Source organism: Bipolaris zeicola (assembly GCF_000523435.1).
Source record: "Bipolaris zeicola 26-R-13 unplaced genomic scaffold scaffold_179, whole genome shotgun sequence".
NCBI lineage: Eukaryota > Fungi > Ascomycota > Dothideomycetes > Pleosporales > Pleosporaceae > Bipolaris > Bipolaris zeicola.
Genome location: NW_006912228.1, coordinates 1 through 54,710, shown reverse-complemented (window position 1 = coordinate 54,710; position 54,710 = coordinate 1). Strand labels below are relative to the sequence as shown.

Genomic DNA, 54,710 nt, shown 5'->3' with positions numbered 1-54,710 from the left:
CAGTCCTTTGTGACGATAATTCCAAAAATTGATTTCTCGCTGTTTGTCGTGTTTTTTTCAAAATTTTGACAGGTACACGACATACTTGGCTGACGAATACTGGCAGTCTTCGTGTAAGAATTCAAATCCTGCTTTCGCTTATTTAGGAAGGTGTCGTGCCTGTCAATCGACACTAGGAATGACCTTGGAAAGCCAGAAATGGCTCTCGCACCATGTCTGGAGATTGGTTCATGCGTCGGCGTCGGTCCGCGCACGTGCACCCGGCGCTGCCATGAATGTCGGCCTGTACCCATCAGCATTCTAGCCATTCGTCTTGTTTGGTCATACGCCAGACCCAGTCCCTCCCTGAATGGACGTCAACGTGGTAGTATGACTTGCATACGCACGAGGACCCACGTGATATCGGACTGTCTCCCGCCAAGCCGGAACCTATCAGACTGGACCCTTAGCGGGCGCCAAGCTGCGCAGCCAGGGATGTTACGTTGACATTACGAAGACAGCACTACGATGCATTGGGATCACCCTTGGTCGCCCACGTTAGGCTTTCCCTCCCAAGACAAAGTCAAGACATTATAAGGCGGTCGTGGTCTGGGCTTCAAAAATTTTAGAGAGAAAAATATACGCCGGTGTGCAAAGCAGAGGCTCAGATCTACCTATAGTGCCACTTTTACGCCCTACGAGGGCTAGCTGCGGACCAACACTCTATAAGTCGTACGAATATACCTGCCAAGGGCCAATGTTGATTGGATGGGCCGTATACCAAGACTTCAGTAAACAATCTGTAAAACACCAGTTGATGTAACCGGTGAAACTCATGTTTGTCCTATTCTCATAACTCGGGCAGATTATCGCATAAAATACAATGAAGGAGCATTTCCGGTCGCTACTTCAGAGGTCTTGGTAGCACTGCTACATTTTTGCCCCTGGTGAGCTTTTGAATTTGCGCAGGAAACGGGGAGAAACAGCAGGATCCCTGCTAATGCATGCCTGTCTCATATATCTCTTCCGTCAAGCCCATACTCTAGACAGCGGGCTATGAGAACACCAAGGATTTCCTTGTCCTGCTACCGCTTGCCCTGAAGATCATTGTTATGGACAATTGACTTTCCCCGTTGGTACCTGATGGACCTAGAAATTCAGGCACAGCGCATGACTGTCTGCATGGAACGTTTCTACGAAAATAATTTTGGCCTTATACCTTGCGGCTTTTAATCACTAGACGCAAGTGGCAGGACATCCGTCTCACTGACCAGTCTTGTGAACGTGTCGAAGTTGCGACGCATTCGCAAAACGCGATTTAACTCATGTCTGCATATATCGTCTTACGGCCATACACTAAAGAGACAAGAGGTCTCATATGACTCTCTGGTCAGGCGCCAGTATGTCACATAGGAATACATTTCAGTAGATTCTTAGCGTGCAGGTTTTTCGCCTCTTCATCTCCAAGTCTTGGTATCATGAACAGAGGTCTAGGCGAACCATATTAGATGATCATTTACTTACGTCAAAAAGTCTTGTGCAGGCAGTGTTAGAACGCCCAGGCCCTTCAGGTGATGTCCAGCCCGCAAGGCTAGTTTCCCGTCCGACAATTTAGGTCCGCATACCGTTTTTTCAGGCCATGTCCTAGCTGACAGATCCCTTGATAATCCTCTCATTCAGCCGCATTGGCCAAGATGAACATGATCACCCACGGATCGTTCTGGGTCTTCGCAACTACGTAAGTATGAGGATCTGTCGCGGCGTGCTGGCAATCCTGCCATCGGCCCGAAGTCACTACTTAGTGAGTCCGTGAAACCCAGCTAGTTGAATTCTTTAGGGCTCCTCCGTTACTTCCTCGACACCCGACTTGTATTGAAATTCGCCAAGACAACCGATGCATCGAGCCAAGTATACGCTCGGCTGATCTGCTCTTCCGAGCGTGGTACTATTAGTAGTGTTCCGGTGTAGCCGCAGGGTCGCACTCAACTTAGCGCATATGTCATCCTGCTGATATCCGACATGTTTAAATCGACAACAATCGGCCCTCAATTACCAAATATGTATATGTTCCTTCTTTCATTTACGTTCATGAACCTAGTTATGACATCGACAACACTGAATCCTAACAAGCTCACATTAAAATTACTTTGATTTAATATAGAGGGAAACAGCTCTTGGTGACAGTAGCTTAGATGAAATTTGTACTGGATCACTGCTCTATCCAGAACAAAAGAAATGGAAATGAGCAAACTCAATTAGCTTCGTTTGTCTACGCGACACATTTTCTCTGCAAAATACTCAGGGCCAAAAATATCGAAGTCACCACTCTGCTTGCGGGACTATCCCTAACCTCAACCAATATACCAAGAATAAATATACTCCTCCGTAGTTTTCCTACAATCACCCAAATCAATCCATCATCCAAAACCCCATGATATAACAAGTCTTACACCCCTAGTGCTTACACACCCCTACCCTCCTACCCGATGCCCGCTGATTGGTCTATGACATCATGCCCCTCCCCCCACTAACACAACAACACCAAACATTCTTATCATTGCCTCCCTCCGACCAGACCCTATTATTACAAATTCCCAACCCGCTTCCCTGACCCTCTGCTCCACCATCCCCATCAATCACCAAGAAAAAAAATACACAATCCAAAATGGTCAAATGCCCAGAATGCGAAGCAAATGCCGATCTAACAAGAGACGGCGCATGGGCGCATTGCGCTTCTTGTACGTTCGCCTTCTTTTCCCCTCTACAAACTGCCAAATGGAAAATTTGGTCTTTTTTTGTTTTTGCTAAAACTATAGCAAAGGTAATACAATTTTCCAGCCAGGCAAAGAAGGGAGCCACTATCGCGGCGGGGGCAGCGGATCTGGCGATAAGGAAGAAACGAAAAAGGGCGAAAGTAGTAGTGAGAGTAAAGATGATGGGAAGGGGAATTAGTAATGGGGTTTTGAGAGGGGAGAGGGGATTACTTGCATATGCGGGAGATCGAAGGGAGGACGGTGGGGAGAGTGGGTGCGGGGAAGTTAGACGCGTCTGTGTTTTCCCCCCCCCCCCCCATTTCTCAGATATATTTATTATCTTCCGAAATCTCGTTTTTCAAAATAAGAAAAAAAATATCTCCAGCGCGAAGAAAGAGAGATAAATATCAGCAAGAACAAACACTTCATTATCTATTCCTACAAAAAAATGCAAAACCCAAACATAGTCCTGTACGCGCCTCACACCGCCAAAATCGAAGATAAACCCATCCCCACCCTATCTTCACCTCACGACGTCGTTATTCGGATAAATTACATTGGCGTCTGCGGTAGTGATGTATTTCCCCCCCCCTTCCTCCCCTCCCTATCTTACCTCCTTTCTCTCCACCCACCCTCCACCATCCCCCTCTAACCCAACCTCAAGGTCCACTTCTGGCACCACGCCTCCCTCGGACACCCCATAAACCCTTGCACAGGGATAACAATGGGCCACGAAGCCTCAGGTACAATCCACTCTGTCGGCCCCCTCGTAACCCGCGTCGCACCCGGCGACCGCGTAGCCCTCGAGCCCGGATCCCCCTGCCGCCTCTGCCAGGCCTGTAAATCCGGGTCGTACAATCTTTGTCGCAAGATGCGGTTTGCGGCGGCGCCGGGGAGCCCGGATACGCAGGGGACGCTGTGTAAATTTTACGTGTTGCCGCAGGATTTGGTGTACAAGATTCCCGAGGGGTTGGGGCTGGATGAGGCGGTGCTTGTGGAGCCGTTGGCGGTCGCGGTGCATAGTGTTAAGCTTGGGGATGTGAGGGTGGGAGAGACGGTGGTGGTGATGGGGGGTGGGACGGTGGGGTTGCTGTGTGCGGCTGTTGCGGCGAGGTTTGGGGCCATGAGGGTTGTTGTTGTGGATGTTATTGAGAAGAAATTGGAGTTTGCGAGGGGGTATTTGGGGTGTGAGACTTTTCTTGTAAAGGGGGAGAAGAGTGCGGAGGAGAGTGCGGAGGGGTTATTAAAGACGTTTGGGTTGGGGGAGGAGAGTGTAGATACGGTTATTGAGGCTTCTGGGGCGACGAAGAGTATTGAGGCGGGGATTTTGGTGTTGAGGCCTGGGGGCAAGTTTGTGCAGACGGGGTTGGGGAAGGCGAGGGTGGAGTTTCCGATCGTGGTGATGTCGCAGAAGGAGCTTATGGTTAGGGGGTGTTTTCGGTATGGACCTGGTGACTATGACTTGGCGATCCAGCTGTTGGATAAGGGGCTGGTTGATGTAAAGCCGCTTATCAGTTCCGTGACTCCCTTTGAACAGGCGACAGAAGCGTGGGAGAAGACGTCGAGGGGTGAGGGGATCAAGAATCTCATCCAAGGTGTGGTCTAGCTGTTTGCAGGCTACTTGAAATATATCATATGGACCTGGGTATTACACGAGTCTTTTCATCTAGTCCTCCTGTCTTCTCTTTCTCTTCTTTCCCGCATTGCTCTTCACCTCTCGCTCATCACCACCCTCTTTCGTAATTCCCGGCAGTGGAAAAACAAATGTCTCCATCTTCTCGCCATGAACAGCCCAAATACCATTGACCCAACCCAAATTTCTCAGGCAGCGATGTCGTCGGTCCCGGCCTTTTGTAACGCCAATATCATCGTATACATCAACCCTCAGACTCACCAGCCGCTCTTTGTCGTAGTCATGCCGACCGTTGTCGAAACTTGCAAAAACCTTTACTGGCTCGTCGTGAGGAAGATAACCAGTTGACTGACTGGTTCCCACATACTCCCCAGGCCGGATGAAAAGAGCGACCGGCTCTGCACCTGGAGGCGCGGACGCAAGTCGTGCAAGGCGAATCTCCTGCTTGTCTATAAGAGCTCGATAGATCGCATACATATTATCCAGTATGTAAGACGTGGATACATATCCTTCTCCTGGGCGCGGCGGGTGCTGGTCCAACTCGATATATCTACGCATATGATTGACAAGTGTATTATTCGGCCACGATCCGTCCAGCTTGTCTATAAGTATTCCAAGCACCTGGCAAGCAACGTCATCAAGTTTGCGCTTTCCAGTCTTCCGCTCGGGGGGCGACCAATTCACCGCGTCCAACTCCGTGAGAAAAAGTAGATCAGATCGAGTCCCCTCATTGTCTAATTGCTCGTCGGATAACAAGTCGAAAAGATATCCTTTCGTCTCGATTCCACGGTCCGTGATGATTGGCGATACAAAGCGACACCGATCGATAAAAGTTTGATGACGTATCCGACCCGGGGCGGTGAAAAGAGATTGGCAGGCGTTGAGGTATGACGGTAGTGTGTGGCTTAGAATGTTGGCTTCAGTAGGAAATTCAGATGAGCGATCAAGCAACGGCCATTTGACTGAAAGCCCTGGGACATTCTTAAATATTTCTCCATTCAGTAAGATGACGGTGAGAAGAGCGGCAGAGAGACTGTAGGTCCCAGATTCAACCAAAGGCGACCCCTCTCTAGTATTGAGCCGCTTCTTACTCTTCAAAGCGTTGGCGAGTATGGCGATCCTATCCGACTCTTTTTCTAAGCAGCGGCTACTAATGTCATCGAGTACGCTTGCAGTCGTAGTTGGGTACGAGTACATCTTAGAGGGGTCGGACTGCGTGCTGGACTTGCTAGCCTCACTACCGAAACTAGACTCGACATCCCAGGGACGCGGAACATACGGCTGTTGCGCTACAAATTCCACATTATGAATGATCTTGTTGCAAATGTTGTACTGCGTCACTTTTGCTAAGATCTCGGTACAGGGCCATCGCACTTCACCCGTGGTACACGCTCGACAAAACATCGTCACAGTTTGTCGGAAATCTTTGAGCTTTACCTGAAGCTCGCCTGGTATTTTCCCAAAGGGGTATTGACCGCTCTTTTCGAGGCGCGGATTATATGGGATGAGTAATACCATCTTTTGAGAAGCAAGATGGTCTTCTTGGAAGATCCAGCCGCGCGACCAGCGGGGATCGCTGAGAATGTGAAGAATCAGCATCTGCACGGCAGTGACATCAACTTCGGGTCGCAGTTTTAGATCGTCCTCATCGTTGGGATCGACAAAAAGAGATTTGGAAAGCAGATTGGAGAGCATATCGATTTCGCGTTGGTCTTGGATCTCGACAGTTAGTATGCCAACGGAATGTGTGCTATCACCGTAAACCATGTCCATGATCTGGACACCAAGCTCCTGGTCTTTCGGCGACGTGCGCTTGTCTTCCGGTCGTTGGTATATGCACTCTATGTCCACCCATAGTCTCGTCATCTTGACACTTTGTGCATATCGAACAACCCGATCCATGTAATGATCCGGAAACCCACTTTTGTGGGACTTTTTACCTGGCCGTTTGATCTGGTAGCGGAACACAGGCGGGTTCATAGTGCTAGAGACGGCTTTCGGGCGAGCCTGAGGCCATTTATAAGAGACGGCAATATACCTATCGCCATTGTCGTCTTCGCGTTTGGTTATAGGGACATCGTAGGATGGTGGTATTCGTTCAAAGAGCGGATCCTTCTCTTTTGACTGAGAGCAAAGACGTTCCTGCTTCAACCGTTCGGCCTGCAAGTCTGGAACTTTTGATATGTCAAGGAAGCGCAGGTTTTCTGCCCACTTTTCAGACTCCTTTCGGTCACATTGATACTTTTGGATCTCTAAAAGTTGATTACGCAATGCGTCAATGTCGTTATTGAAGATTTCGCCAAAGGTCTTGTGGAGGTCATTCTTCATTGCGATAGCGCGTGAGACAAGGGTGAATTATAGAAAAATTATGCGGTTGGTTGAGGGTAGAAGCGAAGGAGCGTATGCGGCTGAAACGCGTGCAAGCGCGTCTTCACGTGAAGGCTTGGCATCGCGCTGTCGTGACCGGATGCAAAGGGTCGGTCAATCAAAAGTAAGCATACTTTAGCTCGTGTAAGGACCGGCCCTGCATGAGTTTAAGAGCATACCTAGTGTCACATGAGACGTGTAGTGCATGTGAACAAGCAAAAAAGATGCAACCACATTCAAAGGTAAGGCTGTAGTTGGGCAGCAGTCGACGTTTGAAGATAATGCCCTTCGATGAGATATACAAATACATCTGCGTATCAAGTAAACAAAATTCGCACACATCCATCTACAACTTCGCCTTCGCATCCCCAACATTCGCCTTCTTCAGCACCGCCTCCAGCTTCGTCGCCTTCATCACATTGCCCTTGACCTTGAGCTTCCCACTCATAAACAGCTTCTGCGCATTCGCCTTGCCAACAACCAACTTGCCAAACTCCTCTTCAGGAAGTGTAAGCGTGACATCGGCTTTCTTTCCTGAGGGCGCAACACCCTCGCCAACGGTACCGCTCTCCTTGAGGTCAATGTACCATTGTTTTTGCTCGCCGGCCTTGTTCTTGAGGTTGAAGGAGAAGATGGCGCCGCCGGTTTTGATGGCGTCTTTGCGCGCGGACTCGGTGGAGAGGGCGGCGGCGATGTGGTCGAAGGCGATGGAGGCGGGGAAGGCGTCTAGGGAGTGTTAGTTGTGTTCGGATAATAGGCTTGAGATACGGGTATTTTCGTACCGTTCTTGAGAGACATGATGGTTGTGTATGTGTGTGTGTGCGTGTGTGTATGCGCGATGTGTTACGTTGTGTTTCCAGAAGCTCCAGGCTACTTGTTGTAGATGTTGATGGGTGAGCGCACAGAAAGCGAGCTGGGGGTGTGTGTGTGGAGAAGTGCAAAGGGGGGCACGGGGACAACGGATATATAAAGGCGTCTGAAAGCTTGTGTGAGGAATGATGATGTGATTGTCCGCGAGCCGTGAATCCGGGGAAATGACCTCAAGCATGTGAATGCGATCAGCCAAGACCCCGTGGGACTTCATATGATCAATGCCGAGGCATTTCCGCTTTGGGGCTGAGCACGTGGATGCGGGTTCGGGAGCGCTAAACTGTGTATGGGGGTCCAGTAAGAACGTCTCGCATCTCTTGCCATTATTTGCATGGTAAGGTCCAGGGTGTACACGCTGTAAGAAGTGTATTATAGGGTTGATCGTGAAGCTTTCAATGAGATCCTATCCATCTGCTATTCGCGCTAAGCTAAATCAGGTAGGCGCCGTCACACCTGCGGTGTACTGAAGGCTCTACCTTCTACACATGCGGCCTTTCTCCCTCTCTAAAAGAAAAGAATCCCCTAGAACTTTGAATACCGCTTTTGTATACAAGTTAAATTCCCTTCAGTATTCTGATTTCTAGGAAGGAGTCTTCAAGTTTTAGCGCTAAAGAAGCCTTCTGAATTTCTCCTTCTTTGACCACTACACCAATGTTGAGCAAAGATACTGTATCTAGCTACTTAAGAGAACGATCATATAGTCAATACACTCAATCATAACACATGCGATGAATTTTGAGTTTGAGAACAACATCAAGACATGTTACAGAAGAATAAAAAAGACATCTTTCTATTCAAGAATCATACTATCTATCAACGAGTCTTTTACGCAACCATGAAATCGTAAGCACATGTACATAGTCGTAAAGAGCCATCATCGTCATCATCATCATCTAAACATATGCGCACTTCAACAAACCACCAAAGAAACAAAACAAATAACAAAGGAAAGTCTAAAACCGATAGGACAGGTCAATCGACCAGAGTAAGAGAGAGGTGAGAGTCATGGCAAGGAAAGAGAACGAATGAAAAAGGGGAGAGAGGGAGAGGAATATACCATCATCAACATCAACACGCCATAACCGCCCCACCACCCTGCTTCCACCCCGAAAGATGCAGCAACCGCTTACTGCCACCCCAAAAGCTATCCTTATTACCAGGTGCCATACCACTCTTCTGCCTCGGTCTGCCCAACCACCTCGAAAGCGCATGCTCTCTCCTCTCCCGTCCACTCGCCATCTCAATCGCGCTCTCAACCTCCTGCATTAGATGCCCCATAATCCTCGGTTCAGGCGACGGCAGCGGTGGCGGCGCAGCAACCTCAACCGGAGACAGCATAATGGGGACATCCATGACTTCGTCTTTGTACTGCTTCCAGCTGTCGCTGCCGGAGATCCAGGTCAGGGGTTCGAGGGCAATGTCCCAGTCGCCCTCGCGGAGCTTGACGTCTTCAAAGTTGAATTCGCGGAGCGTGTTGTTGTGCTTGAGGATGAAGTCGGTGATTTGGTACGAGTCCATGATGGCGTTTTCGAGCTCCATGATGCGCAGGCGGGGGAAGGTGAGGGGGCGCGGACCGTGGGGGAGGGTGCGGAGGGAGGGGTGCTGGGTGCTTTGGTCTTGGGCGGGGAGCATGCAGGGCTCGAGGTCGAGGGATAGAGGGGAGGGCCCCCGCGCGCCTTTCCAGCGGAAGAAGACGCGGGTGAGGTTGCGTGAGAGGGTCGCGAGGTAGGCGTGTAGGATACGGAGGTGCTCTAGGGATTGAGTGCGGGTTCGGAGGGATGTGGATGCAAAGGGCACGCTCTCCATGCAGATGGCGAGCCGGCGGATTTGTCGCCAGCGCTTGGCGGACGATGGTGTGCTACCCAAGCCGTGCATGGGGTGGAGGTAGAGTAGGCCGCCTGGGTGAATGGGAAGAAGTGACAGGGCAGACAGGCTGTATAGTGGCGCGCGCTCAATGGCAATGCGCAGAGAGATGAGCGCGTAGTCTACAACACCACGGCGATGTCTATGTGCGCCGCTAGATCCTGGGCACGAGATTTTGAGATGAGTAAGGTTAATGAGTTCGGAAAAGGCAGCGCAAAAAGCAGGAACGTTGGTAGCAGCATGGAACAGAGGCGGGTATTGCTTGATGAGCAGATCTTGCATCTCCCAGCTGCCGTACTTGGGTGCCTTGTCCTTGGCTGGACCACACTGAGGGACTTGGACTTGCGGCTCGTAGAGGAATTGCTTCTCTGTGCCAGTCAATGGGTCGATAATGGGTGGCAGGCAAGTTTCTGGGCTATGGGGCATGTAAAAGGTAAAGGTCTTGACATGGCGACCAATCCTTGAAAGCGCCTCCATGCGCGCAGGCTTGGTAAAAGTAGAAGTCTTGAACGTCACAGTCATCTTTTCGAAGAGTCGCGGTGCGGCCTTTGACGAAAAGTCGTGGCATACAAGGCGCAAATTGGCCAGGTCTTCCGACTCGACGCGGTTAAGTACATTTTCGCGACAGTCATCGTTCAGCCAGAAGCGCAAGAAGACAGAGCTCGTAGAGAGCACCAGGTTGCAGATGGAGCCATTGGATGGGATTGCTTTGGGTTGGTTAATATATGAATGAGTGCATGTCACAGCAGAGGCCTGCTTACATCTTCCATCAGCGCTCGTCACAGGGCTAAGTGGAATTTCACCAAATAGCAGCTTGGAGCTCGATCGCGACACAGTGGTGGCAGCGCTTCCATGACTGCCATGGCTGTTATGGCTTGCTCCTGAACTGGATCGCTTCAGCGGCGGGGGCGTTCGTCGCTGTGAGTACATTTTGGGTATAGTAAATGGTGTGGCATGCAAAAGCGGTTATCGATTGGATGCAAGGTTGTGTGTAAATCCGCTAGGGAATCAATCTCGTAGTGAATTTTAAGAATATTGTAAGAGTCGTGTCAAACATCCAGCATTCGAGCAAGGCAACAGACAAAAAAAAGTAAAAAGTCTTCAGGGAACAAGACGAAAGTAACGGGCCATGGCCTTCGTCGAAACGGTATTTACCTTCTCTGGCCATGTTATAAAAAGCGGGGCGGGATCCACGCTACACGCGAGCATGCAAGTGTGAGTCAAAGATGGGTTTCCCGTAGGGGCCAGCGAGGTTGCCAGCAGATCTCCAGGAGTTAACGCAGAGTAGGCGAAGAATAGATGCGAAAACACGACTATGTCGCGGTGCGAGGACGTGTATATATGGTGTTTGACGCGACGATTCGACCAAGTGGTCGAGTGGACCTGCAGCCAAGGCCGGGCTTGAAACAAATGGAGCCGGGCGGCCAATGGGGGCAAGAGGCGAAAGAGACGGTGCATGGAGCACTTGCAGTAGTCGTGCATGGTGTTGGCGGCCATGTCGAAGAAGCGGTGGCTGGGCATCTGTGACTGGCCCTCAGCCCTCGAGTGCGCGTGTAGGCCTGCTAGCCCATGGACAAGCCAGGCACGACGCGTCGGGTCGGCTCTGTTAGTGACCTGCACGTTGTCCTGGAGAAACGCGATTCGACCAAAGACGACAACAATAAACACCTTTTGGGAAGACTATTCGCTTTTGTCTCACGGACCGGGCCCCGTCAGAAACGTGGGATGCGAGGTTATCGATTGCTAGCCGGCAAGGCGCGAGACGAGGCCGAGGGGCCATGTGGCGTGGGCAGTGCAAGTGTCAACACCACGCCAGCCTTGCATTCTGTTGGCACCTGGCCCATACACGTCACATGACCCACCCCCTCGCCTTGTCAATCACGGTTGTTGTTGTCATTGCCAAAACACAACACACACATACACACATACACACACACACATAACACAACAAGATCGCGTAAATGCCTCGCGTGCATAGTGGCTTCTTGCCGCCATGCCACGGTGCCGTCTACATAGCCTCACCGGTCACACCCACCACCACACCCACCACACGTACCCCGCACCCTTCCAAAGGGGCCGTCCCGTCTGCAAAAAGAATCAAACACGGCACCCTCATGATTGGACACCAGCCTCGACATGCACCTCGCCAAATAAAGACACTGTTTCATTCTGCTCCACTTCCTCCCCCATGTTTCCACAGTGCCATTAACAAGACCAATTATTGGATACAAAGCCAAAACATATCCTCTGCTTCTCACCCTCTTGCATGTCCCCACTCTTGCATCCGCTTTCCGCACGCGCTCCAGACCTCTGTCGCGGCCCAAGCATCTTCCTGGCCATTGTTTGGCCCTCTAGAACTGCTGCACTGTCGATCCGCGGCCGGACTCTCCCTTGTCCTGCCACTGACCAGACCCCCCTCATCGTCTCTTTTCGTCCGCGAATCCAGACCCGCCCTCGGGCACAGGAGGTGGTTGGTAGCTACCCCGATACCCATTGATGGGCGGAAGGTCCTGTCCAACTGCATCTTCGTAGCTCGGCGGTGCATCCTCGTATGATGGTGCATTTTGAGCCTGTACCGGCTGCCCGGCAAACGCGTTGTTGTTGTTGGCGAAGCCCACTTGTGGCGAGGGGGGAGTATGCAGAGCCTGTCCGTACTGCGGGATATGAAGTGTCGCCGGCTTTCCGGCTGCTTGTGCATTAAATCCAGCCTCTAGCAATGCTTTTGGAGGCGCAATGCCCGAGAACACCTTGACTGGCAATCTGAGCGGCAACACAATCAGTTGGTCCTCTCCATGCTTGTAGCTCCCATAGCCAAGACCAATCCGGACTTCCAACTCGTAGAAGCGAGACAGATTGCACGTGGTGAAACTGGGTGATACTGTATTGGGTACCGGCTTGCCAGACCAGTACTCGGGATTGATTGGAACTTCAGTGTCTATGGGGTCTGTTGGCGATCCTAGTGGTATCGCCATATTGCTGAAAGAACACAATATCCAGCTGTTCGATTCTGTACGCGCCACTTCGTGTGCTTTTACTCTTGTATATCCAATCAACTCAACCTGCAGCATTTGCAGATATATGTTCTTGCTGCGGGGGCTGACATTCTTGATAAGCACTCGCAGCGGAAGGTCTTGATTGATTGTAAGAATTGCAGGGTTTGGCAGCCGTGCATCAAGAGCTACCCGTGGCCCCATATTGCCCGGCGGCTGTGCAGACCGCATGCTTGCCGAAGAACTCTTACGGTCCAGGAAGCTGGGCATCTTGCTTGCTGCTACGCTCACGGCATTCTCCAAGAACTCATGCTGCCTTCTTGCATATGCCTCGCCGTCTGTCCGCTCTGGCCGAGGGGGTTCAATCGGAAGAAACGTAAAGTTTGCAATTGCTCGGGGGTTCTCCTTGAAGAACGACGGCCTACTGACCGTCACCTTGACAAAGTAACGTATCTCGGCCTCGCCAGGGAAGCCACTCAAAGTGGGCGGCAGTGTAGCCTTGATGTGTTGTGTTGGTGTCTTTGCGAACTCGGGAATTGTATTTGAAAACGAAACGGTCGAGATTGGGTTGTTTGTTTGCTGACATTGCGTATTCATAGGGAGCTGCGGTCAAGGTTAGTCCTTGCATGACTGTCATGGTACCATGGGCATGCAGCATCTTCGCACCTTGAATTGGAAGGGATATTCATATGCGCCAGCATTAATGGTAAAAGCTGATTTGGGATTGATATCTTCCGGGCGCACATTTGTTGGCCATACCAACAGCGTCTGGTATAGGAACTTGTGTATCTCTAAGACAGGCCTCTGCTTGTCGGGCCTGTTTGGATGTACGGGCGCCAGCAGCCGGGTCCTACTCTCGCCCTCGAGCTTGACGATAATGCTGCTGAGGTTTGTCGGATTCGGCACGCGCAAAGTGACTTTGCCTTGGATGACATCGAGATTGGTGTAGTGATCGTGCGGGTGCTCCAGCACGATGTTGACAATCATGTTGGGCGGAGGTATGCTGACCGGGTTGTCAGGATGATGCCCTCAGGTCAGGCTTCAACGTGTCGTGACGGTGCGCGGTGGGAAGGAAGTCGCAAACTTTATGGGGACAGGAGCAACATGTCAAGGTCAGAAACTAGACTGGTGGAGTGCAAGCCGAATCAAGTGCATTGGCGACATTTCTGATGCAGCGGCTAAGCCCAAATTACGCGTGTCACGTCTTGAATGCGTTTGTGATCACAGCCTGAAATATGTCGCAAAACGGATGCCTGCGGGGGTTCTTTTGGCAACCTCCCCGCAGACGTCATGGCGTGAGCTCTGCAGCGACAACACCACGGCAATGGCATACTTGCAGCCACCATATGTAACCAGATGTATCAATTGTTCATCATATGTCTTGCCTGCTCCCCATTTTATCCATCCTCAACACATGCGCATCTCTCAAGGTGCCATTTTCCTATGCTGGATGACTTGCAGTATTACACAGCCCCATCTACAGCCGCAGTTCCGGCGGAAGCCAGCACCCCTGTCCGATTGCAGTATCGTACTTCGCCGCAGCAACGGACCCGTTTGCGGCTGATCTGGCAAGGGTAGGACGAAGTTTGTTCTTTTGGAACATCGGATTTCAAGCTGCCCAATGCCTTCGACTTGTGCAAACAAAATAGCCATAGCTATCGTTCCTGAATTGTGCCGATCAGCCGACGGCATTCCGTCTGCATGCTGTCGTATACAAGTGATTACAAGTCTTCCTTTGCTAGCATATCTAGAAAATGTCAGCAAGAGCCTTAGGGTGATCCGACTATGGGCGGCCTACCGCAGATGTCAAGATAGAATGCAATAGCGTTGAAGCTAAAACATGGTCAATTTCACCTCAAACCAAAGACAAAATCGGTTGTGCATACTTGCGCTTGCTGCCGGTAAGCTCCCAAAAGAACCACTTCAAACGGTTCGTCCAGTTGATCAAGTCGAGATGGCTCACACCAATCAGCGTGCCTTTGTAATCACCCCATCTGCTTGATTCTACACTTTTCAATTGCTTAGCCATTCTCCCATTGCTCAAGTCCATCTAGACATACCTAACCAACCCGTCATTTACACCCTCGATAGGCTTGATAATTGCATGTGACGGTGCAAATATGGACCACCGGCTGGGCTCCAAGGATGCGCCATACGAATAATACTTGATGTCAGGTACGTCAGGAGTCCTAGGGTTGAAGCTCGTCGTCATATATTCCCGTGTAAGCTGCGAGAACGCTCCAGTCTCAAGTCCAAAGTACTCCATGGCCTTGTAGATACGTTTAATCTGGCGAGCTGGCCAAGTCAGTACGTGGCTTCAAGGAGTGCTCATATACGTACGACCGATGGTCTCAAACATGTAGTCTGCAAATGCCGAGCCTCTGTGAGGTGTTGCTATAGTGGTCAGAGAGAGGATCTTGAAATCCGTGGGTCGAAGACGGCTAATCATATATCGTGAATCAAGTCCTCTGTTGCAGCTTAGCATATGCTTCTTGGCCAAGAACGCATGTTGTTACCCCTAGCCAAACGTCAGTTATCGAATGCCATATCGATCGTTTGATGCCTCATACCATGCTATGTCTGCCATGCGTTAGCAACATATCCACTAGGGTCTTGATCTATACTTTTCACTTACGCAATGATATTGACTTGCTTGCCCTTGGCTTTGAGTGCGATGCTCTCTGCCAGTTTTGCTGATCTGTTCTCTATACTTCCACTTGGTGGAACAGCGGCGACAATGACTTCAATGCCTTTTTTTGCCAATGCATCTGTGATGCCTCGCCAGTACTGAATACCTGGTATGAATTGTCCTGCTAGGCGCAATTCATCAAACCCCAGCAGGCCATGAGCAAGGACTATAGTGTTTTTCTACCAGGGTCAGAAGAGCTGATGCAGGGTAGATCTGCATGCATACGGGAGCGTCTAGACGGCATTAGCTGCTGGTCCTTAGACTGACGAACGGGTTGCGCGGAAGTACCATATTTTTCGCGCAGCACAGCAAACTCATCTACGATTTCGCGACCAGCACCGGGTATGCGCGGATCTTCTTTGCGCCATTGCGAGCTACTGAACTGGCGACAATACGTAGAACTTGGTTTGGCAAGGACATGCAGCGGCCTAGATGAAGGAGAGCGCAAAGTCGCTCGAATACATATTCCAATCATCGGATCGTGCAGCGTGTTGAGTGGCAATGATGAGACGCGTTGAGGTTTGAGGTTGCACTCCATGTATGACGTAGGCGCATTAGCGAACGTGGGCCAGGGTCCGTGACAGCATGGAGAAGCTTATAGCTAAACATCTCAAAAGTATTGGTAGATGTTGGCGTATCGCATATTCCTTGCGGAAGCAACATGGCTTTCAAAACATGTGTGAGGGTCTTGCATTCCAAATGCGGCCATGAATCTGGGAACTTGGTTATAGGATCCAGACTACTGGGTACGCGCAGATAACCAAACACCGAAGGCACTGCTGATGTAATCATGGCAAACATGTGCACTTCATTTGGTACATGTTGGGGCTGTTCTCGTAGTGTCTCGTATATTGCATAGAAACTGGAAAGTATAGTTGAACCTTGGCGCTACAAGGTGCTGTACAGGAAACACCGCTTGCTACGCTGCTCAAAGTGCTTGATTCTTTGACAATAGATGCTTTTGATTACCCGCTTGCATCTTCGAAGGACTGCCCGCCGCTATCCGTCCTTATTTCTTTGGTGGCTCTGGGTGTGCGCTGATGACAGCCTCAATCAACTGGTCAACGACCTTTCCGCCCGACTTGTTGCCAATCTCCTCAATCTCCTTGATCTTGGCATCAGTGTCCTTCTTTGCGTCCTCTTCGGCCTTTTGGTTGCCTGAGCTGTGCTGCACTATTGTCAGCATTCTGCATACCCCATACATATCGATATAACTAGAGTGCGTACCTCCTTCTCGAACTTCTGGTACTCGGCCTCCTTCTCGTTCCTGTAGTCGTCGATTTCCTTTTGCGCTTCGTTTCGGGCGTCCTTTACGCGCTTGGTGCGGTCTGGGCTGGTTAGAGCGGTGCCTTGGTGGGATGTATGCAGTCTGATTTACATTCTCTTGCTATTCTGATGTCAGCGATTGCTCCCGAAAGCTGTTTGTGAAAGCGACATACCTTGCTGGACGATCTTCTGAGCTTCGCGCTCGGCCTATGTACCATGTAAGCTATGGTGGAGGTGATAGTGGGCTGCGCCGGCTTACATCGAGCAGGGTCTGGATACCCGCAGAGTTTTGGGCGGACTATGGAGGTCAGCATCTTCCGAGATATTTCGCGCCCTGGCTAGCTCACCATCTTGAGTATTTGTTTTGCGGAGTTGGTGGTTATGTCAAGGTAGAGTTGCGGAGAGGCATGATGCAGCCGGCAAGCTTGGCGGACGCTGCATTTGTGGTCCAAGCTCCTTGCCGCCTCAAGTTTCCTTTGCAACTTTTACGAATTTCAAAAAAGTGCCTTCGACCTCCACCTGCGCACCACTCGACGGCCTCTACAATGTCCCGGGCATCGCAAATCACATTGGCGACCACATGCGTTACTGCAGTCGGTATCGTCGCATTCGTGCACTGGTCGCAAAAGGCCGACAAAGCAGTCAGTACTGCCCGCATCCGGATGCAGCATGCAAATCAATTCTAACACTGATCAATCAGGCCATGCACATGGGAGTTGTGCGAGACTTTGAGCAACAAAGAATCAAGCGCGAACGTCAAGCCGATTTTGAGATGCAGCGAGAACTAGAACAAGAATACAGAAAATACCAGACGGTATCAGATGGCGGAGGACCCGAACCACGGCCAGACCAAGGACCCGGGCGATGATGCTTCACATGGCCACTTTACTGTACTGCCACCACTCCACTCCACTATAACTCCAACCCATGACTGAAGAGCATGTGGCTGCACCAGCCCCCACCATGCACCCTGATTGCGCCACCCTTTAATCCAGCGCATTGGACCGGCGTCAGCATAGCCTCACACTGGTTTATAAAACCAACATCGCGGAAGAACACGCTTAGGCGAGGGGGGCACAAGGTAACGCTCGGCATCAGACGCTATACCAATTGCCAATCAACAAGCTGCATCGTTTGTTTGGATGCTTCAAGACAACTTGTGTAACCCTGAAGCAACTGTGAAGTTGCGTCACAGTCGACCAAGCACAAGAAACAGGCGGCCAAGAGATAGACGAGTTGATATACAAAAAAAAGTCAATGGTATGGTCACAGCGATCAAGTATCGCTTGGCGTTGGGCGCCCTGCGTGCTCTAGTGATTGCCTAGCCGTGCTTAAACACAACGTGCCAAGCGACCCCAACAATGACACCGCTCACCGGTACTTAGATTGATTCCCTCGGCACACTGAATGAGGTCACCCCGCGGTACGCCCCGCGCACATTTGCACACGAACAGCGCTGATTGACGGGCGGAGACTGTCGTATCTACCGACCAGCAAAAAGACATGGAGGCGCAGTGACACAAATGCGCCTGAGCTGGCAGCCGTGATTTGTTGGCTGCTGCGCGGTGATGGTGTTTTGGCCACACGGTTCGGGTTGAAGTGTTGTCTTAGCGTTTAGATGAGGATCACCATGAGGTCATGCCAGACCCTAGATTCTGTTCGGTGCATCACGTATTGCCTGCGTCAGTATACACAGTAAGGCTGCAAACGGCTGGGGAAACATGCATGTATACATTTGGACCTGGGTCCGAAACGGCTTTGCAGAATATGTATGTACATCGCCCAAGCTTTTTTTTTTGCAACAAGGCTGCGCAGCCCTTCAGCTGGAGCTCGCTTGCGGCCTTATTCTGGCCCTTTTGGCCTTGGGTCACAAAGGCCAATTTGCACAGCTCATCAGCACAGGCAACACGAGTGAAATTAGCCTCGAGATTGGCGACATGCATTGCCACGACAAGTCAGGCATTCACGCCAAAATCGCCCGCCAAGCACGGCTAGAAGAAGGTGGCGCGGAACAGAGTTGGCTTCTTCCTTTGATGACGCACAGGCGCACTTACTCATCCTCCAGGGTTCGCTTCCCTTGTCTACCTTACATTAAAGAACAGCGCTTGCCTCTTTGACTTTGCCCATTCACGTGTATACCTAACATATCTATCTCTTCCCTTCCCTCCTCCCGTGTCCCAAACTCCGACACAAACTTCAAGCAGCAAGCCTCTATACCTTGCTCTATATCACTACCTACCTGCTTGGTAGTCTTGGCATCCTTGGTTTAAATACTCCGGCCTGACATCTTAGTGTCGCACATTACACACGCCGCCACCCCGTACCACAGTTCCATATCGACTTCGTTATGAAGGCCTCACAGTTTATCGCCTACCTATTGGCATCGCAAGCAGTCAGCGCTGCTTCTCTACCTGAATTTAGCAATGCGCTCAATATCCTCGAAGACCGCCGCGTCGTTCCTGCATCGGAAGTCGTCTCCCCAGACCACACGCTAGAGCGTCGCAAGGGCGGCGGTGGACGTGGCGGAGGCAGCAGTGGAGGCAGCAGCAGCGGTGGCAGCAGTAGCGGTGGCAGTGGTAGTAGTAGTAGCGGTGGAGGCCGAGGTAGCAGCAGTGGCGGCAGCGGCAGCAGCGGACGAGCCTCTCCCACATCCAACACCGGCGGCTCTACAAGCACAGGCTCGGGCCCATCACGCTCATTCGGCGGAGGACGATACTACGGCGGCGGCGCTGCCGTACCTTACTCCGCCGGAAAAAAGACTCCAAAGGGTCTTTCACCCGGTCTCTTGCTTGCGCCCGCAGCAATCCTCCTCATCATGCCCGGTCTCTGGCTCTACAGCGTTTACCCATACCACTACAGCAACCCCTACCGCTTCTACAACCAGTCCGCTACCGATGATGATGACAACGACAGAAAGAGGTCGCTCTGGACCCGCCAGACACAGGGTCGCAATGAGACGCTACCTGTTATGTGTCTTTGCCAGGAGTTCAGCGTTTGCGGCTGTGACGAAAACGACGACCAGCAGTACCTTGATGATCTGGTTGGCAACGGAAGCTACGCTGCGCTCAACAAGTCGCTCATCACTGTTTCTGATGTCAATGGCACTAAGACACTCGTCCTCAATGGTACTCTTCCCAATGGCACCACGGCGCCTGGCGGTGAGGGTGCGGCTGCTAGCTTGACAGTTGGCAACCTTGCTGGCTACTACGCTGTTGCTCTGCTCGTTATTGCTGGCGTCATGCTGTAAACTCGATATTTCCCATGGAAATTCGACAACACAGTTGCCTTTTTCATTGTTTTTTTTCTTTCACTTCATTTCATGACCGACAACCCCCTCTGTACTTTTATAACGAATTTATGATTCTCTGGACGCTATAGCCGCGTTGTTTGGGCCCCCAAACGATCTTTCTTGGTCTGGACTGGTCGGTTCCATGGGACCTGGGGTCCGTAAATGGGCTTGAATTATACCCTTGTGCTGTGGTCTCTTGTTACCTCTTGGTTAGTTTAATGCGGTGGAGGGATTATATTACTCTTGCATAGAATTAGTACTCAAACTATCACCCTCAATCTTGTGTTTACTTTTGGTGCGAAGATCATTCCACAATTCCATAATCAGACTTGCCTTATTGATATCTGACTGGGGCTATTAGTTGTATTGTTCAATTGTTTTCTTGACTGGCCGTGACATGTATAAGCCCACATTGAGTTGGAAGGGATGGCGTGCTTGCGGAAAATTGCAAGTAAACAAGTAAATAATTACCGCTCTTGGTGATGTGCACAACAAGTGATGAACGCTGTGTTAGGCGCTTCTTTTCTTTGGTGCTCAGTTAGCGATTATGAACGAACCCCGTTATATGCCAATGGTTGTATAGTGAGATGTGTTCATTTGTCGCTTTACTAGTCATTCCTCGGGTCGTCTTGCTGGTCATTTGTAGACTTCGCTTTGTTGGTTGTGTGGGTGGACGTGTAGGTCCAATATTGAAAGATGAGACTGAAGATATTCTTTGTGGGCACGCAATTGAATGGTCTAGAGAGTTAAAATATGTCAGTGATTCAAAAGGGAAAATGAAAAAAAATACATGGGTTGGCGACCTAGATATAAAGTAGCAGTGTCGTGCTGTCACAGCTTCTCTTGACAAGAAAGGAGGAATGCTTGTTGGTTCTTCGAGGAATTTCATAAAGCCCAAATGATGGGAATAAAACGTACATTGAAAGTAAAGCAGTTACGCGTATTCAGTAATGAATAATAAATCACCGTACCACTGTTCGACGACTATCAACGTAAAGAAAATGCGAGCTTTACTGTTTGCATGACGTAGTGGGAGTTGAGTGAATTTGGCGATGTTGAATAAAGGCGGTGTGCATTGCAAGCTATTCCCGTAAGCCTGTGTGCACATTCATCGGTCACTGATGCTGGCGATAGTCGTACGAGTCGTGCAAGCCCACATTTTACTCAGATTCCGGTGAGTGCAAAGCAGTGCAGTATCGGTATGGGAAATCAACCCGAGGGAGTACGCCTCGTTACTAATTCTAAGTGCGCTGGCCTCTAGTCATAGCTAGGGAGACTGGACTTGGAGTGTCCTGCATACCATGCAGGTCAGCTGACGTAGTGGAGAGTTGCCTTGACCTGAAGTACCATATGTAACGTGTGCTGATTATGGTAACTTGTCGCGAAGTCTAGTTTCGAAAACATTCTTCAAATATTGAGTACGTGTTATCCGAATGTGATAGGACGCCTTTCCTGACAAAAGAATACGACGATGCTATTGCTGCATTGTCATCTCGGGTGGCGTCTTGCGCCTTGGCGTATTGGTAATCGTGTTGGCATGATCTGCCACATTGGCGCTGCAACCAACCACGATTCGGAGGTTGCGAAGGCCATGGTGTGTGTGTGGGGGGGGGGGAGATGCCGCATATTTGCTCGTAGCAGTAAATCGGCACGCATCTCGCAGAGTGCAACAACCAATCAAGAACCAACACTTGCCGATGGCATTGCTGATTCATAGCCGACATAGGCAGTGTTTTATGTGCAGGTTGTGGTGCCAGTTTGTTTTATGTCTTATATCCGCACATTGACGTAACTTTCGGCTGTCCATTTCTCTGACACGAGTTGATTGTGGTTCAAAAGCCAACTAAAGAGCCTCAGCGAACATACCGTGTTGACACGGTATTTTCATGTCAAAAACCCATCAACATGACTCGAATCTTAGGTGAGTACAAGCGCATTTGGAGCGTCTTCCTCCCTCCATACTTTTATTAGGAACGGAGCTAAAGAGGCTTATGCCCCTGATGACTCTAAGAGAATGTCTTCTGAAAGAGGTAAATTTATCCTCTGACTAGGATGCCCGCAAGGGTTAATTGCCTTGGCGAGGTATAGAAAATAGATAGGCTGGCGTCTACAAGGACATCGCCGATAGGCGTCTATGTTTCGACGTAGGCAGTGCTGCGTAAGACTGGCATACCGCCACCACGTGATGGCAGATGACGGGATGGTGCATAGGGCTGCATGTTGCCCACAGGCGGAACTGCGCCGGTGGCGGTGATTTCAGCCCTAAGACGATTCCCGATGTTCTGATGGAGCGATCGGCAAACAGCGATGGATTACCGGCCTGTTGTGCTAGTTGTGGCGAAGCGATGGGATGTTGGCGAGAGGCCCACATGAGGCAGTACCAGCGGTGTACCTGCCTGGCAGCCATGTGTTTATGATACCGTTTACCAGACGACGAATACAGAAACTTACTCAATGATAGTATGAATCGCCGTCGACCTAAGGAGTGAGATGAGCCGCTATGGTCGACTCTTGAAATAGATGTGCTGCCTATGTGGATGCGCAACGTACGGTGATGTGCAGATGCGCAAGCCCATAGGCAGCACTCAGCTGGTCAGCTCGAAGCTCCAGATGGTATGGGAGGTCCATGCACTTCGTGGGGGTGGTGGGAGAGGAAGGGGTTTTGTGCATCGTAGAGAATGGAAATTGATCACATAGTATGCATGGCATCGACGAAGAACTGGGCCATACTCGGTATGGTCTGAAGGTTGGAAGAGGGCAGAAGCTCCAGATACGTACGTTAGTAATGCCCCACTACTACTATTATGTAGGTGTCGGCCTCCTTGGCGGCCGTCAAACCGGTTCTCTTCCGCGCCCATGCACGACGTTGAACCCCCAACCTTGACAACCCACGTCTGCGGGCAGACGACGGCCTCCCTCGCACAATGGACCTCAAAAGTGATTCTAGCTTCACCGGACATATCAATCGCAGCCGAATAGCCCGGCGCCTGCTCATGGCGCGCGACATGTCCGACCAAGCACTCTACGTCACTGGCCTCCTGTTCGCACCCATGACCAGCACGCTATGTCAAAACATGTAGCTGACCCTGGCTGTCCAGGCTGTCAGATACAAGGTCACGCACAGATCGTTATTCTAGTGTCGACACTCTACGAACCAGCTTGATGCGGCCCTGCAAGCTACCCTTTGATGGCTAGTACGGTCTGTGCATTGCAGGGGGTTCCGCCGCCCCCATGTGCAATCACTATCTCCGTTGACGCTTGTCCGCCTTTTTGCTTTGCTGCGCTCCTTGGCCATCATTTGGTGAAATGCTGAGCAATTCGGAGTCCATCACATGGTCTCAGCCACGGGCCAATGATGTTCAGAGGCGCACAATCACTACCAGCTGAAAGACTCCAACAGCCGACCTCTCAAACCCCTGCCCTATCCAAACACCCAGGCTTTCCTGCCAGTCCGACAAGCCAATGGCCAAAACGGTTTGCTAGCTACCTTTGAGAATCCCGTTGGAGCGTCTTCCGGCTGACTGCGCACTTGTCCTTACCCGTCCTTTCCGTTTGCATAGCCGACATGACATGCAGCAAGTCGACGATGCATCCGCAGTATGACCCACACTCTGCTTCATAGTCTACATTGTCGCCTTACATCCTGCTATATATGCCTCTGTCGCCTGATCGAGTCAAAAATCACTCCAAACACCGTTTTACCCTCAATACCAATCTCTTTGTTGTTTTGCTTGCGTTCAAGCCGTTCCTTCAAAAGCTGCTTTCGATTTCAGACACCGAGAAAAGAATCCATCGTCACGCACGGTCCCAAGAATGTGCTATCAAGTCGTCGAACGCTACTCGGTTTGCCGATGTCTATACTACAAACACGCCATCGATCCGTGTGTTGCTCATGGCCAGCGAGGGCATATGGTCCAGGAAAAGACGGTTCTTGTAGGCTATGCTTGCAATACACATAGTAGCCACCGACCCAACATCGTTTACCATGCTGCTGTTCATCCAGATTCTGGCTACGGAAGCAGTTCATGTTCTTTTGGTCCGTTACGATGAGAGAGAGAGCAACATAATTTCAATACTGGTCCGAGAACGGCCATGGAAATCCTTCTAAAAATATCGTCTACCAACGCGCTCGGCTCCTTGGCCTCTTCGAGCTGGCCACTCGGCGCCAACTCCCACAGCACTGTTACTTCGCGTCTCTTTGTACACTTAGGAATACATGCATCGTCACGGAGTTATCTACAGTCATGACATGATCATGACAGGTCAAATGTATGAATACGATGGACAGTTGGCGTTTGGATTGGGCTGTAACATACATCAGGAGGATTTGGAAGCTTTTTTTTTCTTCACAAATATCTTGCTGGCACTAGGAGAATCATGGATGGTAAACCCACTCCACTTACTTAGTCACTGTCGCTACTAGCATCATAGCGTTGGTTCCAATATCGCTACATTGTTCTTACAACTCGCCCAAATCTGCCTTGCGCGGGATGACAGCACGCTATTCCTAAACGGAAAAAATCTCCGTGCCTAGTTCTGACACTCTGAACGACCCAAGGTGAGAGTGTGCTGCAGACTAACCAGATGTTATCCAACTGAAGTATCATGAAGGTTGACGGGCGCATGAAAAGTTCACTAGACGTCATCTTGGCTAAGCAGGCCCACCCTTGAGGCACGTGCGCGTACTACGTTACCGCCTCTTGCCGTACCAAACATCCTTCCAGACCCTTACCACTCGCCCGTTTCGTCGGTGTGAGAAGCGCCACCTCCCACTCCACGTTTCTACTAAATCACGTAACAATCTCTCGCTACTCCACATGTCGACCTTGTCCCGTCTCCACTGGACCGTTTACTCGCGCTTCGGCCTTTTCCGAATCTGCCGGTGAACGACCTTCGGCATCTCCATGGCTCGGCCGTTCAGCTTACATACGTCCTTACATACTAGCTGTGGCGCCAGGACTAACTTGGGCGCATACGCATAGGTATACGCAAGCGCACATGTCATTCGCCTTGACAACGTATCTACAAACCTTCCGTTGCTCCGTTGCTGCTGAGAGTTTCGGTCGACTCGTATCTCCGAAAACGCGAAGATACGGTGAAACCATATCCTTCTCTGCCCGCGAGGGTGGCAGGTCGACCACCTCGAAAGACCAGGTATCCACATGACTTCCTATATTTAGGAGCAGGGGTGGTGTGGCTGTTCCAAGGTCATAGCTCAAGAGCTAGGCATCCAATCCTCCTGGCTCATGGTTGGTGGTCCCTCTTGTTACTCACCTGCTGGCTAGACCTCGAATGTTGCTGTTACTGCAATCTTTGCGTGCCAATCAGGAATCTAGATCTCGTTGTTCAAAGCCCACTGCCCCCTCCAACTCGCAACATGTCGATATCTCTTGCCTTTTGATTCTTGGCCGGCTGCCTAGCCCTGTTCACTTCCCTATCAGCCTTCAAGCCCAAACCAATTACTGGCAAAGAACCTTTGACCGGCCTGAGGCTCTAATGAACCACCGCTTTCCTTTTTCATACTGCCACAGCCTCGCTGTATAAGGCTGAGCATGTCATTTCCGCATTTGGTAATAGTACAAGCTGGTCCCGAGAAGTATCCTAACAGTCGGTACCGAGCAGCACAGCCAGCTTTGTGGGCCTGGACCGACGGGTTCAAATCGATTGCCCGGAGATGGCACGGCACGACGGGTTGCGGGTCCACGGTCCGGCATAGTGTATCGTCTCCAGCTCGTCGGCAGCCAAAGCTGCAAGGGCCCCTGTGTCAGCCTTGTCAGCCTTATGGCCTTGTAGCCTTCCTCTTTGATATAACTAGTTCCTCCTCGTTGCTGTACTAGTTCTTCCAAGAAAACTCGCTAAAACACCAGTGCTGTAATCTGATTGGGAGAGAAGTAAGCAGTAAAACTCTAGGAGCATTCCATGCCTTATCGCCCTAGGAAATACAACCCACTTCTGTCCATACTCCCGAGAGGGTGGTTACCCCTTTAAAGACTCGCTTAGAGCCATGTGGAAATCCTTACCTTGGTATTCGTTATATCCCTCAAATGAAGCCCCCAGAACCACGAGTAGACCATATAGCAAATTACACTGGACAGTATCATCGCCACTAGACTCTATGCCCAGGCGTACACTCGGAGTGAAGATATTCCCACAAATCGCATTAGTTATCTCTATCAGACACATCTCTCAGGAAGCTCTTTTTTGCCACCAAATTCGCCGCCGCCCCCTCATAAAATCACGTGACTCTCACACATTCCAAGGCGAGACAATCTACACGTATATTTTAGCAGAAACACTTCTTCCCAAAACAAACCTCACAGCATTGACTCACCTACACACCTTACCCTCCACATACCCCTTCCCCATCTTCCATTCTCGCACCAAAGCTAAGCTTGCAGACATTCCTTCTCACCACCCAGATACACGCTACACAATCTACCAGCAAAACCCATGACCACATCTCCACAAACCAAAAAAATGAAGAAACCAAAAGAAGAGAAAAGAAAAGATATATAGAGCCGCTGTGTGTTGCGGCTACCTCGCTGGTTGATCGATGTACTACACATTTACGGTGAAATTGGTCGAGATGAGCTTTCTTAGGGGAGGGAGCGGGGCGCAGAAGTGCCCAAGTTGGATTACAATCGGGTCTTTTATAAGTAAAGATATATACTAAGAGAGAGGGTTTGTGGGAATTAGTTTCTCTCCTTTTTTTTTCTCTTTCTCGGGAAGGGGAGAGAGAGGTTCCGGCTGTTGGAGGTTTAGAAGCGGGTTTGAAGGCTTTTGATGAGGTGTTTAGGATGGAATTTGCATTTTCGTACCTGCGGGTGATTTGGCATCTGCGGTAGGGGTTTGATGCTTTTCTTTTTTTTTTCCAAGTGAATGTGTGCGAATGGGTGTTTATTCCCTAGTATATATGAAAGGGTATGGGGGTATTTATCCCTATTTCAAATTGTCGTCGTCATCGTTGTCGTAGTGATGAATAGCTGTGCAGACGGTAGTTTGGCGCATCGTATCCGAATAGCGTCTCGTGCAAGTGACTCTCCTGATAGTTATTCCAAAGCCATTCAGTATGAAACCATCCGATCAAAACATCACTGAGCAGGCAAAGAAGGAGAGCAGTATTTATTTTCCGCGCACGAGGCCCATGCGAATTCATAGATTGGCATAAGTAGTAGTAAAATCTACATGGAGCGTGCATTGGCACATTTTGAACATCTGGTCTGGGAGTCGTTACAGGATGTTCGGTTGAAACAAGATAAGCTTGTCGGTAAATCATAAGCCATGAGTGAAAAAAGGAGTGCTCGTACATATTCCCCCAGTCGGGAAACAGCAGCGAAAAAAAAACTAGAAGAACCAAGTCCGTCGTAGAAAGCGCATCCATTAGAATAAGTGAGCGGAAAGCCGAACCTCGAGGTAAAGAGGTTACGACGGTGATGAACAAGAAAGAGAAAGAAAGGGTCGTTATCATAATATTCACAGAAAAGAAGGTTGGTTGTGTTTTCCCTATCGCACAAGGTGGCGAAGGAAGAAACGGGAAAAATGGCTGTCCAGGGGAGGCGGGCAGAGAAGAAGGCGCTTAGGCGCGGATGACGACACCCTGGCGGCGGGTGGTCTTCTCCTCGTACACGTACTCGTCTTCGGAGGAGCATTCGGAAGAGTCGTCGGAGTATCCGCAGCGCGCACCACCACAGTCGAGCTTGACGCGGTCACCAGCGCGGGTGATGCCGTAGCGTTCGCACGTGCAGCATGAGCTTCCAGAGCTGATACTGGACGGGCTAGAGCTGTTGGTGGAGCGGCTGGTGAGTGAGGGAACGTCGGAGTCTTCGTCGGAGCTGTACTCGGAGTCGTCGGATGACTCTTCGATCTTCTGGGTGGCAAAGCGGCGGTTGAGCTCCTCCAAGGTGGTCTTGTCGTACTGCGTGTTGATGACTTGGCGAGTCTCGTGTGGTCGTTGGGGCTTGGGTGCGACGATGCGCTCTGGGCTGAGGCCACGGCCCTTGGGGATGGAAGCGGTGGATACACGGCGCGACTTGCGGTCGGCACTGGATGAGGATGACTTTGAGCTCGACTTGGCAGCGGGAATGTCGATGATGTTGAGCTTGCGGCCAGTGGTGGGTTCGGTCGTGTGGTCCTTGGCGGGGTCGTGGGAGACGTGGTAGCCGTCGATGATGTACTAGGAAGACGTTAGCCTCGGAGGGAAGAGTGGTTACCACGAGGATAGACATACGTAGTACCAGTAGCGCTGTCCCTGCTTCAAAGTCTGTCCTTGGAACTTGAAGCATCCGACCCAGCCACCAGACTTCTTGGGGTCCTTGGAAAGCGGAAGTTGGCCTTGGTAGCCATCCCAGGAGCCGAGAAGATGTACGGTCTTGCAGTTGGCGGAAGTGCGGAGAGTGAAGTTGAGCTGGATAGCGGCCATTGTGATGTTATCTCTTTCTTTCTGTGTAGAAAACTTGTATTATGATGTAATTTTTTTTTCTTTCGATTCGTCCGATACCAAGCTAATGGATAGACGTCAAGATTGCTAAGGAGGCTGTGTGTGTGTATGTCGAGGATCTCGCTAAGGGTTGCGAGGTTGTGTTGTCGGTGTGATTTGGAAGTTCGTTTCGAGCAAGTAGAGCTGAGTATTACGTTGGGGTGGACCGGCCACAAGGAATTGAATTATTGCAAAAAATGGGGGAATGGGTAAAACGGGTTGTCGGTAGTGTAGTGATTAGATGGCACCAGGCCTGAGGAGAGTAGGTAGGAGGAAGAAGGGGGAGGGGTAAAAAAGAATAGACAAAAAACGAACACAACAACTCTGAACTTGACACACTTGCTGAAGAAAAAAAAGACGAGATGGGAGCGGCTCCAGGCCTACTTATGTATAGAAGATGCATCACACAGAAGCCGGGCGACGATTGGGCGTTGACGAGGGGCTGACGGGCGGACATTGGACTAGGCCGCGTACGGGTCAGGCATGGGTGGATCCGGTAGCGATTGATTGATTGCGCAGTGTAGCCACGCCATCTGGGCAGGGTGCAGGCCGGTAGCGGGTGTGGAGAGCAGTCTATCGAATGTACGGCGAGCGCTTGACGGTGTTGCGGGAGTGGTTGATGGCTTTGATGTGTGTAGCCGGGCGTCATTGTTCTGTGCGCTGAGTGGCCAATGTGGGCGGGGAATACACGGGTGGGTCGTCACGCAGCGCACGGACCTGGGGTGAAAACATGCGGCCAATCAGCAGCGACTGTGCCTCTACCATGTGATGTCGGGATGTGCGGCCTGCAGACAAGTTTCTCTTCACACTGCATGATGGACGGGCGAACTGAGCAGAAGACGGATGCAGACAAATTTGCTTCCCAGGATTCTGCCTTGACCAGCCTGCAGCATCTCCTCTCTGCCGCATACAGACCTATTTACAGACATTATCGGCCCATATGCCCCGCCCTCTCCAATGGCATTCCTTTCACCATCTCCGGCTCATCACCAAATATCCCCAATTGGGAACATGGGCGGCTAATAATCTTTAGTGGCTTGTCGTCCCATCCAACCACAGCTGCCCATCACCAACTTCGCCCAACTGCATCGTAAGCCACTTTCGTGCTCAAACCTGAGGCCTTAACCCCCGGCATATCGTCATAACATGCAGCCCTTGTGCGCACGCGGCCTCATAGGCTTCGCTAAACAGACATGTCGGGAGAATAACCTACAGGGGGACACATACGCGATGTGGTGGGGCACCACTTTCAATATCAGGTACGCAAAGGCACAAAGTCTGGAAAGCCTCGCAATTTGAATACTGCCAATGAGGTGCAACAACAAGGCCGCATGTCGCCTAGCCCTCGTACCACCAAAGCCCCTTTCTCTACCCTCTATGCCATCATCCATGTCCTGCTGCCATCTCTTTCTTGACTCTAATGTCTTGCGCACATATACATGCCCGAGTCTTTTAGGCCCGCAGTGTTCTAGTGATGTTAGACTCGATAACGGCCAACATGGCCCAGGCGTGCATACAGGCGTACATACGCGCCCGCTCTCGGTGCGTGAACCCCCCAGGTGCACCGTTAGTGACAGTGCACCAATGAGAAGGAGCAGTAGTCATGCATACCAGCCATCCCACTGACTAGTCTCTCAACATGCTCATGACAATGATTGCATCGTGACATGCCACCACTTTGGCCATAATATAGCAGTGCCAAAATCAGGCAACTATCTGCTCCGCTGCAATTAAAAAAAATAAATCAAGATGATAGTAGTACACACACAACACTTTTTTCAACTCACTCAGCAACCCAAAAGATTCGCTAGCTCGTCCGCCGTAAGGGTGCTCTTTCTTCTTCGCGGTCGACCACCAACCCTGGACTTGGTTGCAGACCGAGGTGCGCGCTTGCCCGTATCCTCATTGATCATTTCGCCCCTGTTGTCGGTTTTCTTGGTGGGGCTGGCAGCCTTCTCGACTTCGGCTGCAGCGGCCGCTTCCGAGGCGTCTCGCAGTTTGTCTTGCACAGTTAGCTTCGGCGACGGCTCCTCAGGGTGTGCCCGTGGACTCGATAGGCGTTTTCTAGTCTGCTCAAAACTGTTAGATGCATGGTCTGATTAAACAAGCGCTGCTCATCGGCCGCATGACAAAGACAAGACGACAAGGAAAGAAGACTATGCTGCCCATATTCACCATATGCTTCGTCAGCCTGTCATTACGTACGCTTCGGGGTGTGCGATCATCTCGACTTTTCCGCCTTGGTGCCCGTTCTTCAGAAGTAGGTGGCTTGACTGCCGAGCTGGAGCGACTCGACTTCTCCGCACCTACCAGGTCAATCCCAGACTCCTCTGCATTCTCATCTTCCACCTGACATGGCGTGTTGGGGATAGATGGTGAGAAGGCAACTTTTCGCGGCGATCGGCTTAGCGACTTGTTACCATTGGACTCTCGTAGCGCTGCTGGAGTGGGTTGCAGCTTGATCTTGAACATGTCGGCGCTATTCTTCTTTGGCGCCATGTCCTCTACCTCCGGTGAAGGCTCATGCTCGACTTCGCTTTGCTCGTCCTCGTCTTCTTGTGGGACATCTGTATCATCTACTTCCTCGTCGAAGACTGAACTGGCGGCTTCATCCTCATCCTCGTCCTCTTCTTCTTCCTCAATGATGGGGATGCCTTGCCTGTCAGATGTGTCCAGCCCTTGTCCAAATCCTAGGCCCATTCTAAGCTCCTCAAGATCGATGGTGTCGCCATTGGTCATGCGCTTCCTCCAAGAGTCCATGAGCATAAAGGACTCGCGCAATCGGGCCTCCATCTTCTCCCACCCTGCGCGTAGCCTGTGAATCTCCTCTTCGCGCAGCTCCACCTCTTCCACTGACACAAAGTTTGGATTTGTGAGTAGGTTCTTCAAGTTGTCCAGCACCGTGTCCATGTCATCTGCCAAGGCCTCATAGTTGGTAGGTAGCGTGTGCAACATGCCTTGTCCTGTGCCCTCATCGTTGTCATCGTTTTCGCCAAAGTCAGATCCCTCTTCCGAGTCGGCTCTTGCGTTTTGTTCCGACATGCCTTGCAGCTCCTTCAGCGTCAAAAGTGTGCTTCGTACAAGCCCAATAAGACTATCGTTCTCGTCGCTTAAGCTTTGACTGAGGTGTGTCAAAAATTCAGTTGTCTCCTGCTTCAGGCTATATTCGGGGTCGTCGACATTGGGCACATCCTCACGCACGCTGCTTGTAGCCCCACCCAAGCCCATGGTGCCTGGGTTGATTGTGATGCTCGCACCGACAAGACCAGTCTTGTTGCCCCTCTGTTGACTTGTCAAATGGCTCTTTAGCCTCACAATCTCCCTGTCGCGCTTCCGAACGTCGTTTGTGCAAGTTGTGCGTACTTGATCCACGGTCGTTTTGAGTCGCTGCATTTCTGCACGCAACTTTCGTGCAGATGATTCAGCTGTGTGTAGAGCCTTGCGTGCCGACTGTTCCTGGGCCTGGGCGAGGGAGAGTTGCCGCGACAGGTCGTCATTGCGTGCATATTGCTTCTCAAGGGCGGCCGTCTGGCGCGTCGCATCCGCGCGCAGATTTCGCAGCGTCTCAGCGACGGACTCACGATATTCTTGGTCGCGCTATACATTCGTTAAGAAAATACAGCTCAGAAGAGCTTGAGGCCAACATACATCGCGCTTTAGTATTAGATCGTGGATCAAATTGATAATCTGGGCCATGGTGGCTTCCTTCCCGCCCTCTCCCCTGGACGGGTGGGCAAACTCAATGGGCTTGCCATTGCGCAACAACCCCCGCGACAGCAGCAGGTTGTTGATGTATGTCGATGCAGTTTTGAGGTTGTATGACTCCATGGTGGTGTTCCGTTGTCGACGTCAGACGCGGACGTGGGCGTAGACGCGACGTTGTGGCGGCTTGCTCTCGTCCAATGTTTGTTTACCCTGAGTGCTGGGTTCTAGAAGGAGCAACCCAGCTACCGCGCTCGGGCCGTGCTTCACCCGAGACCCTGGTTCCCGTCCTGCTGCACCCGCTTGTAAACGACCTAAATGCTACTCGTATTCCGTGTCCGTATATAGTGCTCGGCAGCCAGTTCTCCACAACCATGCCATTGTCTTCCGACTTTCATCTTCAGCCACTCCCGAACACGCTCGTGTCACACAGGTCACGTCACTAATCACCTCTAGTCACCGGTGTGCCCGTTTTGTCTACTCTAGTCATGTCAAGTCATGTCTTCCACGATGTACGATGGACTCCGGCTCGGCCATAAAATTCGAATCGACCGCCAGATCGCAGTCATTGTGGGGCCTTCGGTCGCTTTTGCCCGTTGACCCAGACTTTTCGATTCCTGTCTAGATTGCCACGCACGCCTCAATTCAGCCCCCGCGTCATCTCTATTGGCATTTTAGACTGCAACAGCTAGCCTAAATTCCAGTTTCAGCTCGCGATAGAGACATTGAGACAACTTGCATCCAGTCTAATCCACTTTTAAATTCGCTTCCGGCAACTCTCTCGGACTTTGTTGCTGATCTTTCCTCAAAGCTGTCCTGTCGTCCTGTGTTTGGTATGGAGGTTTCCACTTTCCAGCATACACACGTGTGCCGTATCCAAGCCACAGTATTTCCACTTCTCTTGAGACCATGTTATTTTTCTAGATTGAGACCGATTTTGACAGCCGCATCTCGGCCCAATGTCGAGACTTGGAATCGACGTTATATGATGTCCCTGTATATATTTGACAGTTTCCTCAGGCATTGCACAGAGACAGCAAGGCTTGTTTCTTATTTTGGCACTCCTCCATTTTAGTCCTTCCACATTTGTCCACCATGGCCGGCCTCGCATCCCTAGTCAGTGCGTTGCTACTGGGTGCCCAGACCGCTTACGGTCTCCCCTCAGACGCAACTACTCAAGCCTGCAATGAGATAGCCAACTCTCTGCCCGGCAAAACCCTAAGTCCAGGACTTCTCTCAGTGGAATACCAGTATGAGACACAACAGTATTGGGCTACTAATCTTCGAGAAATCAAACCAGCATGTGTTGTACAGCCCAACTCTGCTCAGGATGTTTCCATTGTCATCAAGATCTTGAACAAGTACCCGACAGTCCGCTTTGCTACTCGCAGTGGTGGTCATGACCCTAACAAAGACCATTCCACTGTCCAAGATGGTGTCCTCATCACCATGACCGACCTGGCTGGAGCAAGCTATGACGCACAGGAGGATGTAGCCTACGTCCGCCCTGGAGGAGAGTGGAATGACGTGATAGGTGATCTCGAACAAAGCGGGGTAGCCATTGCTGGTGGAAGACTTGGTATAGTCATATACGCGCCTTGGCAGGATATTCGCTTACTCAATCCAGGTCTTGTTGGTGTTGGTGGGCTACTGTTAGGGGGAGGTCTCTCCTTTCTCAGTGCTCAAGAAGGCCTTGCTGCCGATGTCAGTCGCCGACTGATGCTAGTTAGACACCATGCTGACACGTGCTAGAACATTATTGAATGGGAGACAATCATGGCTAATGGCTCCATTGTAAACGTAAATGCCGCAAGACATCCAGACCTCGCGCAGGCGATGCGTGGTAGCAGCAACCAATTTGGCATTGTCACACAATTTAAAGCCAAGGTTCACCACATGGACGACGTATGGGGCGGATCCTGCGCATACGATGAGACCAAGGCAGACGAGCTCTATGCTGCACTACATGAATTCGTTGGTCATGGTGCCGAAGATCCCAAGGCGGCCATCATCTTCACTGACCTGGTACTGGGTGTTGGCACGAGGTCCAAACTCATATACTACTTTTATGACGGCCCTACGCCGCCTACGTCCGGTCCTTTTGCCCAGTTCTTCAACATCCTCAACCTGGCTTGTCTACCGAAGAGGCAGAAGTACTCTCAGCTGGTAATTTCAAATATCTGTGTCACTGTTACGATAACATGCTAACTACGTGTAGTTAAGGGCCAATGGTGAACCAGTTCGCCTCTTGAATGCTCGTTCCTTCTTCCGCGTGAGTATTTATTCTTTATCCTCTTCAGCAAGAATCTAATCGTACAAAAGACTAAAACAATCCCATACATTGCTTCTCGTCCACAAATGTACAAGGAGATCAGCGAGAAGCTCGCCAACACCACCGCCCTCTTTCTGAATACGCCCCCTGTGGTCCGCGGTGTTCAGTTCAGCGTTGACTTCCAGCCTCTTCCATCTGTAATTGGCAAGAAATCGGCGGCTAAAGGCGGCAACGCCATGGGTCTCGGTGCTTCTGATCCCGACCGCATAGTACTTATCTACCAAGGAGCCTGGAACTTGCCATCAGATGATGAAGCTGCGTTCAAGATTGCCAGAGAGGTTACGAGTTGGCTAGACGAGGTTGTGCCGCAGTGGATGGCAGAAGCAGGGATGCCCCTGGATACTTACCTGCCACTCTTCTTGAACGATGCTATGTTTGATCAGCCTGTTCTACAAAGCTACCGGGACTATGAGAAGTTCAAGGCATTGCAGAGGAGCGTCGACCCTGATGGCTTGTTCAGTACGAGGACTGGTGGATTCAAGTTCTGAGTTGATATTTACTCAGAATACTCTTGTTGTATAAGATAATGAATGTAATGACTTCACTTCCTCCATGTGTTCTCTTTTTGTAATGTGCCTCGACCTGTCTAGGAAGGTGCTCTTGACATAGTGGGGGTCACTATGCTGTAAGCGGGGTAGTGTCTTTTCTGACTCCTCATCGCGACTGCCTGCTTATTCCACAGCGACAGTAACCAGAGAACAAAAACCTCTGCCCCCAATTTTCAAAGCAAAATATCAATCATAATGGCTCAGGCTCCTGAGATACACAGCTACCAGCATGAAGATGCTTGGAACGTTGACTGGCTTCGTGTCGACGACATCCACGAGCTATACTATCAACAGTACGGCAAAAAGGGTGGAAAACCTGGTATGTGTTGTAATGAATCTCTACAAAATATTCGCATTCTAACCACATGAAGTAATCTACCTCCACGGTGGCCCCGGAGGAAACTGCTCCAAAAGCAACACAGTCTTCTTCAACCCATCAGTATACCACGTGATCCTCCTCGACCAACGCGGTTGCGGGCAATCCCGCCCCAACGCCAGCGCAACAGCCAACACAACCTGGGACTTGGTTTCCGACATCGAAGCCCTCCGCAAGCACCTCTCAATCACCAAATGGCACATGGTCTTTGGCGGCTCCTGGGGCTCCACCCTCGCCCTCGCCTACGCCCAAACCCATCCTACCAGCGTCGGCAGCCTCGTCCTGCGCGGCATCTTCACAGTCCGTGATCTCGAGCTTAGATGGACGAATCACCCGGGCGGCGCCAGCATGCTTTTCCCGGACCGCTGGGACGACTTTATCAACTTTCTCCCTGAGGAAGAACGCGCAGACCACATCGCTAATTACCACAAGCGCCTCATGTCTTCTGACCCTGCTATCTCGCACCCCGCAGCCGCGGCCTGGAATACCTGGGAGATATCTATAAGTACCCTGTATCCGGACCCCAATGCGATGAAGAAGCTAGAGGAACCCGAATATCTGCTTGCGCATGCGAGGATTGAGATTCATTATTTTACGAACAAGGCGTGGTTGGAGGATGGGCAGTTGTTAAGGAAGGAGAATGTGGATCGCATTAGGGGTATTCCGACGACGATCGTGCAGGGGAGGTATGATGTTGTTTGTCCCCCGATTACGGCGTGGGAGTTGCACAAGGCGTGGCCGGAGAGTAGGCTGTTTTTTATTGATGATGCGGGGCATAGTGTTATGGAGCCGGGGACGAGGACGAAGTTGACCGAGGTTTGTGATGAGTATGCGCAGTTGGTGGTTTAGATAGAGATTGGGGGGTATAGAAATGAGAGAACAGTGTTCACAATCAGTGACTGCATCTAAGTGGATTAGAAGAAGAAGAAAATGTCTACTAGAGTGGAGGAGATCCTTAACCTTTATTCGATTCTTTATGGAACCACTATCAGAAGCAAGGCGCTTAAGCTGTCATTAGTTTCACTTCACCGCCTGGAGCAATGCAAAAAAAATAAATAGGCAAGTCCCGTAACCAAATATATGTATATTCCCAAAAAAAGTTATTAACAGAAAGGGCGACCATGTATAAACAATCGAATACAGCAGAAGAAAAGAATCGCACTAGAGGTAGTTTCTGCTGAAGAAAACTACTCCTTTTTTTCCCATCACAACATAGTGGCTTGATGACCACTGTCCATTATTCATGTATCTTCCAGAACCGGTATCTTCACTGGGAGTTGCCAGGCAAAATCCCCATGGAACGGTCTTTTTGGTTGAGGGGCCAGGCTACTCAGTTGGAAGGTATTTAGGCAAGACCCTGGTAAGAGTTGATGCAGACGTCGAGGGTGGCGCCGAGGTTGTTGGCCTCCTTGATGAGGTCAGCAGAACGAGACTGGACGCTGTCGATGAGCATGAAAGCGATGGTCTGAAGGGTAGAGTTAGTACAGTGCTTGTGAGTTTCCAAGCGAAGACGGAGGTGGCGGATTCACTTACGTCGACAACACCCTCAAGCTGTCTGAGGACAGCGGCGACAGGTTGGCCAATGATGGGGACAGTGGTGAAGAGGCCAGCCTTGCCAATAAGGATGTTCAGGAGAACCTGGTGGACGCGGACAAACTGGATTTTCTTGTTAGTTTTGTTCATTACGAGGGGAGATTGTACTCACCTCACGGAATGCGTCGAAGATGGCGTCGGAATCAGGGCCAGCCTTGACAGGCTCAGAGCCATCCATCTGAGCGATGGAAGTAGTGACAGTGGTGATGATGTCGGTAAAGCCAGCAATGATCTGGGGGAATGGTCCCTGGCCGATAACGATGAGAGGTCCGTTGATGATGGTGATGGACTGAGCAGGGGCCTGGAGAGCCTGGCTCTTGGAGGTGAGCATCTTGATGTTGCTGACGGTCTGGGCGGGAGTGATAGCCGCAGAGATGGGAGCAGCGAGAGCCAAAGCGGCAGTGAAGATGTTGCGGATGGAGACCATTTTTGCGGTTGTAAAAGAAGCTTTTGTTGTTGAGCTTGGGTTGAGTGTTGATAAGGTAGTAGTGAGGATTGTAGATGGAGTTGGATGATGAGTTGATTCTGTCGAGGACTGGAGGGCTTATATACATCTGATGTTGTCCAAGTGTCAGTGTAGACACTCGCTGTAGTTTACCACGATGTTCAAGGACAAATGCCACTAGGCATGTCGATCTCCCACATGCATCTGTTGAGATGTCGATCTTTGCAACTCGTCGGTAATCGGCGAGGCGGTGTTACTGGTGATAGGTGCCAAATCACCATGTGCGTAGCGCCGTCAGTCCCGTGGCTGGGTTGATATTAACGTTTGTTCTTTGTAGCTTACTCCACGTGTGTCACGCTTGATTGGACCGAAGGAAGATCTCTATGCTCTACTTTTTGTAGAAGCAGCCAAAGCATTTGCATTAGAACTTGTGGTTTTGTGGCCATGAAGTTCCTCAGAGCTTACACTGACTTTCATCATTCCGACCTTGAGCTCTTTAGAGAGTATCCTCCCCAGCGAAAACATATTGCATAGACATTGTGATCTTCGCAGGGGCTGAAATCATTAGGACTAACACATGTTAGTATGCAGAATCTTTGGTAACTCAGCTGCACAACTCATCGCCGAGTACTCATTGTGGATAGAAACTAGAGCACTGACATGAAGATCTCCGGACCCTTGCTCTCCCGCCCCTCGCGATTACACCGTGCACCACTCATTGTCTAGCCCTGCGCATATCCTCCTCGATTAACGTCCGAATTAGCGATGTAACATGAAGATCTTGCCGGTTTTCCGTCATGCCAAATTAACACAGTACTGAATTCGGACCGAGCACTACCACACATGTGCATGTATGCATCGTAGCCTGTAGACGGCGTGCTCCCCTCTATTTGGCTGGACAGAATTGGGAATGCCACAAGGCACGTGCCGGGACACAGGGCTTGTATGTGGCTGTGGGTACGGGACGGGACGAGCCCCCCTGATTCTTTTGCTGCCGAACGCCGTAGCGGAAGCTCTAAGATGAGGTATTGCTATCGCAAAGAGACGCAGATACTCCTTTAATCAATGGCTTACGATGCTGAAGACACTATAGTATTATTCTGAGTCCTGAGGCGCAATGTAAACATGATTCAGGGTGCCTTGTGAGGCGGATGGGGCATTGTCCTATGTGGTACGCCAAGATGAATGGTCAGGAGTTAAGCAATTGCTTTTGGAGAAACCCAGGTGGATCGAAATGCACCAAGATCGCGGCTTGGCGATGTAGCCGGGCGAATCAGACGAGATCTTCCGATGCGGCGAAATCGCACGCATATGTCATCGTGGCAGCGAGTCAACTTCCTGTACGATCATCATTTACCATGACACGTCTTCACATGTGCTGAACGAATACGTACAAGCGGAAGAATATAGTACAGATTCGAATGTAGACGGTGTCCGGTCCGTCGCGAACCTTAGATTCGTCTCTCAGCATCTCTTCTTTGCCGCCGGTCGCGAGACGGCTACCTGCGGCCCCCTTTTTGCACAGTAGCAAGACCTTTTTAGGAACGCCTGCCCACTTGTACACACGGAGTGAGCTACTGGTCCGCCAGGGTCTTCTCAGCAGGGTCAGTTCGCGGCTGGCTCCCGCTCACTACGGCAATTAAACGTACCGCATGCTTTGTTCTCACAAAAGGAAACTGAGACAAAAAACTAACGCAACTCTGCCCTGATAGGATGATGCCAAAGCCACTCGGCTTTGAACTAACAATAGTCAGCAGTAGAAGCCGACAGCCAGTCATGGTCGCATGCTATGAAAACAAAAGAAAATGAGTAATTGGAAGCCTACCGAGGGGCCCGAATCACAGGTGGCTGAACAACTAAGACGGAAACTGAACGCGCCAAAGCTCTGTCGTCGAATCGGATTTTCCTTCTGGTAATATCCCGCACTACTGTTACCTAAAGCAGTGCGGTGGTGGTGGTTGTGGCGACGGAACAACGGGACCCCGCTGAACTTTCAACCCTTATTGCACGTGAATCATAGAGTACTACCGACGTAGCACTGCAGAGCTGTGTAGACGCAGAGTTGACGATACACATGGAGATGCACCCAGAGGCATCAACCAAAGGCACGGAAGTCCGTTCCCGAAGCGTGCTGTCTTGCATATGAAGATTCTCTAACCTATTTTGGGAGGTGTCACATGTCGTGGCTAGTTCGAACCACAGGTCTGGGATCTGGTACTTTTTCCAGTACTAACATGTCAGCTGTGTTGCTTGGAGTAAGTATAGCTGCTTGGAGTTCTGGTTTTTTTTTGTAATGTCCGGACAAGGCCTACGGATCCAGAAGAGCCTAGGGATTGTGTTTGCTTGTTGCATTTTGTGAGCGAAACACCATGGCGTCGACTGCTCGCTAGCCAAGCCAACCATACGCGCCAGTCTGTGCGAGACATACCGATCACACTGTAGTCTAATATTGAAAGCGACTATATGGGTATAGTACAGATCTGACCGATGTGACATTTGAAAATATGATGTCATACTAGAATGAAGTTGCGCTGACTGACAAACTCTATGCGAGTGAAGTATTGGAACTCCATCGAGTGACATGTCAAGATAACAGCATGATCGATACTCGTGTAGGTACTGACTCAATCCCAAGATCGGTATCGACGCTAGCCACGAAGCATCTTAGAGAACTATTGCAACTTACCTGAGTCATCTCTCGGATCTCATTGATGGGCAGTTCGTGAGTGCCGCAAATGTAGCACTGGAACAGTTGCAGCTGAATTCCTTTCCAAACCCTGCATCTTAGCAGCCTTTTAACGATATGGCATTCGACCACATGTTTTGGGCATTCAAAGGAACATCAGATGAAGTCGAGACTCTTGTACAGCAAGTCATTGTCGAGCTCAACCCTGGAAACAGCATCAGTAGCTTCGTCGTTATCTACTCCACTACTTCTACCTTTGACAACTACGACGTTTTCTATTGAGGTATCCAAAAAGACAACATTGCAGGTAGCGAAGGTATCACTCTCCCGCCTCCTGGGTCGCAATTAATTCGTTCCAACACTCCATTCAGACATCATTCACCGTATTTAGTTTGCAAGGTAGACCTGATGTACGCAGTGCGCCTGGAAAGCGATATGTGCTTTACATCCCCGCTGGCGCTCTGCATACTTGCATCCTGTCTCCGAAGGTGCATCGGTCGATTTCATTACTACTGGACTAGCAAAACAAAGTGCGATCCTCATGAGAGCTTATTTCTGCTGGCAGTTGTGAGAAATGATAGTTGGTGTTACAAAACAAACACTAGGAGGCTCTCCCGGGTTACCGGTCTAGCTGCTGAGTTTGGGAACTGGTGGTGTATCCAGAATTTGACTCCCATATTTCTCACAGTAGATCTTACTGCGCGGAGTTTGGAGCCGTTACCCTGATGCCAATTGGTAAAACGTCTTGGTCGTGTGGTTCTCTAGGCATTTCCATCACACTGTTATGCATCTAGTCGTGCCTGATGGCTTTGGTATTTTGAAAGGTTATCGCAAAGCAGAGATTACTCTCATGAAACAGAGCTGACTCTTCTGAGTCCCAGCAAAGCCTTAAAGTTGATTCTTATTCCTTCCCCTCGGTCAGGACCTGCTGGTGTCGTACCCTGGAGATAGTGGCCTACAGACATCGCATCCAAATGACAAGGTGAAAATTCAAACCAGCATGAGTGTGTCTGCCTTGCCTGGTCTTGCTATGGTAGAGAAATCTAGGTAGCCTAGGCAGCGTTTGAGAATGCTTAGTGATCCATGAGAGTTTAAAGCGGCGACGTCGCGAGTGGGGCGGGAATGCATGGCCCATGTTAGTCTCCCGCGTTCCTCGTATCCCGATACGCGCACGCTCTTTTCTCGTATTCAAATACGCGCACCTCTCACCAAAGACATTCTTTTCCCCTTAGTTACCCGCCAGATGTCCACCACGCAATCCAACACAGCATCGCCTTCTGCGAATGAAGGCGACAAAACCATCAGGAAGATAACAAGACGATCACACCGCAAATCGCGTGCTGGTTGTAAGAATTGCAAGTCGCGTCGCATTAAGGTACGACAATTGTTAGGTCTTGCACACCCTGAACAAGGCAATAGACTTTGCAGGGCTGGAGCTTAGTAATTAGAGAAGCCATAGATGGTCTGCAGGAAGCATCCGAGACCCGGCCCTAAATGCACTGGCTGTCGCAATAAAAAGCTGTTAACACTAACGTTTGTAGTGCGACGAGGCGAAGCCAGGTTGTGGCAACTGTCAGTATCGAAAAGTACGTTGCGACTTCACTGAACCAGCGACCTCCTCACCCAAGCACCACGGAGAAAACAGCCTCAATTCTATCTCTGGAGAGCTGCCTATATCCGAGATCGAGCTCACGTATCACTATGCAACATCAACCTGCTTCACCCTTTCAGCATGGCCCAGTGGAGGTGTCTCCCGGCAAAACCAAATGGCTGAGATCGGATTCAAGAGCCCATACGTTCTGCACTTGATGCTGGCATTCGCAGCAATGCATCTGGCACACTGCCGTCCGCACCGCAAAGAGGCATACCTCGCGATGGCAGACCACCACTACGAGCGCGCTCTGGTTCTGGTTACACCACAGATTGCAACCCTAAATTCCGACAACTCTGATGCAGTATTGCTTGCCGAACAATTGATATGTTTTATCGGCTGGAGTCGGGGCCCGCAACCTGGGGAATATCTTGCCTTTGGACGAGATAAGAAATCAGATTGGTTGGTCATGTTCCGCGGCATTCGATCAACCATCTCAAACATTCAACGTCTGCCATCTCACAAGACCCGCCCATATTCAATAAACGGAGTATTACCTCCGTTGCCAGCCCTAGGGGTACCCGAAGAATACGAGAAGCAGCTCGACAGACTGATGGAGCTTGTGAAGTCTGTATCAAAGGATTCACCTGGTTACAGGGACGATGTCGAGGCTGTCAATATACTCCAAGAGATGTACAACAATCGGTATCAAGGTGGAGAGGACGAGTACCACGTGACTTTTGGGTGGCTCTACCGTGTGACGGACGACTTTCTTGAGCGGATGCAGCAGCGTGATCCCATCCCTATGATCATCTATGCGCACTTTTTGGTCCTTATTCGTGCTTTAGAACAGTTTTGGTACATGCAAGGATGGACACACCATATCATGAGCGGGATCTGGGATTTGCTGCCAACGGAATATAGGGCTTGGTTGGAGTGGCCAATAAACAGAACAAGTTGGGTCAAACCCTGAGATGGCAAACATGTAGGTTTTTGAAATAACACTCCTGAAACATAATGATATTCGACATGGGACAATACCGTGATCTACATTATATTCCAATCTAGCCAATCCCCATAGGTGGGGAATTCCCGGTCTCGGGGCTACTTGCGAAAGTGATCTCTCTGGTAACGGCGATTGAGGAGACATGCCAGGTCCTCGGCTGCAGAAGACCAAACCTCTAGCAACCAGTCAAACATTGATAGCTTTAGCGTAAATTGTCGACAATCAATCCGAATTGCAATCAGAGCCAGCCTAGATTCCCAATTCCATCCAATGTCGAAGTATCTCCATGTGATTGATCGAATTTGATCATCTATAAAAAGATACACTCTATTGTAGCGGTTAGAGTACATCTTCAAGACCGCTCTTACTGGTTAGCTCGCTTGCTCATCTTCTTCCTGAAATACCATAGTCCATTCGAGGGGGTAACTCACAGACACCCATTTGTCCTTTGCCTGCGCCCGATAGCCCCGCTTGCCCGCCACCCTCATTTCCCAGCGTACTTGTTAAGCGGCACACGTCCATCATCGCTATTCTCAAAAGCCGAGCCGTCGACCTTCCGAATGTATCTGAACAGCCTGCCAGGATGTATGACTGCATAGCACACAGTGCTCGCCAGCAAAAGCGAAGCGTCGAACACATACATCATCCACTCCGTCTTGAGAATATGGCCATCCGGACCTTGAGCAAATTCAATCAGGCGAAACAGACTCCGTACAACAATCAAAACACTGACTACGTACAGCGCGTAGAAGTGCTTCTCCCAGCTCACACGTGGCCGTTCAGAGACACTGGAGGGACTGCCGCGGAGTCTAGTGTGCAGCACCACAACCATAACAAGGAACAACCCAAACGCGACAAGCTGAATCGAAAGCCCAATCTTTACAATCTTTATGCCTTGCAAAGCTCCCTCGGGTCCGCTGGCCTGCGCTGCGGAACCAGCCATCTGGCACCCGAAACTCGCAATGTCGATGACGATGTAGATTTTGGAAATCCAGGTCGAGCGGATGAGGCAGTAGTCGTTTGCATCTAGGTTGCGAGCTAGGCGGCCGAGCGTCATGTACACGGTTGCTGCGAGGAGAGGTGCGGAGCCGAGGATCAGCATCATTTGGATTAGGTAGGGTGTGCCGTTGCGGATGTTGTCGTGCGCCCAGGCGCGGCCGTAGTAGCCTGCTGCTTCGCCTGGATTGCTTATTAGAAAGCCTGAATTAATTTGGGAGTCGGGGGTTGAGTTGGAGGCTTTTTTTGCTTTTTTTTGCTTACCTATGCATCCGAGGATGAAGGGGATGAAATACCAACTCCGATATATAGACATAAGAACGATATGTGCGATAGCCATGATCCCAAACATGACCATATAGGCGTATCCAGCGCCAATTGAAGGGTTGTACGGGAAAAGATCGAAGTTTGCTTCTCCACGAGGAGTGAGGTGTACCGACGCCATATTGCCGTTGCTGGAAATTCCAATGAATGTAGAGTTGACGAAATAGAAACTTTGAAGCGACTGTTTAAATTAGAGCGTAACAACATCAACAGAAACATGAATTCTCTCTTTTTTTCCCCCCTCGACACTTTGCAGAATTTATAGTAGAATTAGCCCATAAGTGTCGAGGTCTCGTATGTTAAGCGTATTCGTATTCTAAGAGCTGCACCCCTGCAAGTTTTGGTGGGGCGATCAACAATGCACTGATCACTAGAACGTAGTATGAGGCTGAGTTTCGATCAGTTTGTACTACTGTACCGGACGGGGTAAATGCTTAGAACGGCTGAGCAATTCTTATACTCTAATACTATGCTAGTGTACAGTCTGGGATATTGTTTCTAACATCTTTTAATCGCGACGTTAGTACCTACAAAATGTGTCTAGAAAGCTATTTTCTCGGATTTTAGTAATTAGGTTGGGCTAAACCCCTCCCCCCCCCAAACACGTTATAGATAGAAAGCTCCATTACTGGTACACGGGTTGAGACTATAGAGGTGTTAATTAGGCAACATAATACCGTTTTAGATCAAATCTAGCGCACTAGACTTATTCATTACATTTGGCTGACTTACTTCCCACCTTACGCTCACAAGCAACCCCAGACATATGTGCATTTGGTACCCGGAGGCGTACATGATGACCTTCCATTTTTCCCATCTCCTGCAAATGTTCCTGGGCCGCCTCTGCAGCCGGTTCTTTTGTCGTAGGGATCCGCGTACTTGAGATCGATGTCGCAAATATTCTGGTTATTACATGTTCCCGAGACATTCCAGATAGTGCTTGTCCCCGCCTGGGAGACGGCGATAAGGGTAGGAAACAAGACGATAGAGAGTAGCATCTTTCTTTTCGGATAGAACGAAGCAGAAGTTGAATATGTAGGAATGTAGTTCTTTCAAGGTTGATACACGTTGGCAAGGTGATCGTCTTGATGTTGAAAAGAAACCTTTACTCATGCCTCTAGAACCTGGCTTTTATATCTACAGAAATCAAATGCTAGTACAAAAACAGATCGAGGAGGCTGATTCCAAGAACGACAAGCGCATTGCGTATTAATAGAAAGCGCCACGATATTGAATGTAGCCGCAAGAAGGCAAATCTAGACTGCTCCAGACGAAAGCGCAGAAATAAAGCTTTGAGTAAGAAATTAAGCGTATTGCTTACTTCTAGAAAGCGCTACACTACCAAGTGTAACCGCAAAGGGGACAATCTAGACTCTTCCAGTCCGCTTACGTTATATCCACCCCGGAACTTTCCTTGCATTCGACTTAGTTTTTTGCAGCTTCGATGCTCAATACGAAAGGATTTATATCAGCCGCCCTTAAATTGCTGTAGTTTTTTCTTGTTCAAAGCTTATTGAGCGGGGGTGGCAAAGCGTGCTGGCATCCACGAGTTCTACTCGGTCGACTACAGGGGGCCTTCACCTTAACCGTAGTCACGTCCTTACTTAGGACACGAGAGGGATAATAAAGAGAAAATGTTGTAAACTTGAACTTGAAGTCGATTGCCTAAAGATCCCTACTGTACACATACAAAAAGCTCCTGTCTTATACTCACCAAGTCAGATCATACTATCTGCACAAGGGGTCACTTAGTGACCCTTATGCACCGGCCCGTTACGATAGATAGAAATAGATCTAAAGAGCATATAAATAAGCACCGAAATATAAGAGTCTTTGCGGCTTAAGTACAAGGTACCGCTGTTTTGCTGCCTTCATCACAACCTGTATTTTCGTCGTCGTACCCAATGGAGTTGTACCTAATAGTTATATACCCATTAAATTGTGCACACATTAGTATTACCGAATAATCTTCTAAAAGTCGAGCGACGGTATCCCTAAAGCTCATCCAAATCCGTCTAATTTAACTACAAAGTCGATTTTTTTGACACCCGATCTCAGCAGCTGAGGGTATGGCCTACTATCCTTTTCTCAGATAGTTGATTTGATACGCTACATAGTAAATAGAGATAAAAAAAGTCAAGTCGTGCAAGGTACTTACGTAATGTTGGTGGTTCTTTGCGGAGAGCCCTTTACATTCATCCACCATCTACGTATATCAAAGTTGGAAGTTAAAAAAAGAAAAGGCAAAAACGCCGTGTATCGGCGTCGGCATCGGCATCAGCCTCGCCTGTGTTCGTTTCTTTAAATTCTTTTTTTCATTCCTTTAATTCTATTTCAAAAGCAACAAAGGGGGAAGGGAAGAGTATATCTATGTGTGTGTGGAGGGGTTGAACCACTTTTTCTTATATCTACAAATATAGTTATACATACATTTAAGAACTTGGTTATGTTGGACCCGGACCTCGTTGAAGAGGCAATGTTCTCTTCTCTCAAAAAAAGAAGGACAGAGAAGGGGGATTTTTCTAGACCAATTGATCGGCAATACATCATGGTCGTCATAGGTAATCATCTTCGTCGTCGTTCATCATCGCTTCAAACACAAACCTCTCTCGCTCATACTGTCCCAGATACTACTACACCCTGGGGTATCTCTTTCTCTTTCTTCCTCCACCAATGCATGTAATGCGTACATCGCTTCGGAAAATGAACTGCCAGTGAACGCCTTTTCCCACTTCGCCCACGCGCGTCCTCAATAGACTCTCGGGGTCAAAGTATTTATTTGGCGATATCGTCACCCCAAACGCTCTTGGCAATCTCAACATTAAGTCTAACCTTGGCCCATTGCTCCTCCTCGGTCAACTCGTTACCCTCAGCAGTCGAACTGAATCCACACTGGTGGCTCACACACAGCTGGTCAAGACCATTTGGTGTGATCTTGGCAGCCTCATGCAACCTCTTGATGATCTCGTCCTTGTCATCAAGTGTGTTCTTCTTGCTCGACATGACACCCAGGACGACGACCTTGTGCTCGGGGAGGTGGCGCAGGGGGCTGAAGTCGCCAGAGCGCGCGTCGTCGTACTCGAGGAAGTAGGCGTCGACATTGAGTTCCTTGAAGAGGACTTCGGCGACGGGCTCGTAGCCGCCTGAGGCGAACCACTTGGAGCGGTAGTTACCACGGCAAAGATGGATGCCAATCTTCATGTCGGCAGGCCTCTTCTCAATGGCCTTGTTGATGAGCTCGGCGTACTTGCGCGGCAGGGTGCTGAGGTCCTCGTTGCGCTCAGTTTCGGCGGCCTTGCGCATATCTGGGTCGCACAGGTAGGCAAGGTTTGTGTCGTCGAGCTGAACGAAGCGGCAGCCGGCCTTGTAGAGGGAGTCGAGCTCCTCCTGGTAGACGCGTGCGAGGTCGTCGAAGAAGACGTCGAGGTCGGGGTAGGCGGAGATGTCGATGGAGGCACGGCCACCACGGAAGTGCACCATGGTGGGCGAAGGAATGCAGACCTTTGTTGTGGCCTTGCTGCCATTGTTCTTGATGGCCTGCTCAAGGAACTGAAAGTCCTCGACCTGGATAGCTTTGGGGTGGCCGAGCTTGCCAGTTACGACGAGGGTTGGCGGGGAGAAGCCGTCCTTGTGCCTGATGTTTCCAACCTGACCCTTCTCTTCGATACCAGCGACGTTCTTGAGGAAGTCGAGGTGAAAGTATGCGCGGCGGAACTCGCCATCAGTGACGGAAAGCAGGCCATTGTCTATTTGCTGCTTTGCAACCTGGGCAATGTGCTCGTCTTCGACCTTGCGAAGCTCCTCGGCAGTGATTTCGCCATTGGCAGCTTTTGTGCGTGCCTCGAGGACGGCCTTGGGGCGGAGGAAGGAGCCGACGTGGTCGGCGCGGTATACACCAGTGGGAAGAGGCATGGTGGTGGATGTTTTGGTGAAGAGCGTGGTGTAGTGAAAAAAAAGACGGGATTGCTGGGAATTTAAGTCAAACGGATTACAAGTACCGAAAATTTGTAAAGTGAGTCTTCCGCCTTACTGCATGATGCACCTATTGCTAACAGGAAACCATGAAGCTACCCCACCACGGCAGTTGTTAGAGCCAGGCTAGGACATGGATTCCTGGCGCCCAGCAAAAGCCTTCGCAACAATGACACTCCGAGTGGTAGCCGCCCGGTCCTAGAAACAGCTCGCCAGGCATGCGAGACTGGCGCAAAAGCCGCCCGCATACACATACCCAAAACAACGTTTCTTTTCAAGGGCAAATGCAGAGAGTTGACGATCGTCGGTTCATGCGGCTCATCTATGGTTGGCGGGTAACATGACGTTTGGTGGGGTACATACAGACCCTGCCTTGCTGGCCCACCATGCCCCCCCGCGGCTCATCGGCCCTAGTACTCTGTTGCGGCTGACACATGGGTCACGTGCTTCGGGGGTAAGAATATATCCACATGTACATAGCGAGTAGCTATACTATTACAATTGGATATATTGGTACATGGATGAAACATAAAATCGCTACAGTAGTCAGTCCTGCTCTATGCAGCCTTCACCAGCTTTGCTTCTAAGAGTTCGCCAAATTGCCCCTCCCATAAGCCATCTTCTTCGTCGTCACTCTCCATCAGCAACGCATCAGCCGCATTGTAGACTCGATTACCTTTACCATCAAACTTCTTCTCCTTCTTGACCAGGTCACGCGCTGCAATCCTCAATTGGATCGTCCCTGCACCAGGCCCTGAGTCCCCTTCGTGCTCTACAGTCGCCGTCTTGAACCCACTAATTTCAGGCGTGACAGTGATAGGGTTCACAGTAAAGAACTTGCATGCAATCACCGCGCCCTTCTTCATGTCCGCCGCGGTAAGATCAGGCAAAGTACTCATATCCTCGGGCAGTGGCGCCAAATCAGTTTGCGCGGCTGTCGCAAGGTCTTGTTGAAGCTGATCCTCGATTGCTGCATCTATAATCTCCGACTCATTGTTGGCTGCAGGAGCATCGTCATAGTCCAGAATGATCTTCTCTTCCTCATCTTCCTCCTGCACTGCATATGTCTGTTGTGGTGCATGACTCTGCTTCTTCTTCTTCTTCTGTTTCTTTTTAGCCGCCTTCTCCCGCATCGCCTTACTGGCAGGATCCCAGTGCTGTTCGAATGGAAACGGCGGGGCATTAAGCTCAAACTCCTCATCCCAACACTCAAAAGCAGACACGTTGATACGCGACTTCCAGAAATCAGGATCTGATGCCCCTTCAGGCTCCGTGACTTCATCCACCGCTGCTTTGTTTCTTCCCTTTCTGACCACTGGTGCTGCTTGTCGAGCAAGTATCCGACCAATAGCAGCAGTATCTGGCCGTAGCCTTCTCGAAGCAACTGCTCTTTCGGCGGGAGCTTCGTCTACTGGCATTGTCTCTGGCTGCACCGAGTCAACTGATGGCACAGGACCAGACAATGTGTCTCCAAACTTGGCAATCAGCTCTTGTTTTCTTTGTTCCAGTTGTAAAGCATCTTCGGCCACCGAAACCTCGTCATCTAATCGTTTTCTCTTGCCTTGAGATTTAGAAAATGGCTGTGTGCTAGTAGAGCCCTCTTCTGCTTCGGGCTGGCCAAAGTTCCCTTCCTCATAGTTCTTCAGGTCACTCAGACCCGCACCCTCAGGGAGCACACCAGATGCTATCAGGCGACGAAGACGATTTACTCTAGTGCGTCGAGAGTTTCGGACCTTTGTGGCTTTGAGTCCCTGGCCTGGAGGAACGTGCTGTGTTGCTGTAGTCTTGCGGCCATCCTTCGACGACAGGACGTCAGGGGGAGCGCTTGCATCGCTGTCATCGGAGTCAGAGTCGGAGTCGGAGTCGGAGTTACTCGTCGTATCTGATTCTGACCCTGAGTCTGACCCTGAATCTGACGTATCTGAGGCGCTTGACGAACTGCCGGGCTTGGCTGCCGAGCCCGAATCTGAATCTGAGTCGTCTTCTGAATCTTCGGCAGAAGAGGCGGATTCGTCGCCATCCCCTGGCACAAAGTCGTCATCTTCCTCACTGTCATCAGATTCATCAATCTCTGGCTCCTGGAAGTGTACTGTCTTAGACTCTCTCCCAGACTTGTTCACACTACTCCTAGAGACTGTATGGCCATTCAAGAGTGGAAGAGGCTCTTCTTCTTCTTCGGCTTCTTCACCGTGTTCCATAAGCAAAGCTGTGGCTTCTGACTCTGGCTCTGCTTCTGCTTCTCCGTCGTCGAGTCGGCGTCGCTTGCGTGGGGGTATGCGAACTGGGGGTCGGTTTGGTTGTCGCAAGTAGGGTCGACCGAAAGGAATACCATCGACAAGGTGTTGGCCTCCGTCGGATATCTGGTCACGGCCAGTGAGGGTGCGCGCGCGTATTTCGGCTGTCATGAGCGGTCGGATGCTATAGTTGAGTCGTCAGCATACAGCAATACAGTTACTATCATATTACGTACGACACATGGTCGTCTTCCTTGAGTGCATTGATGACAGGCATAAAGTGAAGGCACTCGAAGCCGCCCACCTCGACGACATAGTGCTCCAGGCCCCAATGCTCAGCCTCTAGCGGGATAATGTAGTTAACATCTTCGAGCAAACGCGTAATGGTGTATGCCTGTGTACTGTTGGTGTCGGGAACGCTCCAGAGAATGTTGGCAGCAGGCAGGCCGTTCCTCTGCACCGTCAATCGAAGCCTCATATCGGCACGTCAAGTTGCATGTGGTTTGCGACGAGCCAAAGTCATCTGCATCGCGAACTTTTGGACATGGCGCCGCGACCAATGACGATCTATGCGCGTCCGACTAGCACACTTTAGTCTTAGCGCGTTTATGCCGGTCGATCTTTCACAGTGACATTCCTCCCGCATGACGCAATTGTATGCATTTTACCTGATCTAAGACGACTCATACTCTTATTCTCACTTCTCCTACAACCCTCACTTCAACTCAAATATAGTTTGGACAACAACAAGAACTCAGAATGCCAGTTGGTAAACCAGTCAATACCCTCAAGGGTTCCTGGAAGCGTCTCTTGAACGATGAGCGTTTGCGCCGCTCTTCTCAAGTACTTTCAGTTGTCGATTCAAACGTCTGCATCTTTGGTGGTGAAGTCAAGCCTCGGGAGCCCATAGACGACAAGGTCGATGTGGTTCCCCTCAAGTCCAGTATGCCCCTCATCTAAACAGGCCATCAAGGTACATGGCTAAAACGGGAACAGATGCAACAAACCTGGAAACAAAATCGGCTTCCTCAGCACCCAGCCCAAGAGTAGGAAGTGCATCTGCCGTTCTCAATGGCAAAATGCACTTATTTTCTGGACGCGGCGGTATCGACATGGCACCCATAGAGGAACAAGGCGCAGTGTGGTGCTACGACCCCACAAGCTCATCATGGACAAAGATCACCCCAGCTGATTCATCAGCGCCCTTTCCACCAGCACGTAGCTATCATTGCTCTACTAGTGACGGCAAGGAGACTTTCTTCCTCCATGCCGGATGTCCTGAAAAAGGACGCCTATCCGACTTATGGATGTTCAACATCAATAACCGTACATGGACACAGGCACCAGATGCTCCAGGCTCCCAGCGTGGAGGCGCTTCAATTGCCTACCATGATGGCAAGCTCTACCGAATGAATGGCTTCGACGGTACGACTGAACAAGGTGGCAGCGTTGACGTATTCGACACTGCCAACAGCACATGGTCCACCGATACTTTTGAAGCTGATGGCTACAACGGACCTCAGGCCCGCAGTGTCTGTGTTCTATTACCAGTTCGACTCGCTCACAAAGACAAGCTTCTCACGCTCTTTGGCGAACACGACCCTTCGTCACTAGGCCATGCTGGAGCAGGCAAGATGCTAAGCGATGTCTGGATCTACGATATCACTGAGAAATGGTGGACACAGCTTCAGCCTGAAGGCAGTGACGGTGTGCCTGAACCTCGTGGATGGTTTGATGCTGATGTTGTCAAGGCTGAGAGTGGTAATGATAGCATTGTCATTCATGGTGGACTGGGTGAGAACAATGAACGACTCACTGATCTGTGGCAACTTGTATTTTAATATATATGGCCTGAAATCGGGACTACGGATTCTAGAATATCTCAATGAAAGATTGTTTTATCTTGTGTTCGTGAGGGTCTGCATCATCGTTTATACGTTCAACATTGTTTATAAAGGATATTGTCGTAGTTTTTTCTAACAAGATACTGTTTCTATAAACACTTGGATAGAAATTGATGTAATTGCTTTATCCGTGGATATACAAGTATGTACCATTGTCGCACTTGGATAAAAGAATATTGATTTGGTTGATGTTCAGTCTTCTTAGTATTTGTATTCCATCAGCAGTCAAAATAACGGACAATCTTGTACTTAGCAACATGTGTAACAAGCCCGCCGAGCGGAATTATATTCAAATCTATATGAACTTACCTAATGCTCCTTTGAATTGAAATGCATCTACACGACCGCATCAGAAGTTGCTTGACAGTACGACATTCTTTTGGTCAACACGGAGGCTGGGATGCGCATGCTTTTCTTCCCATGGGAATTTTTGTTGTTTAAACCAACCAGATATCAGTCTTATTTCCTACATTACCCATCCCTGTAGCCATCCCTGCTTGTATTAACCTTTCACCTCGTACTTTAGAGACTGAATAATATGCTCGTGGTATAGAAGTCATTGCCTCGGGTGCAACACCCGATATCGAACCACGACAAAATTTGAGCAATTTCATATAAGAGACCTCAAATATCATCGATCTCACATTGGAAGATCCCAAAGATGGAAGTAATTCCACGCCCATTACGTGAACGTCAACTTCATACAAGACCGCAACCCCGCACTTGCTATTCGTCCCCATTATCCGCGTCATTTCCCCGCACAACCATGCCGAGAATCAACATAAAAACATACGGCGAATAGTACAAGATATTTTGAGCTCCAAATCACCAGCTATTGATTGAATAACAGCTAACTTCTTATTGATGACTCGTTGGAGCAGCGAAAATGCATTTTTTGGTTCTTGCAGGTGCAGCAGCTGTTGCGCTCATAGCACGCATCTTATTTCCGCTTCTGAAAACATTCTTCTCTCCACTACGCAATATACCAGGCCCATTCTCTGCCCGGTTCACTGATCTTTGGTATCTATGGCGAGTCCAAAAAGGCAGATTTGAGTGGGACAACATTGAGTTGCATCGAAGATACGGCAAGTCGTATCCTCCTGTCATGTGTGATTGAATTACCTTCTACAAATCGGATATACACCAGAGATAATCACTTATATTTTGACTGCAGGTGAGGTTGTTCGTTATGGACCAAACCGGTACTCCTTCTCTTCACTTTCGGCGCAGAAGTCTATCTACGGCCACGGCTCCAAGTTTCCAAAATCTTCGTGGTACTCTTCATGGAGTAACCCAGACACATCGCAGTGGTCTCTTTTTACAGACGACTCGATCCGACGTCATAGCGAGAATCGCCGACAGTACCAAAGCACCTACAGCATGTCCTCGCTCGTCACCTACGAGCCATACGTGGACGAGTGTGCGGATCTCTTTAGCCAGCGTCTTGGAGAACTTGCCAGTGCGGGCGCATACGCAGACATGGGACATTGGCTACAGTGCTACGCATTCGATGTCATTGGATTGATAACGTACTCCAAACGATTAGGGTTTCTAGACGGAGGCGAGGATATTGGTGGCGTAATGGCGGCTTTGGAGGACCATTTGCAATATGCAACGTTTATTGGAATCTTTTCGTGGTTGCACAAATACCTCTTTCACATTCGAAATTGGTTGGCTGGCCCGACAGGAACAGGGCGAGCATATGTGGCCAAGTTTACTCAAGATCGCATTGCAGAGCATCAGACGGAGCAGACAAAGGGGATACCAGTGGATGGAGCAGAGAAAGGGAAAACGAGCATAGACTTTCTGACAAAGTTCTTTACGAAGAATGCTGACGCTCCTGAGTCCTTTACCATGTACCATGTCGCCTCAGGGTGCGTGTCGAATATGGTGGCTGGCTCGGATACTACGGGCATTACTCTCTCTGCTATTCTCTACTACCTGCTTAAGAATCCTCACACGCTTGAGACACTTCGGCACGAGGTCAATGAGCGCCAGCGACAAGGCCAAAGCAGCCACTTCATTACATTCAAGGAGAGCCAAGAGATGCCCTATCTCCAGGCGGTGATGAAGGAGGCACTAAGAATGCATCCTGCCACTGGCCTCCCGCTGGAGCGTGTGGTGCCAGCTGGTGGAGCAGAGATATCCAATATGTTCTTTCCTGAAGGCGTAAGTTGCCGCGCTGACATAAAATGGTCAGATCGAAAGATGTGCGAATACGCCAACTGATAAACTTATGTTAGACTATTGTCGGAATCAACTCCTGGGTTGCTCATCGCGATAGCACCATCTTTGGTCCAGATGCACACCGATTTAGACCAGAACGCTGGCTTGCTGGCGACAGAGAGAGGCTCGCTATCATGGAGCGAAATTGGATGCCGGTATGTCATGGATTCGTCATCCATCTATTTGATCGACTATTGCCTCAATTCGCGCATCGCCACCTCGCGTACATCCCTTCTATCCTATTACCCAATCCTGTACCTCGGGCGTCATTTACTGACTAAAATACGTACTTGCGCAGTTTGGCCTCGGAGCAAGAACCTGCATAGGAAGACACATATCGTTTCTGGAAATGTCCAAGTTAATCCCCATGCTTGTTCGAGACTTTGACTTTACTCTAGCCAGCCACCTGCAAGCGGCTGATCAAGAGTGGGAGACGACAAACTATTGGTTCGTCAAGCCGCGCGACTTCCAGGTCAAGGTCGCGGCTAGACGGCACAATCAGCAGTGATTGACATGGGGATGGTGGAATTATTATTCCATTATAGTCCTGTATCAGCCGTTGGCTATGTAGGACTTTGGCCAAAGGCCGTTCTATCTAAC

At 50.1% G+C, this 54,710-nt stretch overlaps 26 protein-coding genes across 26 annotated transcripts; 10 read left to right on the top strand and 16 right to left on the bottom strand.

Moving 5' to 3' along the window:
- Positions 1–2,644: 2,644 nt before the first annotated feature.
- COCCADRAFT_39650 (uncharacterized protein) lies at positions 2,645–2,931 on the top strand (the record flags this gene model as incomplete). Its single annotated transcript, XM_007717441.1, has 2 exons — positions 2,645–2,717; positions 2,801–2,931. The coding sequence occupies 2 exons, from the start codon at positions 2,645–2,647 to the stop codon at positions 2,929–2,931; spliced, it is 204 nt and encodes a 67-aa protein (XP_007715631.1).
- Positions 2,932–3,180: 249 nt separating this feature from the next.
- COCCADRAFT_104857 (uncharacterized protein) lies at positions 3,181–4,338 on the top strand (the record flags this gene model as incomplete). The annotated part of the gene is made up of 2 exons (XM_007717440.1): positions 3,181–3,309; positions 3,397–4,338. The coding sequence occupies 2 exons, from the start codon at positions 3,181–3,183 to the stop codon at positions 4,336–4,338; spliced, it is 1,071 nt and encodes a 356-aa protein (XP_007715630.1).
- Positions 4,339–4,398: 60 nt separating this feature from the next.
- Positions 4,399–6,693, bottom strand: COCCADRAFT_104834 (uncharacterized protein; the record flags this gene model as incomplete). The annotated part of the gene is made up of 1 exon (XM_007717439.1): positions 4,399–6,693. The coding sequence occupies one exon, from the start codon at positions 6,691–6,693 to the stop codon at positions 4,399–4,401; it is 2,295 nt and encodes a 764-aa protein (XP_007715629.1).
- A 385-nt stretch (positions 6,694–7,078) lies between these two features.
- COCCADRAFT_39647 (uncharacterized protein) lies at positions 7,079–7,530 on the bottom strand (the record flags this gene model as incomplete). Its single annotated transcript, XM_007717438.1, has 2 exons — positions 7,079–7,458; positions 7,515–7,530. The coding sequence occupies 2 exons, from the start codon at positions 7,528–7,530 to the stop codon at positions 7,079–7,081; spliced, it is 396 nt and encodes a 131-aa protein (XP_007715628.1).
- Positions 7,531–8,670: 1,140 nt separating this feature from the next.
- On the bottom strand, positions 8,671–10,395 carry COCCADRAFT_104817 (uncharacterized protein; the record flags this gene model as incomplete). The annotated part of the gene is made up of 2 exons (XM_007717437.1): positions 8,671–10,172; positions 10,227–10,395. 2 exons carry the CDS (start codon positions 10,393–10,395, stop codon positions 8,671–8,673), a joined length of 1,671 nt encoding a protein of 556 aa, XP_007715627.1.
- A 1,487-nt stretch (positions 10,396–11,882) lies between these two features.
- Positions 11,883–13,442, bottom strand: COCCADRAFT_7821 (uncharacterized protein; the record flags this gene model as incomplete). The annotated part of the gene is made up of 2 exons (XM_007717419.1): positions 11,883–13,058; positions 13,122–13,442. 2 exons carry the CDS (start codon positions 13,440–13,442, stop codon positions 11,883–11,885), a joined length of 1,497 nt encoding a protein of 498 aa, XP_007715609.1.
- Positions 13,443–14,176: 734 nt separating this feature from the next.
- COCCADRAFT_39643 (uncharacterized protein) lies at positions 14,177–15,619 on the bottom strand (the record flags this gene model as incomplete). Its single annotated transcript, XM_007717436.1, has 7 exons — positions 14,177–14,202; positions 14,254–14,288; positions 14,342–14,464; positions 14,516–14,750; positions 14,796–14,923; positions 15,091–15,323; positions 15,425–15,619. The coding sequence occupies 7 exons, from the start codon at positions 15,617–15,619 to the stop codon at positions 14,177–14,179; spliced, it is 975 nt and encodes a 324-aa protein (XP_007715626.1).
- Positions 15,620–16,153: 534 nt separating this feature from the next.
- COCCADRAFT_39642 (uncharacterized protein) lies at positions 16,154–16,760 on the bottom strand (the record flags this gene model as incomplete). Its single annotated transcript, XM_007717435.1, has 5 exons — positions 16,154–16,312; positions 16,372–16,472; positions 16,584–16,617; positions 16,670–16,708; positions 16,758–16,760. The coding sequence occupies 5 exons, from the start codon at positions 16,758–16,760 to the stop codon at positions 16,154–16,156; spliced, it is 336 nt and encodes a 111-aa protein (XP_007715625.1).
- Positions 16,761–16,955: 195 nt separating this feature from the next.
- On the top strand, positions 16,956–17,278 carry COCCADRAFT_39641 (uncharacterized protein; the record flags this gene model as incomplete). Its single annotated transcript, XM_007717434.1, has 2 exons — positions 16,956–17,051; positions 17,111–17,278. The coding sequence occupies 2 exons, from the start codon at positions 16,956–16,958 to the stop codon at positions 17,276–17,278; spliced, it is 264 nt and encodes an 87-aa protein (XP_007715624.1).
- Positions 17,279–18,757: 1,479 nt separating this feature from the next.
- On the top strand, positions 18,758–19,657 carry COCCADRAFT_104822 (uncharacterized protein; the record flags this gene model as incomplete). Its single annotated transcript, XM_007717433.1, has 2 exons — positions 18,758–19,013; positions 19,119–19,657. 2 exons carry the CDS (start codon positions 18,758–18,760, stop codon positions 19,655–19,657), a joined length of 795 nt encoding a protein of 264 aa, XP_007715623.1.
- Positions 19,658–21,735: 2,078 nt separating this feature from the next.
- On the bottom strand, positions 21,736–22,994 carry COCCADRAFT_28956 (uncharacterized protein; the record flags this gene model as incomplete). The annotated part of the gene is made up of 5 exons (XM_007717422.1): positions 21,736–21,831; positions 21,873–22,095; positions 22,151–22,177; positions 22,478–22,761; positions 22,881–22,994. 5 exons carry the CDS (start codon positions 22,992–22,994, stop codon positions 21,736–21,738), a joined length of 744 nt encoding a protein of 247 aa, XP_007715612.1.
- A 357-nt stretch (positions 22,995–23,351) lies between these two features.
- COCCADRAFT_39639 (uncharacterized protein) lies at positions 23,352–23,749 on the top strand (the record flags this gene model as incomplete). The annotated part of the gene is made up of 2 exons (XM_007717432.1): positions 23,352–23,443; positions 23,473–23,749. The coding sequence occupies 2 exons, from the start codon at positions 23,352–23,354 to the stop codon at positions 23,747–23,749; spliced, it is 369 nt and encodes a 122-aa protein (XP_007715622.1).
- An 884-nt stretch (positions 23,750–24,633) lies between these two features.
- COCCADRAFT_104839 (uncharacterized protein) lies at positions 24,634–24,804 on the bottom strand (the record flags this gene model as incomplete). Its single annotated transcript, XM_007717431.1, has 1 exon — positions 24,634–24,804. One exon carries the CDS (start codon positions 24,802–24,804, stop codon positions 24,634–24,636), a length of 171 nt encoding a protein of 56 aa, XP_007715621.1.
- Positions 24,805–27,275: 2,471 nt separating this feature from the next.
- Positions 27,276–28,118, bottom strand: COCCADRAFT_39638 (uncharacterized protein; the record flags this gene model as incomplete). Its single annotated transcript, XM_007717430.1, has 2 exons — positions 27,276–27,872; positions 27,927–28,118. The coding sequence occupies 2 exons, from the start codon at positions 28,116–28,118 to the stop codon at positions 27,276–27,278; spliced, it is 789 nt and encodes a 262-aa protein (XP_007715620.1).
- Positions 28,119–29,962: 1,844 nt separating this feature from the next.
- On the bottom strand, positions 29,963–32,003 carry COCCADRAFT_104809 (uncharacterized protein; the record flags this gene model as incomplete). Its single annotated transcript, XM_007717429.1, has 3 exons — positions 29,963–30,244; positions 30,381–31,772; positions 31,824–32,003. The coding sequence occupies 3 exons, from the start codon at positions 32,001–32,003 to the stop codon at positions 29,963–29,965; spliced, it is 1,854 nt and encodes a 617-aa protein (XP_007715619.1).
- A 969-nt stretch (positions 32,004–32,972) lies between these two features.
- COCCADRAFT_28953 (uncharacterized protein) lies at positions 32,973–34,697 on the top strand (the record flags this gene model as incomplete). Its single annotated transcript, XM_007717421.1, has 4 exons — positions 32,973–33,581; positions 33,630–34,043; positions 34,096–34,149; positions 34,200–34,697. 4 exons carry the CDS (start codon positions 32,973–32,975, stop codon positions 34,695–34,697), a joined length of 1,575 nt encoding a protein of 524 aa, XP_007715611.1.
- A 255-nt stretch (positions 34,698–34,952) lies between these two features.
- On the top strand, positions 34,953–35,982 carry COCCADRAFT_28952 (uncharacterized protein; the record flags this gene model as incomplete). Its single annotated transcript, XM_007717420.1, has 2 exons — positions 34,953–35,076; positions 35,129–35,982. 2 exons carry the CDS (start codon positions 34,953–34,955, stop codon positions 35,980–35,982), a joined length of 978 nt encoding a protein of 325 aa, XP_007715610.1.
- Positions 35,983–36,478: 496 nt separating this feature from the next.
- On the bottom strand, positions 36,479–37,153 carry COCCADRAFT_7813 (uncharacterized protein; the record flags this gene model as incomplete). The annotated part of the gene is made up of 3 exons (XM_007717418.1): positions 36,479–36,598; positions 36,667–36,789; positions 36,839–37,153. The coding sequence occupies 3 exons, from the start codon at positions 37,151–37,153 to the stop codon at positions 36,479–36,481; spliced, it is 558 nt and encodes a 185-aa protein (XP_007715608.1).
- A 1,953-nt stretch (positions 37,154–39,106) lies between these two features.
- Positions 39,107–40,202, bottom strand: COCCADRAFT_104846 (uncharacterized protein; the record flags this gene model as incomplete). Its single annotated transcript, XM_007717428.1, has 3 exons — positions 39,107–39,400; positions 39,828–39,963; positions 40,039–40,202. Coding segments are annotated over 3 exons (594 nt in total), but the record flags the coding sequence as incomplete, so codon positions are not given.
- A 1,421-nt stretch (positions 40,203–41,623) lies between these two features.
- Positions 41,624–42,421, top strand: COCCADRAFT_104837 (uncharacterized protein; the record flags this gene model as incomplete). The annotated part of the gene is made up of 1 exon (XM_007717427.1): positions 41,624–42,421. One exon carries the CDS (start codon positions 41,624–41,626, stop codon positions 42,419–42,421), a length of 798 nt encoding a protein of 265 aa, XP_007715617.1.
- Positions 42,422–42,938: 517 nt separating this feature from the next.
- Positions 42,939–43,895, bottom strand: COCCADRAFT_104803 (uncharacterized protein; the record flags this gene model as incomplete). The annotated part of the gene is made up of 2 exons (XM_007717426.1): positions 42,939–43,633; positions 43,715–43,895. The coding sequence occupies 2 exons, from the start codon at positions 43,893–43,895 to the stop codon at positions 42,939–42,941; spliced, it is 876 nt and encodes a 291-aa protein (XP_007715616.1).
- A 585-nt stretch (positions 43,896–44,480) lies between these two features.
- Positions 44,481–44,741, bottom strand: COCCADRAFT_104863 (uncharacterized protein; the record flags this gene model as incomplete). Its single annotated transcript, XM_007717425.1, has 1 exon — positions 44,481–44,741. A coding segment is annotated over one exon (261 nt), but the record flags the coding sequence as incomplete, so codon positions are not given.
- A 1,808-nt stretch (positions 44,742–46,549) lies between these two features.
- On the bottom strand, positions 46,550–47,686 carry COCCADRAFT_7810 (uncharacterized protein; the record flags this gene model as incomplete). The annotated part of the gene is made up of 1 exon (XM_007717417.1): positions 46,550–47,686. One exon carries the CDS (start codon positions 47,684–47,686, stop codon positions 46,550–46,552), a length of 1,137 nt encoding a protein of 378 aa, XP_007715607.1.
- Positions 47,687–48,303: 617 nt separating this feature from the next.
- COCCADRAFT_7809 (uncharacterized protein) lies at positions 48,304–50,458 on the bottom strand (the record flags this gene model as incomplete). The annotated part of the gene is made up of 2 exons (XM_007717416.1): positions 48,304–50,164; positions 50,217–50,458. 2 exons carry the CDS (start codon positions 50,456–50,458, stop codon positions 48,304–48,306), a joined length of 2,103 nt encoding a protein of 700 aa, XP_007715606.1.
- A 281-nt stretch (positions 50,459–50,739) lies between these two features.
- COCCADRAFT_104801 (uncharacterized protein) lies at positions 50,740–51,821 on the top strand (the record flags this gene model as incomplete). The annotated part of the gene is made up of 2 exons (XM_007717424.1): positions 50,740–50,923; positions 50,977–51,821. 2 exons carry the CDS (start codon positions 50,740–50,742, stop codon positions 51,819–51,821), a joined length of 1,029 nt encoding a protein of 342 aa, XP_007715614.1.
- A 949-nt stretch (positions 51,822–52,770) lies between these two features.
- Positions 52,771–54,618, top strand: COCCADRAFT_104842 (uncharacterized protein; the record flags this gene model as incomplete). Its single annotated transcript, XM_007717423.1, has 4 exons — positions 52,771–52,986; positions 53,064–54,053; positions 54,128–54,265; positions 54,409–54,618. 4 exons carry the CDS (start codon positions 52,771–52,773, stop codon positions 54,616–54,618), a joined length of 1,554 nt encoding a protein of 517 aa, XP_007715613.1.
- Between the last annotated feature and the right edge of the window lie 92 nt (positions 54,619–54,710).